General features: G+C 44.9%; 1 protein-coding gene across 1 annotated transcript; it reads right to left on the bottom strand.

The window, feature by feature from the left end:
- Positions 1 to 5282: 5282 nt before the first annotated feature.
- LOC143923335 (guanylate-binding protein 1-like) lies at positions 5283 to 60982 on the bottom strand. Its single transcript, XM_077446949.1, has 13 exons — positions 60700 to 60982; positions 52343 to 52541; positions 43119 to 43249; positions 42919 to 43028; positions 41991 to 42193; positions 40219 to 40467; positions 31687 to 31964; positions 31227 to 31439; positions 28421 to 28502; positions 27969 to 28304; positions 16765 to 16891; positions 15528 to 15601; positions 5283 to 5697 (listed from the first exon to the last, which is right to left on the bottom strand). Exons 2-13 carry the CDS (start codon positions 52533 to 52535, stop codon positions 5414 to 5416), a joined length of 2280 nt encoding a protein of 759 aa, XP_077303075.1. The 5' UTR covers positions 52536 to 52541; positions 60700 to 60982; the 3' UTR covers positions 5283 to 5413.
- Between the last annotated feature and the right edge of the window lie 252 nt (positions 60983 to 61234).

Here is a 61234-nt window from a genome sequence, read left to right as displayed (position 1 = left end):
CCCATAGATGATTCAATGGCCTGTGATGTAAGGAAAGTAAATCTCTCAATTCCCTCATCAACACAGTCAGTGTAGATGGGGGAATGCCTTCCCAGCCAACAGAACACAATGATTGCTGCTAGAGGCTGCAGGGATCGCATGTGAAAAAAACCTAACAGGCTCGTTGTACCCAACTCAGTCGATGGATTGACTTGGGTACAATCAGCTTGACCATAGATGGATCGAAGCTTGGCCAGTCCCTGTTGAATAAGCCAAATTTTGATCCATGTATGGCTGGCTTAAGTGTGGGCGGTGACAAGTACAGTATGCTGGTACAGTGTCTACCTGAATCTGGTGATACCCTCTACATCCCGTGACACAGTGAGACAGACAATTGTAAATAATAGACAACTTTATTCGTCTGAGGCTACATGTTGAAAATGAGGAAAATGGTTGGTATAAACAAACGCAACAAGTACAATAATTAAAAGTGACAACAGTATGGCATATTATACGAACATCAAAAAATGTGTTACACTTTGTTCAGTCTTCCCTATCTAGCTATACAAACTATAGTATACGGTAAGTCCAAAACCTGTGCAATGGTGAGCTCACGTGTCTGAGTTTGGGTATAGATGAGCTAAGGTCCAGATCAAACTCAGTTTGGCCCGAACCCCCCTCGGAAACTGTCACATGACCGCCATCCCAATCAACTTTGGCCATGGGATTTCCCACCTTGCAGCCACACATGTAACAAAAGGGTGAGGATGCTGGTGACATCATTGACTCAATATGGCCACATGGGTCATCCCTATGTTTGGTTTTAGATCCCCTGTACAGTAACACATTATTTTCCAAGTCTTTTTTTAAGTTACTACTGAAATAGCAAAAAAGGTGTCCAGTCCTTAGAAGATGATTCACCAGAAAACTCTCTTCCCAGGACAACTTATTTTATCCAGCAGACCTTTCTGTTTATCCTGACCATGCACTACAGTCTATCACACTGATGAGAGGAATCGGGAGGTGATGACAGAAGACCTCGTGGCACTTACAATCCAGCAGTCAGATCTCTTCCATCTACTTGCGTAGACAGAAGACATTGGAATTGATTTACCGTATTTATCGGCGTATAACACGCACCCCAAGTTTAGTAAGGGAATTTTAAGGAAAAAACTTTTAGGAGGGAAATTTAAAGCGGGGTTCCACCCTAAAGTGGAACCTCCGCTGATCGGAGCCCTCCCCCCCTCCGGTGTCACAACTGGCACCTTTCAGGGGGGAGGGGGGTGGAGATACCTGTCAAAGACAGGTATTTACACCCACTTCTGGGCATAGACTCCCGTGGGAGTCTACGCCATTTCCTGTCCTGCCGCGCTGTCTGCTGGGACGCACACGGGTCTCAGAGACAGCGCGGAGAATTCCTATTGCGCTGCGCGACTCGCGCATGCGCAGTAGGGAATCGGGAAGTGAAGCCGATTCACTTTACTTCCTGATTCCCTCACCTAGAATGGTGACGGCAGCAGCCGAGAGCCGAGCGATCGATCGGCCTCGGCTGCCGGCATCGCTGGAACCCGGGACAGGTGAGTGTCCATTTATTAAAAGTCAGCAGCTGTAGTATTTATAGCTGCTGGTTTTTAATATTTTTTTTTTAGGTGGAATCCCTCTTTAAGGAAAAAAAACTTACATGTAAATGCCCATCAATGCAGCCTTGTCAGTGTCCATCAAAAGCCTTGTCAGTGTCATTTGCAGCCTTGTCCTGCAGCCTGTCCATCATTGCAGCCTTGTGCACCGCTGTCCCCTTGTGTTAATTGCGGCCACCTTCGGCTCTTCTCGCGGCTTTCGGCTACTCTCGGCCATTCTCGGCGGTTTTCCGAGAATGGCCGAAGGCGGCCGAAAGCCGCCCAGAGGCTCAAATTCGCTCAGAAATCGCAGAGGATCGGCGTATAACACGCACCCGTGATTTTCCTCTGATTTTAAGGGGAGGAAAGTGTGTGTTATACACCGATAAATATAGTACTAAAGCTGGAGAGTGCAAAATCTGGCGCAGTTGTGCATGGTGGCCAATCAGCTTCTAACGTCAGTTTGTTCAACTATGCCCATGTTCAACTATGCCGGTGCCTCCTGGCAATTTAAGGGGATTCATATACTGGGAGGCGGGCCAGGATTTATGGTCATGTGACTGCTGTGATTGATTGTCACAATGGTCACATGATTGGAAAGCCTTATCAGTGTCCATCTGAAGCCTTGTCAGTGTCATTTGCAGCCTTGTCCTGCAGCCTGTCCATCATTGCAGCCTTGTGCATCGTTGTCCCCTTGTGTTAATTACAGATTTTATTTCTAAAAATGGCGCCGCCGTGATGTCCTGTGTATCTCGGCGGCACCCGGTAGTTCTTCGGCTCTTCTCGCGGCTTGCAGCTGCCTTCGGCTCTTCTCGCGGCTTTCTGCCGCGTTCGGCCGTTCTCCGCCATTCTCAACAGTTTTCCAAGAATGGCCAAAGGCGGCTGAAAGCCGTGAGAAGAGCCGAAGGTGGCCAAAAGCTGCAAGAAGAGCCGAACGTGCCTGAAAGCCGCCCAGAGGCTCAGAATCGTTCAGAAATCGAAGAGGATCGGCGTATAACACGCACTCGCAATTTTCCCCTGATTTTAAGGGGAGAAAAGTGCGTGTTATACGCCGATAAATATGGTACTAAAGCTGGAGAGTGCAAAATCTGGCGCAGTTGTGCATGGTGGCCAATCAGCTTCTAATGTCAGTTTGTTCAACTTTGCCCATGTTCAACTATGCCGATGCCTCCTGGCAATTTAAGGGGATTCATATACTGGGAGGCGGGCCAGGATTTATGGTCATGTGACTGCTGTGATTGTCACAATGGTCACATGATTGGAAAGCTCCAGATCGCAAGAAGCCATCGGGAGCTTTGCATTAGCCGCCGGTAAGATTGCCGGGCGTGCACACTCTCTGCACAGTTGTGTCTGCAAATTGGTAGGCAAATATGTGGACTCTCTGTGCCAAGGCCCCTCAGCCAGCCCCATAGGTGGAATATTCACCAGCTTCACTGCACAGTCCTCTAAGTTCTGAACAAACAAGAACTTGATTAGGGGAATCCAGTTGGATGTTTCTCTGAAGTCTCACTTGGCTGCCTTCTTCTGGAAAGTTTTCTCACTGATCTCCGACTGTCCAGCACAATGTTCCCCCCTCCGATGTCACATATGGGTTGGCACATGTGTCCCTTTTTTCAGCAGCTGTCCCATAGAGGTAACTTGCATTGGTCATTCTTGGAAAGCCTGAAATCTACTAGACTCCGTTGCTGGGAGGCCTCCAGGAACATTGGCTTCTAATAGCAGACCATATGTGTGAAATCAGTTGTTCTACATGACAGAGGAACCTGTCTGCTTGTAAAAATAAAACAGTTTTGCAGTAAATCAGCACAATTAGGAGCCAATGTCAATAGGTAGCCAGTTTAGAACTATACCCTCACCACACCTTGTGATCAAAATTGTAACACATAGGGCAAACAAAGGCAAGCTAGAGTATAGATAGAGTATGAACAATGCTAAGGGAACATTTTGACTGAAAATCATTAGGCTTATGCAATTCGTTTCGTAACTAATCAAAATTTGGACGAATTTTGCATCTTTCGGACATTCGGATGCATTCGAATGTCCGAATAAAAAAAAATAAGGAATAACAACGAATACGAAAGAAATATAACGAATGAATTTGAATGAATTCGACATGATTCTGTAATTCTTTAAAGATCTAATGAAACAAAAGGTCAGCTCAAAGTAAATCTTATAGTCCAATCAGGTAATTCATTTTGTGCCGGAGGTTGGATTACTGGCAAAGTGCATTCCTGAGAACTGAGTGAGAAGGGTGTTGTGTTGTATTGTATTGGAGCCGAGGAGAAGAGACGTTGTCATTGTGTGTGTTAAAAGATTCAATAAACAAACGACTTTCCAAACTACGAATCATTATCACGAATGTCTATACATACATAAATAGCGAATTTCAACGAATACGAACCAATGAATTCGACACTCTACGAATAATAACGAATTACCCGAAAACGTATTAACGTAACATAACGAATATAACAGAACGAAATGATGTATTTTACGAATGACAACGAACCGAAACTAAATGAAATTTTCCGTTGTGCACAAGTCTAAAAATCATGAGGATCGATGGATAGATCGATGACTGATGATGATTGATTGATAATGGGAAATTATTGAGAAATATGATGGATGATGAATGATGCTTAAAGCCTAATGCCCCGTACACACCTTCGGACTTTCCCGACAACAAAATCTTGGATTTTTGTTCGAAGGGTGTTGGCTCCAACTTGTCTTGCACACAAATGTTGGCCAACAATTACGAACGCGGGGAACGTGGTGACGTACAAGACGTACGACAAGCTTAAAAGGAAGTTCAATAGCCAGTGCGGCTCCTTCTGCTTGATTCCGAGCATGCGTGAAACTTGTGCACACACAATCGGAAATTCTGACAGCAAAGTTTTGTTGGCGGAAAATTTGAGAACCTGCTATCAAACATTTGTTGGCGGAAAGTCTGACAGCAAATGTTCGATGGAGCCTACAAACGGTAGGACTTTCAGCCAACAAGCTCACGTCCAACATTTGTTGCCGGAAAATCCGATTGCGTGTACGGGGAATAACTCTGGCAGAGAAGCTGAGCCTACACTCCAATGGTCAACTGTACATCTCTAATGCAGGCCATACATGGTTGAATTTCGAACGAATTTTCTTTTCAAAATCAGAAAATTCGTTTTTTTTGTGATGCGATGACGCCACCATTGATTTTCGAAATTCGGACGACCAAGCCTTCAATTTCACCTCATGTTGCTACAGAAAAGAATTTTCTTGGCCGGGAATCTTCTTTTCTCTCCATAAATTTTCTTTTATCTCCGTAAATTTTCTTTTATTATTACATTTCTCGCACGATTCTCCCATCATTGATTAGAAAATCGTTCGTTTTTCAAAAAATTTCCAACATGTCCGATTCCTCAAATTTTATTTCCGCACGAAAATCGGCTGTTGCTGCCGCCCCACTAATGGTGCGAAATTCATACGAAAATTCTTAGATACGATTTTCTAAAGAAAATTCTTTCGAAATTCGAACCGTGTATGGCCGGCATAAGGAATGGAAAAAAAAAAAGCACTTTTACTCACCTGATTCTCCGCTCTCCCAGCAGATAGCGCTCCTTCATTCTCCATCAGTGGACTGTCCCTCAGCATCCTCACATCCAATGCAGGGAACACCCCCCCCCCCCCTCCCCAGAATAAAAAAAAAAACTATTATTTTATCTGTCAGCTCCATGAAATGTTGTCTAGGAATTTAGATCATTGAACACAGTTGGTACTGGCAACATTTTGAGGTGAAATGAAATGGATTGAAATGTAATTAAAGATGGAGAGTTCCTTTAAGTCTGATTAGTTGGACTCTCATGAGCCATCTTCTTCAGGAAGCTCGTCCACTCGTGTTGCTGGGTCTGGAAGTTGACGCACTCCTGTAAGTGGAAGTTTACACAAAGCAGGATGTCTCTGAGGACGTTTAGAAGGACGAGGTGCTTCTCCTTCACTGCCAAATGGTCGGAAACGGTGTAATTTTCTATACAGTAGATGTTCTCCATCCCCATCCGGGTAAATTCATTTCTCAACTCGGATTCTGTTCTGCATTTGGTGAGAATAATGAAGGGAAGAACACCTGCAGGAAATAAGATCCACTTAGTAAATACCGTATTTATCGGCGTATAACACGCACTGTAGCCTCCCTGGCGGTATAATTCAGTCTGGTTTTAGGTGCTGAAAGCGGTACAATTATTTTTCATGGAAATTTGGCGTTTTATATTGTAGTCCTGTAATTCTTAGGAATAACTCTCTTAAAGTGGTTGTAAACCCTTACAAACCACTTTGACCTACAGGTAAGCCTAGATTAAGGCTTACCTGAAGGTCCAAGAAATATCTCCTAAACCTATACGGTTTAGGAGATATTTGCCTGAAGACAGGCACCGCTGTCTACGGCGCATGCGCCGTAGACAGCGACGCGCAGGCGCACTGAGCGCGGCATTTCCAACAATGGATCTGCCGCGCGTGTCGGCTCCCGTGCGCATGCGCGGGAGTGACGTCATCGCGGCTCCGCCGAATGACAGCGGCGGAGCTGCGAGACGCCACCAGCAAGATGGATGCGGCGGACTACAGGGGACAGCGGTGACTTCGCTGGCTCCTGTGTCAGGTAAGTGACACATAATGGGCTACTATGCGATGCATAGTTATGCTTTGCCTTTGCAGGGAATGAAAGAGGAAGTAAACTCATCAGGGTTTACTTCCTCTTTAAATCTCTTCAAACCAGAGTCTAGCAGACATCCCGGGTATGATAAAGTTTATAAAATAATAAAGAATGATAAAAATTATTTAATAATGTAATCAAATCCTAAAACACTGAAAAAGGGACACTTTTTGGTTGCTATGGACAATCTCCAAATTCCAGGCAGAAAAAAACAGTATTTATAATATAAAAGTGCATGCAGGGCACTGCACAGACCACTAGGGACAAAGGGGGTGTGTCATTTTTAATACAGCACGGTAATCTGTAATCTTACAGTACTGTGTGTGTTTTGTGTCTTTTTACTTTTTTGAATTTGCCGCCGTTCTCCGCTCCCGTGCGCCGTAATGCCGCAGGGAACGGAGCTCGGCGGCATTTGGCACTGTGAATCAAGCGGCGGACGGCTCGATCACACAGCGCAGAGGACATCGCTGGATCCAGGGGACAAGGTAAGTAACTCTCCCTGTGTCCTCCCCTGTATCCAGCGATGTGATCCCGAGTCTGGCTCGGGGGTTACCGCTCCTATCAGTAAATTCCTAACCCGAGCCAGACCCGGGATTACCGCTAGGGGGGTTAATTTTAAGAGGGAAGTTTCAGGAAAAAAAACTTACATTTTAACCACTACAATACCGGGGGGCACTTTTGCCCCCTTCCTTCCTAGCCCAATTTTCAGCTTTCAGCGCTCTCTCGCACTTTCAATGACAATTGCGCGGTCATGCTACTCTGTACCCAAATTACATTTTTTATCATTTTGTTTTCACAAATAGAGCTTTCTTTTGGTGGTATTTATTCGCGACTCCGTTTTTTATTTTTTGCGATATAAGTGAAAAAATAGCGGAAATTTGGAAAAAAAACAAAACAATATTTTCTTCTTTCTATTTTAAAAGAAATCCAATAAAATCAAATTTTGTAATAAATTGAAGCCAAAATGTATTCTGCTACATGTTTTTGGTAAAAAAAAAAATTCCATTAAGTGTATAATAATTGGTTTGTGTGATCACTGACAGATGTACGCAAATGATCACGTACAGATGTGTGCAGGTGATCACGGACATGTGTGTGCAGATAATCATTGGGACATGTGATTTTATTGTTATATATGTGGGGGACAGGTGTTTTTATTATGTGGGGACATGTGTATTGTGGGGACATGTGTGGAGACATGTGTGTTTACACTGTGTGTTTTACACTAGACTGGTGATCAGTGAGTAAAAAGCTGTAAAAAACAGCTCATACTCACTGATCACCAGCCGGCTGCAGCGATCCGCTCTCCTCTCCTCAGCGACGACTTCCGCGTGAGGAGAGGAGAGCCTATTGCCTAGCAACCGGCTGTTTGTTTACATCACATGACTGCTGTGATTGGACACGGCCGTCATGTGATCAGGAGGGCCAATCACAGAGCCCTCCTGCCGATCCGAGAGGCGCCGTGCCCGGGTGACAGGCCTTCTCCTTCTGACTGGACGTCAGTAGGTAAATAAAGAATTTAGAAGCAAAATAAGGGTCAGTGCCCATCAATGCAGTCTTATCAGTGCCCATCTAAAGCCTCTCCATTGCCCATCTGCAGTCTCACCATTGCCCATTATTACAGCCCGATCGGTGCCCATCTGCAGCCTTGCCCATCATTGCAGCATGATCAGTGCCCATCTGCAGCCTTGCCCATCATTGCAGCATGAACAGTGCCCATCTGCAGCCTTGCCCATCATTGCAGCATGAACAGTGCCCATCTGCAGCCTTGCCCATCATTGTAGCATGATCAGTGCTCATCTGCAGCCTTGCCCATCATTGCAGCATGAACAGTGCCCATCTGCAGCCTTGCCCATCATTGCAGCATGATCAGTGCCCATCTGCAGCCTTGCCCATCATTGCAGCATGATCAGTGCTCATCTGCAGCCTTGCCCATCATTGCAGAATGAACAGTGCCCATCTTCAGCCTTGCCCATCATTGCAGCCTAATCAGTGCCCATCTGCAGCCTTGCCCATCATTAAAGCATGATCTGTGCCCATGTGCAGCCTTGCCCATCATTGCAGCATTATCAGTGCCCATCTGCAGCCTTGCCTATGATTGCATTGTGATCAGTGACCACCTGCAGTCTTGTTATTGCAGAAATAGACAGAGTCGGATCTCCTGTGTACTCGGCTCGCAGTCCCGCCCAGTCCCGCCCAGTCCCACCCCTTGGAGTGAAGTCAAGTACACAGGAGATCCGGCTCGGTCTATTTCGGCGGCGCTTGTTCCCTCCTTCCCCTCTGAGGCAGCCGATCGGTGTATAACACGCACACACAATTTTCTCCTGATTATTTACTGATAAATACGGTATATGCAGTATATATATATATGATTGATGAATCATATCTAACAAACATTTGCTCACTGACCAATAAAAAAGCACAACTCCCAGTACTCATTAATGAGTATTGAATACTCTTATTCTGTGCACAAACCATATACAGTAAAAACCTTGGATTGGAAGCATAGTTCGTTCCAGAATAGTGCTTGTAATACAAAGCACTCGTATAGCAAAGCGAATTCCCCCATAAGAAATAATGGAAACTCAGGTGATTTGTTCCACAAGCATTTGTCCTTCTGTGTATAGTACATATAAAAAGATTATAGAAATGTGACTTCAAGGCAAATTTGAGGCAACTTCAGGGAATTCTTGGGTAATCTTCCTGTAATGTCGGATCCAAATCATATCAATTCAGATCAGGATCCGACTTAGAGCTCATGCATATCGCAGCTCAAAAAAAAAGCTGCTTTAACAGGTGTTTGAGCTTTTATTTCAGCTTTTTTTGTGCTCTTGTGCACGTTTTTATTGAGCTTCTTTAAAGAGGAAGTAAACCCTGATGAGTTTACTTCCTCTTTCATTCCCTGCAAACAAGGGCGTAACTAGAAATCACAGGGCCCCATAGCAAAATGTTGTATGGACCCCCCCCCCCACCAAAAAAAAAAAATGAACTAATGCCATTGAACAACAGACTACCACACCCATGTGGCACAGTACCCAGGCAACAGATTATATTAATTTTGATGTATACTGTATGCAGCCCCTGAAGGGAACACATTGCTGACCTCCAGGCCTTCTAACCAATTTCTGTTCTGTTATATAAAATGAAATAGTTCAACTCACCATAATGCAAAATCAGTGGGATCCCTGAGCGTGTCACTTGCCATCATCGCCTGCCACCAGATGCAGATTGTAACTTGTCACACGTTGCGGAATGTCACCTACCACATGTTGCGGATTGTCCACTTGCCACATCACAGATTGTCACTTGCCAAGTCACCTGCCACACATTATGGATTGTCACTTGCCACGTCCTGGATTGTCACTTGCCACGTCCTGGATTTTCACTTGCCACACATCATGGATTGTCACTTGCCACGTCCTGGATTGTCACTTGCCACACATTAAGGCTTGTCACTTGTCACATCACCTGCTACACGTTGCGGATTGTCCACTTGCCACGTCGCCTGCCACCAGATGCAGATTGTCACTTGTCACACGTTGCAGAATGTCACCTGCCACATGTTGCGGATTGTCCACTTGCCACGTCCCGGATTGTCACTTGCCACGTTACCTGCCACACATTACGGATTGTCACTTGCCACGTCCTAGATTGTCACTTGCCACGTCCCGGGTTGTCACTTGCCACGTCACCTGCCACACATTACGGATTGTCACTTGCCACGTCACCTGCCACACATTACGGAATGTCACTTGCCACGTCACGGATTTTCACTTGCCACGTCCCCTGCCACGTTACGGATTGTCACTTGCCACATCCAGGTTGTCACTTGCCACGTCACCTGCCACACATTACGGATTGTTACTTGCCACGTCATTACAGATTGTCACTTGCCACATCCTAGATTGTCACTTGCCACACATTATGGATTGTCACTTGCACGTCCCGGGTTGTCACTTGCCACGTCACCTGCCACACATTACGGATTGTCACTTGTCACGTCACGGATTTTCACTTGCCACATGTTATGGATTGTCACTTGCCACATCCAGGTTGTCACTTGCCATGTCACCTGCCACACGTTATGGATTGTCACTTGCCACGTCCATGGTTGTCACTTGCCACGTTGCCTGCCACACATTATGGATTGTCATTTGCCACGTCATGGATTTTCACTTGCCACGTCACCTGCCACACGTTACGGATTGTCACTTGCCACGTCCCGGTTTGTCACTTGCCACGTCGCCTGCCACACATTATGGATTGTCACTTGCTCTGCCACTTTCCTGCTGTGTCACAGAGTCAGGCAGCAGATTATCAGTCAGGCAGCAGAGAGATAATGTCATCTCTCTGCTTCCTGGCTGCCTGCACAGTGAGGGGGGAACTGCACTGCAGGGATGCAGGGCGGCGAGAGATGATGTCATCTCTATGCTCCCCCGCCCGTCAGCTCCCTGGTTGGCCAGCCCGCTCACACCCACTCTCTCACCAGCGGACCAGCCACTCTCTTCCGCCTCCCACTATCACCCGTGGAGCCTCTGACCGCCCGCTCTCACCCGCGGAGCCACCCGCGGACCACCCGCGGACCGCCCGCTCTCACCCGCGGAGCTGATCACGGACCACCCGCGGAGCCGCGGACTACCTGCGGACCGCCCACTCTCACCCGCGGAGCCGCCCGCAGACCACCCGTAGAGCCGCGGCGCCTGTCCTCACCGGGCCCCACTTGACTGCGGGCCCCATAGCGCCTGCATGTGTTGCTATGGTGGTAGTTCCGCCACTGCCTGCAAAGGTAAAGCATAATGGACTACTATGCATCGCATCGCATCGCATAGTAGCCCATTATGTGTCACTTACCTGACACAGGAGCCAGCGATGTCACCGCTGTCCCCTGTAGTCCGGCGCATCCATCTTCTTGGTGGGGTCTCGCTGCTCCACCGCTGTCATTCAGCGAAGCCGCGATGACGGCACTCCCGCGCATGTGCACGGGAGCCGACACGCGTGGCATCTTCGTCGTTGACGGTGCCGTGCTCAGTGCGCCTGCGCGCTGCTGTCCTCTTCCCTCAGAGACAGCAGGGATCGGCGTATAATGCGCATCTGCGATTTCCCCTGATTTTAAGGGGGAAAAGTGCATGTTATACACCAATAAATACAGCAAATATCTCTTAAACAACGCATGTTTAGGAGATATTTACAGTACCTATAGGTAAGCCTTTATTATAAGCTTACCTATAGGTACAAATAATCAATAGAAGTTTACTTCCTCTTTAAGACAGCTTTCATTGACTAAAATGGGGTGTGACCCTACTCACTGCAAGACCTCGCTCGTTTATCAAGTTCAAATTTATAAAACAAATTTTGCTTGTTTTATAAAACGCTCGCAGACCAAGTTATTCACAATCCTAGGTTTTATTGTACTTGCTTTGTACACACGGTCGGAGATTCTGTCGGAATGTGTCCGATCGGAGCGTTTTGTCGGATATTCCGACTGTGTGTGGTATGCATCGGACTGTTTCCGTCGGAATATCCGTCGGACCAAATTTTCCAACTTGCCGGAAATATTTTCCGAAAAAATGCTCCGATCGGACATACTCCGATCATGTGTAGAGAATTCCGATCGGACAAAGTGCCACGCATGCTCAGATCAAATTCCTAGATCAAAGCTATTGGCTACTAGCCTGAACGTAGTCCCATCGTAACGAAATAACGTCATCACGTTCTGAACGATCGGATTTCCTGACAACTTCGTCCGACCGTGTGTATGCAACAGTTTCGGACAAAATCCGACGGATTTGGTTGTCGTAATTTCCGATCGTGTGTACAAGGGCTAACTTGATTCCTAGGTTGTACCTTGTTCAGCTTGGCAAGATGTTCACCTTGTGCCTAACAAAGAACTTGCAGAAAAATGTTCAAGAAGAATGTTGACATTAAACAACGGCTTGGGCTCCTGTGATTGGTCAGAAGTGTCTGGGACCATATTATCAAGTAAACCAATCCATCCTGACTAATAAAGAGCCCCGTTCACTACTTTGGCTGACATTTGTATCTTAGGCCCCTTCCACATACAGTAGTGCAGGCTCCACCAAGATCAGTAAGGGTTCTGTGAGACGATCTCCCGCTGAGCAGAGTGGGGTGGATGACAGGTTCAGGTCCAGGGCTGTCTTTAATACTTATTGAACCCTGGGCAAAACTTTTCTTGCCCCCCCCCCCCCCCCCATGCAGTTTCGCTCTCCACCTGCTCTGAGACATACACTAAATAGCAGCTAGACTCAAAATCGGTTTACTGAATCAGATCAGGCAGCTATTGCAATTGGTTGCCAGAGGTTACAGTGTATCATTACCGCTCACTGATTGGTTGCTAGAGGTTACAGCACACATTACGGCTCACTGATTAGTTACTAGAGGTTACAGCACATGATTTCTGCTTGTTGATTGGTTGCTAGAGATTACTGTGGATATGATCTCGGGGGGCATGATAAACATATCAATGCTGCCGGCCACCCCTATTATACATATGAATGCCACCGCTATTTACATATGAATGCCACCGCTATTTACATATGAATGCCGGTAATTTACATGTAAACACAGGGTCTGCAGGTGAGTCGTCTGTACACAACAATAGGGCAGAGCTGGGCAGCATTAGTAGCAGCACTTCACACTGAGATATCGGGACACAGCACAGGACTAAAACCTCAAGGCACGAGGGAATTTAAACTGGGATAGTTGGCACGTATGAGTCAGCTAATTGGGCCCCACAACAATGACAGGGCCCAGGGCAGCTGCCCCTTTTGCCCTGCCTTAAAAACGGCCCTGTTCAGGTCCACTCAGTTTATGCAGCGTGGACATGGACAGAGCCCACTCTGCTCTACAGGTGGCTGGGCGTAAACGGACTCCGCTGTCCATTTACACCTGACTGCTCTCCAATCCAATCTTTCTAGATGGAGGGGGACAGATCCTCCTTAGTTTATTTTAGCGTACCGGATCGAATTTTAGGTAGGCGTGTGTAAACAGTCCATAGAGGTGAATAGAGGGTCCAATCAGGTCCACCTGAAAAACTGACACAGGAGGACCCGATCGCCTGTGTGAAAGGGTCCTTAGGAATTAACCACTTCCGGACCGCCGCACGGCGATATACGTCCTTACTTTGTAAGGGGGATATTGTTGCTATGGCAGCAGCTAGCTACCATAACCGGTTTCCAATAAGAGTGGTCTCTGCAGAAGTAAAAAAATAAATCCGCCGAATCCGCCGCAAAAGAAAAAGGCATAATGAGCTATTATGCACCGCATACTAGCTCATTATGAAATACTTACCTTAGAATGAGGCCCCGACATCTGGCCCGATCCATGCCGAGGGAGCTGACATGCTCCCTCTGCGTTTCTTCTGGGTTTTGCGGATCCGGCGCTGTGAGTGGCCGGAGCCACGATATCGTCACTCCCGCGCATGCACGCGGGAGATTTCATCCTGGTAGGGTCCGGCGTCTGCCGGGCTTTCAGCCGAGAATCCCCTTGTGCGCATGCACCGCTGCAGTCAGCGGCGCATAGCGAGGGGAATATCTCCTAAACCGCACAGGTTTAGGAGATATTTTTTTTTTACCTACAGGTAAGCCTTATTATAGGCTTTCCTGTAGGTAAAAGTAAAAAAATTGACTATACAACCATTTTAAACACGCTCCGTCCCACCGAGCTCACGTGCAGAAGCAAACGCATACGTGAGTAGCGCCCGCACTTGAAAATAGTGTTCAAACCACACCACCGCGATCGGTGGAGCGAGAGCAATAATTCTAGCCATATTCCTCCTCTGTAACTTAAAACATGCAACCTGCAGAATTTTTTAAACGTCACCTATGGAGATTTTTAAGGGTAAAAGTTTGTCGCCATTCCACGAGTGGGCGCAATTTTGAAGCGTGGCATGTTGGGTATCAATTTACTCGGCATAACATTATCTTTCACAATAAAAAAAAAAATTGGGCTAACTTTACTGTTGTCTTGATTTTTATTCAAAAAAAGGGATTTTTTTCCAAAAAAAGTGCGCTTGTAAGACCGCTGCGCAAATACGGTGTGACAGAGAGTATTGCAACGACCGCCATTTTATTTTCTAGAGTGTTAGAAAAAAATGTATAATGTTTGGGGTTCTAAGTCATTTTATAGCAAAAAAAATCAGTTTTCAACTTGTAACCACTTCAGCCCCCGGACCATTTTGCTGGTCAAAGACCAGACCACTTTTTGCGACTCGGCACTGCGTCGCTTTAACTGAAAATTGCGCACTCATGCGACGTGGCTCCCAAACAAAATTGACGTCCTTTTTTTCCCACAAATAGAGCTTTCTTTTGGTGCTATTTGATCACCTCTGCGTTTTTTATTTTTTGCGCTATAAACAAAAATAAAGCGACAATTTTGAAAAAAACGCATTGTTTTTTACTTTTTGTTATAATAAATATCCCCCAAAAATATATAAAAAAAAAAAAATTTCCCTCAGTTTAGGCCGATACGTATTCTTCTACATATTTTGGGTAAAAAAAAAAAAAGAAATTATTGATTGGTTTGCGCAAAAGTTATAGCGTTTACAAAATAGGGGATAGTTTTATGGCATTTTTATTAATAATTTTTTTTACTAGTAATGGCGGCGATCAGCGATTGTTATTGTGACTGTGACATTGTGGGGGACACATTGGACATTTTTGACACATTTTTGGGACCATTGTCATTTATACAGCAATCACTGCTATACAAATGCAGTGATTCCTGTGTAAATTACACTGGCAGTGAAGGGGTTAACCAGTGGGTGGCAGTGTAGGGGTTAAGTGTTCCTAGGGGTGTGTTACTAACTGTGGGGGGGGGGGCTGGGCTTTCATTTATTGAACACTGATCTCTGCTCCAATCACATGGAGCAGAGATCAGCATCACTAGTTGCTAGGCAGAATGGGAAAATGCTGTTTACAACAGCATTTCTCCGTTCAGCCGCCCCGTGAGACGATCGTGGGTATGCCGCGGCAATCGAGTCCGAGGGACCCGCGACCGGACTCACGGGGGTCCCGACCGGAGCGCACTGCCGGCGGCACGCTCACGATGGCAGGGCGGCATATTAAAAGGGACGTACAGGTACGCCCATTTGCCTGCCCGTGCCATTCTGCCGATGTACATCGGCGTGCGCCGGTCGGGAACCGGTTAAACAACACATCTAAAAAAAGAGGCTCGGCCCTTAAGCAGTTAATGATAAATAACTGCTGCTACAAATGTAGTATTGCACTTACCAGTCAACTTTTGGGCTTGTTTCAGGAAATCTTTGATGAGGGTGAAATCCTCCTTGCTGAGAATGTGTTCAGAGCTGTAAGAGCAAGGCAGAGCAGTTATAGACTACGACTAGAATTCACCAATGTAGATACAGATTAAAACCTGTGACTAGTAGGGGTGGGGTGTAAACGTGGGGCAAGTTAGGGCTCGCCCCAAATGCCAGCTCTTGGCACTTCGGTAAATGAACCAAAATGGCCTGTTTTCCTGCCCGCTGTTATGAACCTCAGGCTGTGCAGGAAGTCATTTTTTAGTGGCAGTATTACTATCGCCTCAAACGAATGACAGCTTCCTGTTCAGGGCTGTGGTTTCTTATGCTGTGTACACATGACCGGTCTTTGACAGCAAAGGTCCAACGGAACGAATCCGTCGGACAATCCGATCGTGTGTGGGCTACATCGGACCTTTGCTGTCCAAAAATCTGAAGGACATTAGAAATAGAACATGTTTCAAATTTTTCCACCGGACCCAGTTCCTATGGAGAAATCCGCACGTCTGTATGCTAGTTCCGACGGACGAAAACCGAAGCTAGGGCAGCTATTGGCTATTGGCTATGAACTTCCTTATTCTAGTCCGGTCGTACGTAATCGCCTTCAAATCCATCGGACTTTGGTGTGCTTGTATGTGGCCAAGTCCGTTCATTCGGAAAGTCTGTCGGAACTCCAGCGAAAGTCTGTCGGGAAGACCGTCGGACCTAGTCTGCCAGAAAGTCCGGTCGTGTGCACGCGGCATAAGACAATGGCACCATAGCAACCACGGTGTCCTTCAATGTCCAAAAAAAATGGCTCCCACAAAGTAAATGTAAAAGACAGGTAAAGAGACACTAGACTTTATCTTAAGTCTAGTGTCTCTTTACCTGTCTTTTTGTGCAATGTTGCCTTAATGTGGAAATATACCGTTTTCTTTTTTAATTCTATACTATGATATACGTATTGTTCATCTTGTCTATTTTTAACTTGAATATGGAATGAAAGCCTTGTATATTTTATGTAATGTAGTATCAACTTTTTTTGGCACAACTCTAAAAAAAAAGTCCCATGGGAAAGTTTTTCCTTCAGACATCTATAGTAGGTGAATTTAAAATAACAATTCTATGCATAAAATTATTAAAACGCATTAAGGAAAAAGTTCACAGTACAATTTCCTCCCCAAAAAAAACAAATACATTTTCTGTTTGATTTCTCACTAACAGAAGCCTACCTGTATACAAGAACAGGAACAATGAGATGGGGAATTTTCTTTTCCTTAGATTTTTGTGTTAGAAGATCATTTCGCATCTTGATGCTTTTATCCCAATTCACCTTCTTATTTAAAGGTGCAAAATTACCTATAGGAATAAAAAACAACAATAAGAGAACACAGAAGGATTTATATATAAAATATTTGCTGTAGGAATGTCCCAAGCTTTCAGACAACCATCATAAATAATCACAACAATTTGTCTAATTTGTTTATTTCCTGACAGCTCCATCTAGTGGCCATAATGAGGATTTTAATGATTGGGGTATTTCAGGAATAAACTGCATTAGGGTCACTAGATGGAGCTGATGATCATCAGAAATAAATACATTGCATACAATACAGTGTGTATTTGTGATTTTGTTTAAGGCATCCCCGCATTTTTTTTTATATATATAAATAAATTCCCTAACCTATTCATCGATTCTGGTTTGTGAGTAATCAATAAGGAATACCAAAACAAACAAAGAAATGACTGGTTGACATTTAAAAGGAACTCTAAAAGAGTAAAAATTGAAAGAGAACCTACATGGTAGAAGTTGTGTCCAATAAGATACCAAGGGCTAATCACTCTGACTCTGTGTGTCCATTCACACACAGAGACATGGCTAGGCCCTGCCCCCTGTCTCTCCTCACTGGCGGGAGAGTCCCCGTAGAGCTGAGGCTCTCGTGCCCATCGCTGGATCAAGATGAGGCTCAGGTAAGTCTAATGCCACGTACACACAATCAGATTATCTGGCGGACTTGGTCCAGTGGATAATCCGCCTGTGTGTGGGCTCCGGCGGGCCCCCCCTTCCCCAAAGCACCCCCCCCCATGTTGAGGGCACGCAACCTGGTATGGCTCAGGAGGGGGGGCGCTCGCTCGTCCCCACCCCCTTTCCTGACCGGCCGGGCTGTGTGCTCGGATAAGGGTCTGCTATGGCCTTTAGGGGGGACCCCCACGCCGTTTTTTCGGCATAGGGGTTCCCCTTTAAATCCATACCAGGTGACGGGGCTAGCAAGGTGTCAATCTCGCCGATGGAGGTGGCGACATTGACTTCCTTCGCTAGTCCCGTCTACCTGGAGTCACGTTCAAAATGAACGGACTTTACTCCGTGTGGGGGGAAGTCCATTCATTTCAAGAGTCCAGCGGACCCCCGCCATAGTCCGGTAGATTGTCCGCCGGACCTAGTCCACCGGAAAAGTCTGGTCATGTGTGGGCCAGCCCGCTCGTTCGGAAAGTCCGGAGGACCCCCCCTGCAAGGTCCAGCGTGTTGTCCGGCGGACTGATCGTATGTATGCGGCATTAGGGGGGGATGCTGCACAGAGGAGGTTCTTTACCTTCATGCATAGAATGCATGAAGGTAAAAAAACCTTCAGCCTTTATAACCTCTTTACTTTTCTGAGTTTAAGCCCACTTTAGGTTGTTTTTACTTTTTATACCAGCTAGGGATAAGTAGTTATCATACTTATCATATTTGTCTGACACATTGTCTTAAATGGGTTTTACTTCCTCTTTTTCTTGCTGCAAAGCCTGCAAATGAAAACACAATGGGCTAGTATGCATACTAGCCCATTATGTGCCACTTACCTGCAAAAGATTCCAGCGATGTTCCCTGTGTAGGCAGCTTCCATCTTCTGGCGCCTCTTCCTTCCGGGCCGTGGACTCCGGCTCTGTGATTTGCCGGAACCGCGTGACGTCACTCCTGCACATTAACAGCACAGGCTAGGGAAGGAACTTACACTTAGTTACGTTTCTCCCCCCCCGCGCATACGCCGTGGGAATTTTCGGCAGACTACAAGTGAAGTATCTCCTAAACGGCGCACGTTTGGGAGATATTTCCACTACCTATAGCTAAGCCTAGAATAAGGCTTACCTATAGGTAGAAGTCTAAAAAGTGGGTTTACAAACACTTTAACACGTTGTACAAATCGAGAAATTGTATCAACGTTCTGTTACAGCAAGAAAAACACAGACAACAGCAAAAGCCAATTCCTTGTAAAAAGTTGGAGCGATGAAGGGTATACTTTATATTTATATAATAATAACAAGAAAATGAGCTCTAGGTCTTCAGCATGTTGTTACTTTTCTCCTATACCTCCAAGATTCTGACCAATGCATCCTTTTAAGGTTAAGAGTTATCGTATAAAATATGTGAGCCGCCGGTGCAAAAAATACCACAAAATATATATATAGAACCTGTCTAATAGTTTGCTGCTGTCAAAAATGCATTCCACCTTTGGGTGGAGTGAAAAATATGGAATAAAGAAGGATGACTGCGCAAACCCCAATATAATATTATTAAATGACACCACCCCTGTTAGACAGTGAATACAATTATATATATATATATATATATATATATATATATATATATATATATATATATATATATATATATATACATACATATACATAAGACAGTGGAAAAAAAAAAATATATATGTATACCACTATATTCTAGTATGCAGATTACCAGTGCCTTATCGCTTACAATATCTAAACATTGATCATTAAATGATGCGCCAAAACAACACCACAAAAAAATCTTTTCCCAATCAATACAGAAAATAATTTAAAAAAAATAATAATAAAAAAATAAAATTTTTTTAAAATAATTTTCTATATTGATTGGGAAAAGTTTTTTTTTGTGATGTTGTTTTGGCGCATCATTTAATGATCGATTTTTAAATATTGTAAGCGATAAGGCACTGGTAATCTGCATACTAGAATATAGTGGTATACATATATTTTTTTATTTCTTTCACTGTCATATATATATATTTATGGTCCAGAGCCCTCTGACCGATACGGATAAGGATGACAAACAAGGTTAACATAAACTCGCTTACTTGAAATGGACCTGAAAGTGTGCCCTGGTCTGACGTACGGTATACCAAAATAAGGGGGCAAAAACATTCAGGTAGGGGTTGCATTTTATTGATTCAAGTTTGTTACTGGGTGAGCTCGACAAAGGCCTGGGCCATCTCCACCAGCGGATTGGGTATGTAGCGGGCGAAACAGGTGGACCTCCATCTGCCCAACTTCTTGATAATGTGGTCCGGGACCCCTTGGCGGGATGCTGTTGAAGCTGCTCCGATACGGAATGAATGTCCGGAGTAGTGAGTAGGATAGAGGTGAAGGATACCCAGGAGTATCCTGAGATGTTCCATAAAGCGGGCAGCGTTCAGAGGCTTAGTGTTAAATGGCAGAAGCGTACTAGTTCCTGGTTGATCAGCCAAAAGGGGCAACAAGCGGGCGAGAATGGCGACCGGGTACCAGCGGTTGTTGGACTTATAGAAGTGAATGTCCGTACCCGAGCCAAGCTGCTGTGTCTTGGAGACTGCCAAGTGTAAGACGAAATGGTCTTTGAATCGGACCAGGTGGCGCCTGCACAGCATGCGTGCTGTGAGGCCACTACCAGTAAACCCGCCCGGCCGCAAGAAGCCGCAGAAGGCCGGGTGCACGGCCGCCCGTAAATGACACTAATGTGGAGACCGAAAAGGTGAAGTGGCCAGGATATCTGACATATTTCTAAAACGTCTCCTGTGATAGGCAGTCATTTGGTGCCGGCCATCGGCTGGCGCTTCTGGATACCGCGCATAACAGCCTGAACGGCGTGGTAAAATAAGGAGGGTACGGTAGGGTCCTGGAGGGAGGTGAAATGTTATACCGGTCAGGTATAGCCAGATCGTATTAAAGGATAACGCCAACTGCGAGTGGCAGTAGGAAAAGAAGGCTATGACTTGCTTGACACGGGACGTCTCTGTGCTGTGATACGTGATTAAGCGGTTAAAGGCCCTCCAGGCTGATTGATAGGCCTTGAGGGTATTGCGGGAAAGGGAGTGATCAATGAGTTGGGTAGCCGCTAGGAGGTGAGGGGCTAATCCAGGGTCAGTCGAGACCAGTCCGGGATAGCTGCTGATGTTGGTCCGGCTCCGGGTACCTGATCGAAAACGAGACAAGGTTAAAGCGGGAGAGGGCGTCCGCTGCCTGATTGAATTTACCGGGGATAAAGGAACAGCGGATGTTGAACTGAAACAACAACAAGAGCTGGACCAGTCGACGTAGGAAGGACATAATCAACAGAGAGGACGCCTTGGCGCAGCCAGGAATTGCCAGTAACTGGGGAGGCCAGGGAGCTGCGAGCCAGAGGTGGCCAAAAACAGCCGCAAGCCCGTGGAGGCCACTGCGTCGGTCATCACCTGGGGAGAAAGGGAAGACACGGAGGGAATGAACAGGGAGACGCCATTCCCAGACGATAGGAATTCCTCCCGCATAGCAGGGACTGCTATTGCCGCGGGAACCCGGCTGAGGACTTGCTCTGGATCCTGTGAGAGGGACAGTAAGACCAATAGGCGTGACACAAAGGCGCGACCCTGAGGGATGATGCGCATAGCGAAACTCGACATGCCGTGTAGGGACTGTAGGTGTCTTTTGGATGACTAGACTGGGGAATATGCGAGGATATTATATGCCCCTAAAGATGGTAGTTGTGATGGGCGAGCGTTTGCCGTTGGCTATGGGCTGATGCCTCTGGATGCCTTGTAGTGGGGATCTTGCTGTACGGGCCGAATGACAGATGGCTCTCCGTGCACTGTAAGGATAAGAAATGCTGAACGCTGGCTAGAAATAGCCTGGGCGTGCTACAGGAAGAAGCCAGTTGCGTGTGTCAACATGATCCTGGTGCGGGACGGAAGTTGAACTCAACTGTCCTAAGGAAGAGACGGGTAGGCAGACAACAGTGAGTGGTTTGTAAGAAAAGCCACAAGAGACGAGTGGCCAATTAAGTGCTGCTGAAAATGACGTGTAGCCGGTTCGTGTGCCACTGAGAACGTGCTTGCCAACGAATGATTGCAAGAAGTTATGCTAAGCCGCGAGCCTTGGCATGACCAAAAGTGTGTTAAACGTGTGCTTGCGACAATTGCCCGGGAGTCTGTCACTGGAGATGTGTACGTAGTGACTGTGAGCCATTTGTGTTACCGCATGTGCACTGCGAAGACTGCAGGAGTTGTGCTTGAATGTATGTTTGGACGCGTGCTTGCGATGATTGCAAGATGTTACCCAGGATGCGTGCTTGCTATGATTGCCAGATGTTATGCTAGGATGCGTGCCTGCAACTAATGCAAGGAGTTATGCCAGGACTCGTGCTTGCAACGATTGCAAGGAATTATGGTAGGTCACATGGGTAGCCAGGCCGGAAAGACAGAAGTCCATCCAGTCCCACCACAAATCAAAATAAATAAGGTATCACACAACCTGACACACCCAATTCTACGCCCGCAGCTGATCCAGAGGAAGGCAAAAAACCCCCAACAGAGCATAGCCCAATCTGCTACAGCAGGGGAAAAATTCCTTCCTGACCCCTCGAGAGGCAATCGGATTTTTCCCTGGATCAACTATATCTATAAATATAAGTACCCCGTAATACAACGTACATTTAGGAAGGTATCCAGGTTTTCCCCAAAGCAATCTATCGAGCAGCCAGAAGTGCCTGCCAACAATGATTGCCATGAGTTGTGCCTGGACATCTGCTTGCAACGATTGCAAGAGGTCTATGCTCGAATGCGTGCTTGCCATGATTGCAAGAGGTCTACGCTCGAGTGCGTGCTTGTAATGAGTGCAAGAGGTCTATGCTCAAATGTGTGCTTGCGATGATCGCAAGAGGTCTATGCTCGAATGCGTGCTTGCAATGATTGCAAGAGGTCTATGCTCGAATGCATGCTTGCAATGAGTGCCAGAGGTCTATGCTCGAATGTGTGCTTGCAATGATTGCGAGAAGTCTATGTCTGGATGCGTGCTTGCCATGATTGCAAGAAGTCTACGCTTGGATGTGTGTTTGCAACGATTGCAAGAAGTCTACGCTTGTATGAGGAGAAAACAGCGAGACACGCCTAAACGAAGCTGTGTTTCCCTTCCGAGGCAACTTATAATGAAATGAGGCCGAGGAGCAAGGCCCCCGGTAGGCGTCCAAACATTGAAGAATCAACTGGACCCAAACCGGGAAGCGGTATGTGACAGTGAAATGAGAGAACCTGCCATGACAGAGATCCAGATCGCCATGCCACAACTTGCGACCGAGCACGAAACGGATTCTGGAGCATGTACTGAAATGAGGCCATTCCTGGGGCACGCCGAGACGAATTTGGTACACAGATGTGACTATTCGTACCGGAACGTGATAGGTGAAATGAAATGAAAACCCATGACAAAGACAAGAATCAGAGGACGAGCCCATGAACCAAACAGATGAATCCTGTCTTTGGAGCACGTACTGAAATGAGGCGTAGCAGCTGGGCACACCAGAACGAATCAGTGCATAAGAAAAACAAAATGCGACAGGATTCGAATTGGAGCGTAATAAGTGACAGAAATGATATGCCATGACAGAGACAAGATTCAACGACTGGACTGATGGTTACAACAAAGAATCCGTCTCTGGAGCATGTACTGAAATGAGGCGTAGCAGCTGGGCACACCGGGACGAATCGGTGCATAAATAAATGCAACAGGATTCGAATCGGAGCGTAATAAGTGACAGAAATGATATCCCATGACAGAGACAAGATTCAATGACTGGACTGATGGTAACAATAAAGAATCCGTCTCTGGAGCATGTACTGAAATGAGGCGTAGCAGCTGGGCACACCAGAACGAATCGGTGCATAAAAAATGCGACAGGATTTGAATTGGAGTGTAATAGGTGACAGAAATGATATCCCATGACAGAGACAGGATTCAACGACTGGACTGTAGGTTACAAAGAATCCGTCTCTGGAGCATGTACCGAAATGAGGCGTAGCAGCTGGGCACACCAGGACGAATCGGTGCATAGAAGAATGCGACAGGATTCGAATTGGAGCGTAATAAGTGACAGAAATGGTATGCCATGACAAAGACAAGAATCAGGGACCGTGCGTGAACCTGCGAGTGACTCAGTCTCTGGAGCATGTACAGAAATGAGGCCGAACCCTGGGGCACTTCAAAGCGAATCGGTGCACCAGAGGTGCGACAGGATTCGCGCCGGAGCGCGGCTAGTGACAGAAATGATTGAAACGGTAGAAATGACTGGGACTGAAATGACTTGAAATGAGATGAAATGAGATACATGACATAACTGCATGAATGATGAAATATATTCGAACTGGGGCAGACCAACCGATACGTGCGGACTGCTTGCTTTGTCGTAACAAGCAGTCGGCTGTGAGTCGAACGATTCGACCGATACTAATAGAAATGCTCGGGGAGCCGAACGGTTTCGAATGCCGTACCTGCGAATGAATCGCCTGACGTGATCGAACATGCCGAAAGGTGATAACGACTACATCGAAAGTAGAAACAGTGACATGAGTACGAGAGCCACAGAAAACATTCGACTGAAAAGAAGTGAGCGGTTCGTGAGTTCATGGAATGTGATGGGACATTGTAATACATGAACTGAAAAGGGGGTGCCGAAGCCCTACCTGCGACAGCCGGCCCAACGTGTAACGACAAATTCGATGGGTACGACGACACTCCGACGGCGAAACCCACGGACGCTGATGAACGGGAAGACGAGTTGTCAAGACGGAGACGAACAATGCGGGAACTCACGAACAGGCTCACTGCGTCTGGTCTAGGATAGTCGGTCCTTGATATCTGACGTATCAGATATCGCGCACCGGAACTGACGAGGAGGATAGGCGAACGGGCTGGTTATATACTCCACCGGGCTCCTCCCATAATTTCAGGCCACCATACTGGCCTTTCTATATATATATATATATATATATATATATATATATATAAAATAAAATATGTATATATATATATATATATATATATATATATATATATATATATATATATATATATATATAAAATAATATATATATATAATAAAATATATAATTTATATATAATATAATATAAAATATATAATTGTATAATATAATAATAATATTAATAATATAATAATTTAATATAAAACATATAATTTTATTCACTGTGTAACAGGGGTGGTGTAATTTAATAATATTATACAGGGGTTAGCGCAGTCAACCTTCTTAGTTCCATAAGAGTCATCGTAGATTTCATACTGAGGCTGCATTCACACCTACTTATAGTGGGAACTACGGTAGTGTTCCTACTCATGTTTTTTTTTTTTTTCACTTGTTAATGCACGTCGCACAAAGGGGAGCCTATACACCCTATTTGTGACAAACGCCCCAAAGAAGATCCTGAATTTTTTTTTGGAGAGGAGCATGGTGCTATTTTTACCACGTTCTTTGGTGTTTGCAGCCCGTTTGTCGTGCAACAAAGTACACAGCAAATGCATGTCCGCTACCCACACTTGGGGTTCCATTCAAATTTAATGGCAGCACGAGTGTGATGCACATTTTCAGCGCGTTTCCAAAATGCTTGACACAGAGCAACATGAAAACACAGAGATGTTAATGAGGAGGCCTGGAAGATCAAACTAAAAAGTAATAAAGACCTGCCGGGGATTCCAATCCTACATTACAATATCCGAAACAAAAGGTTTTGGCTAGAGATACTGTATATTGAAATTGTGCACAAATATAAAAATTAAGCTGAGCTGTACATAAATCTTAGTATATGTAAACAGACGTAAGAAAATAAATAAATACTTTCAGCATGAATTGTCCGATTTAACTAGAATTTCTTCTGTAATGTTGAAGACATCTCACAGCTTATCCAAGTTACTTCTTTCCTCCAGTATTGAAGGGAGGAAGCTACCAAGATAATGCCTCTAACATTACAGAACAAGCCCAGTTGAATGTTACTAACTACTACTAGGCATACTAGACCTGGATACATAAGAACCTACTAGACTAGGTATACCATGACCTAGATACAGAAGAACTTACTAGACTAGCTATACCATGACCTAGATACAGAAGAACCTACTACACTAGCTATACCATGACCTAGATACAGAAGAACCTACTAGACTAGCTATACCATGACCTAGATACAGAAGAACCTACTAGACTAACTATACCATGACCTAGATACAGAAGAACCTACTAGACTAGCTATACCATGACCTAAATACAGAAGAACCTACTAGACTAGCTATACCATGACCTAGATACAGAAGAACCTACTAGACTAGATACACCATGACCTGGATACATAAGAACCTACTAGACTAGCTATACCATGACCTAGATACAGAAGAACCTACTAGACTAGCTATACCATGACCTAAATACAGAAGAACCTACTAGACTAGATATACCATGAGCTGGATACATAAGAACCTACTAGACTAGCTATACCATGATCTGGATACATAAGAACCTACTAGACTAGATATACCATGACCTAGATACAGAAGAACCTACTAGACTAGCTATACCATGACCTAGATACAGAAGAACCTACTAGACTAGCTATACCATGACCTAGATGCAGAAGAACCTACTAGACTAGATATACCATGATCTGGATACATAAGAACCTATAGACTAGATATACCATGACCTGGATTCCAAAGAACCTACTGGACTAGACACCATGACCTAGATACGACCTAGATACAAAAAAAACTTATTAGACTATAAACTTTATATCATGACTTCAATACATAAGGACCTATCAGACATACCACGACCTGGATAAATAAGAACTACTAGACTAGATATACCATGACTTGGACACATAAGAACCTACTACACTAGATACAGTATATAGTACTATGAACTGGATAGATGAGAACCTTCGCAAACAGTTGCAGTATGAGTTAATAAGTAGTACTGTAGCGCTTCCCCCCGAAGGGGGTCACTGAAAATAGACAGATTCTCCCAAAGTAGTACAGAGGCACAGTCACATGCACACTGATAACTCACTCGGACTAGGGGATGTCTTTTTAGAAAGTATTTTTGAAGAACTTTAACGGGAGTGGGGTTTGGGGTCACAGGATACTCCAAAATGATCAATGGCAATACTGAGAAGACAAAGTCCTCACTAATCTTCTAATAGCAGCCTTTCCTGGAAGTAACAGCAAATGGCCAGTAAATCTAGAATCCTATAACAGCAGCCCAAGGCAATTTAGCAGCTTCTGGCACTTGGTCCCCTTCTTGCACTTGCACAACTGTTTGTCCACAGCAAGGTCTTTATTCACAATGTCCCAGGAGCTGTCTGCCACCCAGCATCCACAAAAAGATCCTCAGTGAGGGAGATACAAAGTTCTTTCTCCAGACCAGGACTTCAGAACAGTGCACTCCAGTAAGTAGTCCTTTAGTAATCTTCTCCAGACCTTCAGCCCAGCAGCTTCTGAGGCCCAACACTACAATTTCTTGTCACAGTAAAGCTGCCTCCAGGGACAGCAGCCCCAAGTAAACTGGGACTCTCCCTGAAGGGAAATAAACACTATGGCAAGGTTTCCCAAACATTTAATACGTCCCCAGCCACCTTCTGGATGCCTCATCCTAGGAATCAATTGAATCTCCCTGCCCTAGACTCTGGAAACTTCTTTGGGTGGAAGGAATGAAACTCTAAGCTCAGGAAACACAGAACAGACCAAAACAATCAATTACTGCTCCATTCACTACAGTGAAGCTAAGAAATACATTTAAACTAGTAGCCTGAGGAGGGCACTACAGTTCCTCAAATACAGGAAGACTAATGCCGCGTACACACGACCGGACTTTTCGAGGGACTAGGTCCGACAGACTTTCGTCTGAGTTCTGACGGAGTTCTGACAGAGTTCTGACGGACTTTCAGAATGACCAGACTGGGCCACACACAATCACACCAAAGTCCGACGGATTCGAACGTGATGACGTACGACCGGACTAGAATAAGGAAGTTCATAGCCAGTAGCCAATAGCTGCCCTAGCGTCAGTTTTTGTCCATCGGACTAGCATACACACGAGCGGATTTCTCGGTAGGAACTGGGTCCAGCGAAGTTCCGGCGGAAAAATTTGAAACATGTTCCATTTCTAAAGTCTGTTGGATTTTTACAAATCTAAAGTCCGCTGCAGCCCACACACGATCGAATGGTCTGCCGGAATCGTTCCGTCGGACCTTTGATGTTGAAAAGTCCGCTCGTGTGTACGCGGCATTAGGTGTAAATGATAAATTCCTAGTGAGTTGTTTCTTCTATCATCACCATTTGCAGAAAAAAAAAACTTAAAAAAAACTTTGCAGTTGTAGAAAAATTGTATAAAAGACTTACATAATTGAGCATAGATTTCCCAAGCTTCAGGAGCATCAAGCTTTGCAAATCCACGGTTGTCTACAATAGTGATTGCATCAGAGAGCTCATATGCTTTCCTCTCCATGGTCTTCCCACCGTGTGACACTCCTTCTCCTGCCTGGTCCTGAAAGCGGCCATTGCCCAATATATAGAGGCAGGAATTCACAAAGGAGGACTTTCCATGGCCAGTGAAACCAAAAAGTTGGATAAGAATCCGGTCAAACCGGCCAGTAGGCAACTGGTAAGATTGGATGTACTTTGTCAGTTGACTGTAATCCTTGGGATATACATCCTCTGGCTGTTTCTGCTTCTTAGCTGAAAACACAACATAATATTTAACGCTAGTCACTTCTGGGTCATTGAACTATCTCTTTTATATTTATTTTAAATATACAATATTCCTAATGTTTAAATAAAATAAGTCCTCATACCTGAGATAGCTTGGTCAGTCTTTAGGATTATATGTTCTATCTCTTCTAAGGAATCCAAAAAGTCTTTGAGAACTTCTTGAGCCTGTAGAAGGAACATATTCTTTCTATAATTACTTTCATTTAACGGGCTAGTTCAGTTTTGCTGACCGTTGATAATCACACTGAGGAGTTCTAGAAGAAAGAAGGTTGCAGAAGGAACATGGCCTTCAAGTGACCAGACAGTGATAGACAGTGAAAGCTATTCATCCAAGGGGGTAAGTTCAGCGGGGACCAGGGGTTTGGGAGGGTGCCGGGAGTTATTTCGCCTTTTCATGCTTTGTTAAAAGGTGAACTAACCCTTTAAATGCTACTTTATATTTTGTTACTGTATATCTTACAGCCATATTACAAAAATCACAGTCGCACCAATTGTCACCAGAATACTAACATTATTTTATTTGAGGCCAATAATATAGAAGACCATACAGTACTGTAGTTTTACAGCAAAGGTTTTTTTTTTTTTTTTTTTTTATAAAAGCTCCAACTTGTATCATTAAAGCTATACTTGCATTGTAGTCCAATGACTTTGCCTAAGATAACTTTGACTAAGATAATGCCATCAGTCTACTGCATGGAAGAGGAAGAATTTACTCAGTCTCCTCTCCCCAAGTGATCAGGCTGCTGCAAGTCACAAGTGGAGAGGTTTCAGCAGGGGAAATGCATAGGCACCAAGATTTACATGCAGTGGCGTAACTAGAACCTTCAGGGCCCCGATGCAAGAAACCATGAAGGGCCCCCCTGAACCCTAGCCAGGGTCCTTCCCTCCGAGTCCGGTGGTGGAACTCCAGGGCGTGGTCACAGGTATGGCCTTTGTATGCCCTGTAGTTCCACCACTGGTATCAGTAGTTTTTTTTTTTTTTTTTTTTTTTTTTTTTTTAAGTGCCCTAGGCAGGATGGGGTCCCCGTCTCCAGAAGAGATGAGGTCCTTTTCTCCAGGGCAGATGAAGTTACAGCCCCCAGATGAGAAGGGGTCCCTGTCCCCTTGGGAGGTGGGGATCCCTGTCCCCACGTGAGAAGGGGTCCCTGTCCCCAGGGGGAGATGGAGGGGGTATGTAATGGTGTGTGGGGGATGGGGTCCTCTCACTCACCATGACCAAGCTGTAGGCCGCACACTCATCCAGGTTGGCCTGGGCTCCATCCAGTGTGCTGGACAGGCGATCGGCATATCTCCCAGAAAGACCTTTCATCATCTGTGTATGATGGGGGAGGGGGGAAGGGGGGGGGGCTGGCAGACAAGCCTGCAGTGTCCTCCGGGGAGCCGGCTCTCATAGGGCTGCACTGCACAACTAAAGAGCAGCCAGTGCAATAGTTGAGCATGGAGCTTTGCTAGTCAACCTCCACCTCCAGCCACCCGTGTGCATGGTGCACTGGTACCCCTAGCTGCCTATTCTGCTGCCGGCCATATGTAGAGCGGGCTGCATGGGCCCCCTGCATCACAGGGCCCAGTTGCGGCTGCGACTGCTGCACCCCCTATAGTTACGCCCCTGTTTACATGACTGTGTCACCTCTGAGCCGGCATCTCAGGCCAGGAAAAGGAAGGTAAACCTGGATGATGTCTAAACAAAGATGGTGCCATTCTTCTGTGGGGAAAAGCAGATGTAGGCATTGTCAGGAGAGGCTCTGTAAGAGAAAATACTTACCTGGAAGGGTTACACTGGCTTACTTAAAGCAGATCTTCAGCCAGAAGTGGTAGTGTTTCCTGCCCACCCTTCCCTAACTCCACTACATGTCTAGCACCTTTAGACCTGCCGGTAGGCAGGTGAAGTCTGTAGTCCCCATTGAAGCGATAATGCAGAAGGGGGAAGGAATTGGTGAGGTTATTGGTTCCTCTATGACTTCCTACAGTCCCAGGGAGACTGCTGTCCAATTGGACGCTGGCACCCCATGTGACTCCAGCAATCATCTTATGTCAGGCAGAGTTTGGTTAAGACTCCAGCTCCCAGGTTTGGCCCACTTTATGTGAGTGGCTAGCTTAGGGACAGGTTCCCCGTCTGGCAGGGACAGTGCCTAGAGGTAAGGAAAAGTTCATGAGGAGTAGGGACAATGCAGGGACTACGTCTACCTCTCTTCAGGAAGCCTCCCCCTTGGGTGTGGACCTGCAAGCCTGTATGTCACATCTTGTAGCAGATGCTGTTGGAATTTTCAAGTCTTCAGACCTTTGTCTCAGTTTGTAAGTGGCTCCGGACGGGTGTGCCTACCCACTGGGCCTAAATAAGTTGTGTTGAACCTTTTTACAATATAGCTTCATTGCCTGACACAGACTCTGTGTGTTTACTGCCCACCACACCATGCTGCACCTTACTCACATGCTCCCTATACACATCATCAATCACCTAGACGAATGATGTGTACTGTGCCCACTGTGACTTACATATCCCAGGAGGCCTTACTGTGTAATTTACAGAGGAGGAGGGGGGCAGATCTAGTGGTGCAATATCGGAAAGGCCCACCTGCTGAACCCAGAAAAGCCAGCAGGCCTCTTGATGACATCATAGAAAACATGGCTGCACAGGACCAAAAGGTGGCAGGGCATGAGCAGATCTCAGCGGGACATCGCTGGATCCGCTAGATGGGTGAGTATCTGAAATGTGCAGCATTTGGGGAGTGGGTGCTACATGCTAACATGCTACAAAATTATCCGATGCTAGATTCACTTTAGGACAAATGGAAAATCATGACAAAAATGACATGGCGGTCTTGGGTAGGCAGTCCAACAAACTTGTCTGGGACAGAACAGTAGGAAAGGTAAGGAGGAAAGTCATTCTACCTTAACACCTTTGTTGGGTTCCTGGTTATATCTCTTTATGATGTTGTTCTTGTCATTTAGAAATCTTTTATATCCTCCAGGGATGTGGTATTTGTTTTCTCTTAGGGCCTGGTCTACATCACACATTAACCTTTGAATTAGACCCTCACATTTCTCCCAAGATAAATTCTCGTGGATCTTCCAGACCTCTTCTCTCTTCCTCCGTAAGTCCTTCTGCCAACACAAAATCCACAACTGAATAAACAAATAAAAGGGTTCAGGGAAAGGCAATACTTTTTTTTGCTAGAGTAAGTCCTCAGGCTTTCAAACTCAGGTCTGTTCTTCTGACATAGCATGGTGGTTATGACCCATCCAAAGAAGAGTCTAGAAATGTGTTCTGCTCCTTTAATCTGCTTCTATTGGTAGCTAACATCCTACATCACTCTTTGTCTCCACGGAGACATTTCCTCAATCTAAGTACCTTTAGTTGATTGAGATATTCCGTTTGACTCATGTCATGTTCAACATATTTCTTTTCGAATTCATGGAGAGCTTCTTCCAGTGACTTCTCATGTAATCTTTGGAATTCTTCTTCAGTGTTGACTTGCTGAACTTCCATTTTGGTTTCATACGACGCAACTGATTTACTCATTGCTCTTCGATTCTTCTCCATGGACATGTCTGACATTGAACGCTCCAAGTGGGCAATATCTCCTTTGGTGGCGACATCAACGTAGGACTTAAGTAGCTGAGCAAAAGCTGTTACAAATGGCAGAAATATTATTTACATTTGTCAAAGCTCAAAGGTTTGATAAAGTTAAAGATCATATAAATTCTGCATCTCCTTCCCTCGAGATAGGGGTTTAATCTCCAAGTTTTTTAAGTGCTTAAACGAGTCCAACATGCCTGAGAAAACACTCCCCATGCTACAGTGGGAATCTGATCTAAATACCACATATACTTCTGAGCAGTGGGACTCTATTCTTACAAACCTACATAAATGCACTAAAACAACCTCAATTAGAGAATCATCCATCAAATTGATACATAGATGGTGCCTTACCCCTGCCAAACTTAACACATTCTATCCCTCAATTTCTCCTCTCGGCTTTAGGGGTTGTCCCTCCCAGGGAACCCTATTACATATCTATTGGGATTGCCTCACATAAAAAACATTTGGCATAAGGCCAGCAAAATTATAGAAAAAATAGCCGGTAAAAAGCTCTCTCTTACTCCCCAAATATGTCTCCTATTCTTCCCTTTACAAGATATCCCAAAGAACAACATTACCCTAATCCATACATTCCTAAGCACTATACATTGGGCCATAGCTTTTAATTTGCGCTCCACTACGGTACCTTGGCCACAAATCCTTAACCGCATGATGAACATCAAACTTTCAGAAAGAATTCACCACATGATATACGACCCAATGCCTCTTTACCAAAAGAAGTGGTTGCTATGGGATACCGCTCTTTTAAATTAAGAGAGAGTGGGAGATGTTGGGTGAGAGAAGGGGAACCTAGGTTCAGTTTTTTACTATCTTCCACCTCCCTATCGCAACATTTAAGTATTAATCGCTATATAACTCTTCCCACTTCTACCACTTTTATATAGTCAATATCACAACAATGTGAAAATTTACAGATTCTTTTCTATTATTCATCTAACCATAATCCTTGGTATATTCCTGTATTACATTTATTGTTATTGTTATATATTTGTATACCTGTACCATCACTTAACTGTTTTATACTCCGACCTTGCAAATAATAAAAATAGTTTGTAAACAAAAAATATCATATAAATTCTGTGGCACATATTGTAATTTTTGACTAATCTTCTTACTTCTTACATCCAATAACATTTCATTCAGGATAAAAAAATATTTTCTAAATTGTTTGTTCGTAAAGAATCTAGAATTTGTGCATGCCAGCGTGTTAAAGTATCTTTAATGTCATTTGAATATCTTAGAAGGTGCCAAATTGTGACCTCCCAATTTTTAAGTGGTCTTGTTACAAACATTTAAATTTTTTTGAATTAGTTTACTTACTTAAATAGCATAATCTGCATAAAACAAGCAGATTCCCAACTATCCCTCAAATTCTGTCACCTGTTGTACACTTGGGGTCTGTTTATAAATAGCCATTCATTCAAGGAATCTGCATGTACATTTGTATTGCGTGAATTGGGCAAAAACAAATATTTCTTTTGTCTATTTTTTTTTTTTAACAAATGTACTTTTATTATGGGCAGTAGTAAAATACCATAGAATGGCCACTAGATGGAGCAGAGGAGCATAGGAAATACACAAGTATTTGGAAACAGAGATACAATGTAACAATTCTAAAGAAACATCCCCCTCGTCTATCACATTTGGATGCCTTTTTTGTTTTTTGTTTTGGGCGGGGGAGAGGGTACCTAGTTTAGGGCAGGTTCCCACTCCAATTTCCACTTAGATCACCTAGGCCAGTGATGGCGAACCTCGGCACCCCAGATGTTTTGGGACTACATTTCCCATGATGTTAATGCACTCTGCAGTGTACTGGAGCATCATGGGAAATGTAGTTCAGAAACATCTGGGGTGCCAAGGTTAGCCATTACTGACCTAGGCAATCCGGTGGAGGTACCCCTCTCCACCTCTCTGCCTGCAGCCTTCTGGGGCACATCACAGGGACCATTCACAATGAATGAATGACTTGTATAGCGCTACCTATACGAATAGAATCACCTCACGGTGATTTTCTTGCCACCGGTGTCCATCTGCAGCTATTTATGCAGTCCTTTAACCTTGGGAGTCCCGACACACTTACAACATTGACATACACATACACATATTATTGCCAATTTTTTTTTTTTTTTTTCTGGACATGGTCTAATTAACCTACCAGCATGTCTTTGGAGTGTGGGAGGAAAATGGAGTACCCGGAGGAAACCCATGCAGGCAAAGGGAGAACATGCAAACTCCAGGCAGATAGTGTCGTGGCCGGGATTTGAACCAGCAACCCTATTGCTGCTAGGATGAAAGTGCTAACCACTACACCACTGTGCTGCCCAATGCGTAGCGTGGTTCGTGAATGGACAATGAGCAGCCAGCTTTCCACAGTTAATATGCCGGTGCCGAGGACCAGCGAAGAAACCGACTTGGGTGAGCACATTGCTGGACCCCTGGGCAGGTAAGTGTGTGTTTATTAAAAGTCAGCAGCTAAAAAAATATTTAATTTTCACACATATGGCTGAAGCTGCTCTTTAACCACTTTCAGACCGGACCATTTTGCTGGTAAATGACCAGAGGTCTTTTTACACTTTGGCACTGCGCTGCTTTAACTGGTAATTGCGCGGTCATGCAATGTTGTACCCAAACAAAATTTGCGTCCTTTTCTTCCCACAAATAGAGCTTTCTTTTGATGGTATTTGATTGCCTCTGCGATTTTTATTTTTTGCGATATAAACGTAAAAAGACCGCAAATTTTGAAAAAAAATGATATTTTCTACTTTTTGTTATTAGAAAAATCCAATAAACTCAATTTTAGTCATACATTTAGGCCAAAATGTATTCAGCCACATGTCTTTGGTAAAAAAAAAGTCAATAATTGTATATTTATTGGTTTGCGCAAAAGTTGTCACATCTACAAACTAAGGTAAGTTTTCTGGAATTTACGCAGCTTTTAGTTTACGACTGCCTATCTCATTTCTTGAGGTGCTAAAATGGCAGGGCAGTACAAAACCCCCCCAAATGACCCCATTTTGGAAAGTAGACCCCCTAAGGAAATTGATAAGAGGCATGTTGAGCCCATTGAATATTTTATTTTTTTGCCTCAAGCGATTGAATAATGACAAAAAAAAAAAATATTTTTTTTTTTTACACAAAGTTGTCACTAAATGATATATTGCTCACACATGCTATGGGCGTATGTGAAATGACACCCCAAAATAAATTCTGCTGCTTCTCCTGAGTACGGGGATACCACATATGTGGGACTTTTTGGGAGCCTAGCCACGTACGGGGCCCCGAAAACCAAGCACCGCCTTCAGGCTTTCTAAGGGCGTAAATTTTTGAGTTCACTTCTCACTACCTATTACAGTTTTGAAGGCCATAAAATGCCAAGATGGCACAAAACCCCCACAAATGACCCCATTTTAGAAAGTAGACACCCCAAGCTATTTGCTGAGAGGCATGTTGAGTTCATGGAATATTTTATATTTTGCCACAAGTTGCGGGAAAATTACAAACTTTTTTTTTTTTTTTTTCACAAAGTTGTCACTAAATGATATATTGCTCACGCATGCCATGGGCATATGTGAAATGACACCCCAAAATAAATTCTGCTGCTTCTCCTGAGTATGGGGATACCACATATGTGGGACTTTTTGGGAGCCTAGCCGCGTACGGGGCCCCGAAAACCAAGCACCGCCTTCAGGCTTTCTAAGGGCGTTACAGTTTTGAAGGCCATAAAATGCCAAGATGGCACAAACCCCCCCCAAATGACCCCATTTTGGAAAGTAGACACCCCTAAATTTAGGGGTACACTAGTGAGACTAGGTAATAAATGGCGGGTGCCCTGAAACTATAAAAAAATAACTAACCAACCAGCGTCACCTGTAACAGTTATATGGTGATCACTGGTGAAAGGGTTAACTAGGGGGCAATCAGGGGGCTTTATGCGGTAGTATATGGGGGTCCCTGGCGCTATAAAAAGCTGCGGCGAACCTAAATACCTACCTGCCTAACTAGCGTCACCTGTGACACTAATACAGCGATCAGAAAAACGATCGCTTATTAGGCTGGGTTCACACTGGAGCGATGCGGGAACGCCACGAATGCGCGGCGGGTTCCCGCATCGCATGCCTCCCGGCGGCAGTTCACACTGCCCTATGCGAACTGCTGGGAGTGTCAGTGAAATGTTAATGACACCCCCAGATCAGTTCGCATATCGCAGTGCGATCTGCAAACTCGGATCGCATGGTGTGAACACCCATGCGATCCGATTCTGCTGCGGGCCAAAAAAAGGGTCCCGTGCGAATTTGCGGCGGGTGCGGCGGGTGTGGCGGGTGCGGCGGGTGCGGCGAATGGCTGAACTCGAATCGCACAGAGATCGGATGTGATTTGCACTGCAGTGCGGTGCGAATCACATCCGTTCTCATAAACCGCTGCAATGTGAACCCAGCCTTAGTGACACTGGCGACGGGGGGTGATCACGGGGTTAAACCTTTATTGGGGGGGTTAGGGGGGTACCTTAGAACTAAAGGGGGCTAACCCTAACTGCCCTAACAGTTATTAGTCACAAATGACACCTGCCGGGTGATCAGGGGGTTAAACCTTTATTAGGTAATAAATGGCGGGTGCCCTGAAACTATAAAAAAATAACTAACCAACCAGCGTCACCTGTAACAGTTATATGGTGATCACTGGTGAAAGGGTTAACTAGGGGGCAATCAGGGGGCTTTATGCGGTAGTATATGGGGGTCCCTGGCGCTATAAAAAGCTGCGGCGAACCTAAATACCTACCTGCCTAACTAGCGTCACCTGTGACACTAATACGGCGATCAGAAAAATGATCGCTTATTAGGCTGGGTTCACACTGGAGCGATGCGGAAACGCCGCGAATCCGCGGCGGGTTCCCGCATCGCATGCCTCCCGGCGGCAGTTCACACTGCCCTATGCGAACTGCTGGGAGTGTCAGTGAAATGTTAATGACACCCCCAGATCAGTTCGCATATCGCAGTGCGATCTGCAAACTCGGATCGCATGGTGTGAACACCCATGCGATCCGATTCTGCTGCGGGCCAAAAAAAGGGTCCCGTGCGAATTTGCGGCGGGTGCGGCGGGTGCGGCGGGTGTGGCGGGTGCGGCGAATGGCTGAACTCGAATCGCACAGAGATCGGATGTGATTTGCACTGCAGTGCGGTGCGAATCACATTCGTTCTCATAAACCGCTGCAATGTGAACCCAGCCTTAGTGACACTGGCGACGGGGGGTGATCACGGGGTTAAACCTTTATTGGGGGGGTTAGGGGGGTACATTAGAACTAAAGGGGGCTAACCCTAACTGCCCTAACAGTTATTACAGTCACAAATGACACCAATGCAAAAAAAAAAAAAAAATGACATTGGTGTCACTGTGACTGGGGGGCAGGGGTAATTGGGGGGGTGATCGGGGGGTAAAGGGGGGGTGTGAGTGTGCCTGGCATGTTCTACTGTGTGTGTAGAGTGTTGGTGCAACTCACCGATCTGCTCTCCTCCGTGTCGGAACGAAAAATACCGACACAGAGGAGAGAATACATCACTTCCTCTCCTGTGTTTACATTACAGGAGAGGAAGTGATGTCACGGGGGATTTCTATTCGTCGGGAGCGATCGCGAGGGGGTGGCCATGAATGAATGGCCGCCCCCTCATCCCGGATCGCTCTCGAAGGAATGCCGACCGCCGCAGGCACCGGGGGGGGGGCCCGATCGGGCCCCCCACCCGCGGGCAGGCAGGGACTTATATATACGCCCATATGCCTGCCCGTGCCATTCTGCTGACGTATATCGTCGTGCGGCGGTCGGCAAGTGGTTAAAATTTGGTTCAAAGATCAGTTTGTTTGGCATTATAATAGTGCAGAGACTATTTTACGTCTTCCAAACTTTTAAGAAAAACTTTATACCAAACATTTCTACAAGTACAAAACATTCAGTGCTTCGACATCTTTGAAATCCCTCAATTGACTTTTGGATCCTAGCACAAAACTTGCAAAGACTAATGCCCCGTACACACTATCCGACAACAAAACCATGGATTTTTGTTCAAAGGTTGATGGCTACAACTTGTCTTGCATACACACGGTCACACAAATGTTGGCCAACAATTACAAACATAGTGAAGTGCAAGATGTACGGCGAGCCGATAAAAAGGAAGTTCAATAGTCATGTGATACAGTGGTGTGAAAAAGTGTTTGCCCCCTTTCTCATTTCCTGTTCCTTTGCATGTTTGTCACACTTAAGTGTTTCGGAACATCAAACCAATTTAAACAATAGTCAAGGACAACACAAGTAAACACAAAATGCAATTTGTAAATGAAGGTGTTTATTATTAAAGGTGAAAAAAAATCCAAACCATCATGGCCCTGTGTGAAAAAGTGATTGCCCCCTAAACCTAATAACTGGTTGGGCCACCCTTAGCAGCAACAACTGCAACCAAGCGTTTGCGATAACGTGCAATGAGGCTTTTACAGCGTCCTGGAGGAATTTTGGCCCACTCATCTTTGCAGAATTGTCCTAAATCAGTTACATTAGAGGGTTTTCGAGCATGAACGGCCTTTTTAAGGTCATACCACAACATCTCAATAGGATTCAGGTCAGGACTTTGGCTAGGCCACTCCAAAGTCTTCATTTTGTTTTTCTTCAGCCATTCGGTGGTGGACTTGCTGGTTGTTTAGGATCATTGTCCTGCTGCAGAACCCAAGTTCGTTTCAGCTTGAGTACACAAACAGATGGTCGGACATTCTCCTTCAGGATCTCTTGGTAGACAGCAGAATTCATATTTCCTTTTATCACGGCAAGTCTTCCAGGTCCTGAAGCAGCAAAACAGCCCCAGACCATCACACTACCACCACCATATTTTACTGTTGGTATAATGTTCTTTTTATGAAATGCAGTGTTCCTTCTACGCCAGATATACTTGGACACACACCTTCCAAAGAGTTCCACTTTTGTCTCATCGGTCCACAGAATGTTGTCCCAAAAGTCTTGGGGATCATCAAGATGTGTTGTGGAGAAATTGAGACGAGCTTTGATGTTCTTTTTGCTCAGCAGTGGTTTTCTCCTTGGAACTCTGCCATGCAGGCCATTTTTGCCCAGTCTTTTCCTGATGGTGGAGGCATGAACGCTGACCTTAACTGAGGCAAGTGAGGCCTGCAGTTCCTTGGACGTTGTTGTGGGGTCTTTTGTGACCTCTTGGATGAGTCGTCGCTGCGCTCTTGGGGTAATTTTGGGCGGCCGGCCACTCCTGGGAAGGTTCACCACTGTTCCATGTCTTCGCCATTTGTGGATAATGGCTCTCACTGTGGTTCGCTGGATTCCCAAAGCTTTGGAAATGGCTTTATAACCCTTTCCAGACTGATAGATCTCAATTACTTTCTTTCTCAATTGTTCCTGAATTTCTTTGGGTCTCGGCATGATGTGTAGCTTTTAAGGATCTTCTGGTGGACCTTACTGTGTCAAGCAGCTCCTATTTAAGTGATGCCTTGATTGTGAACAGGTGTGGCAATAATCAGGCCTGGGTGTGGCTAGAGAAATTGAACTCAGGTGTGGACAACCACAGTTATAGTATGTTTTAACAAGGGGGGCAATCACTTTTTCACACAGGGCCATGATGGTTTGGATTTTTTTTCACCTTTAATAATAAACACCTTCATTTACAAATTGCATTTTGTGTTTACTTGTGTTGTCCTTGACTATTGTTCAAATTGGTTTGATGTTCCGAAACACTTAAGTGTGACAAACATGCAAAGGAACAGGAAATGAGGAAGGGGGCAAACACTTTTTCACACCACTGTATCTCCATTACGAACGCTATTTTTACAAGACCGAGCTCAACCAGGCTCATACTTGATTCCAAGAATGCGTGAACTTTTGTGTGAGGGACTTGCGTACTCACAATTGGAAAGTCCGACGACAAAGTTTTGTTTGGAAAAAGGTTTTGTTTTTTTGTTGGAAAAATTGAGAACCTGCTAGCCAACATTTGTTGGTGGAAAGTCCGCCAACAAATGTTCGATGGATCATACACACGGTCGGACTTTCAGCCAACAAGCTCACATCCAACATTTCCCATCGGAAAGTCTTATCGTGTGTATGGGGCAATACAGTATTTATTGACAAATACATAGGTGGTTTTTCTGACAAAATCAGTCATTCCTAGGTGGTAATTAAACAAAAGTACATCCATGTTATCGGGAGATCTGTACGCATACTTGTCCTGTCCCTCTAAATCCCTGTTGGCATCCCACCTAAAATCAGAATGGCTTTTTACTCACCAGATCCAGTCATGATTTGTTCCTCTCTTAATCTTTTTGCCGGCGCTTCCTCATAAATGAACTTGCAGAAATCTGCAGTCTCACTGACAAAATTGGTTTCCAGGTCCTTCTCCGGCACTTGGTCCAATGTGCTCAAAGCCTGCTTGTCTGAGGAAGGAAGGCCAAAGAAAAGACACTTCTGTCTTGGAAAATACCTTCTGATAATCTTGAGGATCTCATTTTGTCTTTGTGCTTTGTGGTATCTTGTAGCTGGAGTGGAAAATGAACCATTACCATTTTTAAAGAACCAATTTAAATACCTATTCAATTTATTATCATGTTTAATACCATGTTTGGAACAGCCAGGCTTGTTTGTTTTAAGTACTATAAAGTTACAGTATATGCAGACCAACCAAAAAATGTCCCTTATTATTTTATTAATAATTAATTTTAATGATCTAAAATTGGCTTACTCATAATAGGTTACTGTAACATTAAATTTATTTAAGAGGGGTTTACAACAACTTTAACCACTGGAGACCCACGCTATAGCCGAATGACGGCTACAGAGTGGACCTCCTTTGCCGGGACTACGTCTATTGACGTCGTCCTGTGCACGAGCGGCCTGCGCGCCCCCTGAGGGGCGCATGCGACGTGCTCTGTGATCGGCGAGTCTATGAGACTCGCCTGATCACTGATCCGAGCAAGGGGTCGATCCCGACCCCTTACCACGTGATCAGCTGTCAGCCAATGACAGCTGATCATGTGATACAACGGAGCCGGTAATCGGCTATTATTCCTCCTCGCGCTGCGCGAGGAGAAAAAAAAGAGCCGATCACCGGCGGCCATGATCGGGACATCAGTCCCGATCACGGCCAGCCCTGCCAGTGCCCACCTGCCCCCTGCCAGTGCCACCTCATTAAAAAATAAGTGCCCCCCATCAGTGCCACCCAGCAGTGCCCATAGTGGCACCCAGCAGTGCCCACAGTGCCACCCAGCAGTGCCCACAGTGCCACCCAGCAGTGCCCACAGTGCCACCCATCAGTGCCCACAATCTGCCTCAACAACGGTGCTGCACCCCAGTGCCACATATCCGTGCCCATCAGTGTCATCTACCAGTGCCCATCAGTGCCGCCCATCAGTGCCCAGCAGTGCCACCTATCAGAGCCACCTATCAGTGCCACCTATCAGTGCCCATCAGTCCCACCTATCAGTGGTACCTATCAGTGCCCCTTAGTGCCACCCATCCGTGCCACCCATCCGTGCCATCTTATCTGTGCCCATCTTTGCCCATCAGTGCCGCCTTATCTGTGCCCATCAGTACTGCCTTATCTGTGCCTATCGGTGCCACCTTATCTGTGCCTATTAGTGCCGCCTTAACTATGCCTATCAGTGCCCACCAGTGCAGCCTATCAGTGCCCACCAATGCAGCCTATCAGTGCCGCCTCATCAGAGCACTTCAATGAAGGAGAAAAATGACCTGTTTGCAAAATTTTATAACAAACTATTAAACATGATTTTTTTTTTTTTTGCATCTTTTTTTGTTTGTTTAGCAAAAAATAAAACTCCCAGCTGTAATTAAATACCACCAAAAGAAAGCTCTATTTGTGGGAAAAAAATGATAAAAATTTCATTTGGGTACAGTGTTGTATGACCGCGCAATTGTCATTCAAAGTGCATTAGCGCTGAAAGCTGAAAATTGGTCTGGGCAGGAGGGGGGTTTAAGTGCCCAGTAAGCAAGTGGTTAAAGACACCAAAGATTTATTTTTTTTGACGAACAGACCAGTACGTACCGACATCCTCTTCACAGTTTTCAAAGTGTTCATCTGTGGTGGGTTTACATCCTTTAACCTCTGATTTGAGAGTAAAATCCCGTATGGCCCAGACAAAGAATGGAGATATACTGGAAGGTATTCCCGTCTTTTCCTTGCTTTGGGTTTTCTCCTCCTGAACAGAGGCTTTGTGTAAGATGTTGTTCTGCATTTTCAATATAGAGCTTGGAATATATATTGTTAAAGGAAAAAAATAAGGAAATAATAAAATAAATATAAGTAAAGAGGAAGAATAAAAGGAAGAATTGAGGAAGGGAGATTCCCATTTCAACAAGAAAACCCTCAACCTAGGCAGAGTTATCAAAATGTGGTCAATTAAAGCTTGATTGTGATAGCTTATAGCTTGACGGATGATTGGATTTTGAAACATTCAGAGTCCGTTTAATAATCCATCAATGCATGCCTTAAAGAGACCCTGGCAGGTCTCCAAGCATGTCTCCCCTGCAATAGAAAAGTTTATATGGGCGGCACAGTGGTGTAGTGGGTAGCACTCTCACCTAGCAGTAAAAAGAGTTGCTGATTCAAATCCCAACCACGACACTACCTGCCTGGAGTTTGCATGTTCTCCCTGTGCCTGCGTGGGTTTCCTCCCACACTCCAAAGATATGCAGGTAGGTTATTTGGCTTCTGTCCAAAATTGGCCCTAGTATATGAATGAGGACCTTGTATTGTGGGCTCCTTGAGGGTAGGGACCAATCTCAGTGTGCAATGTACAGGGATAGGGGTAGACACTCGCTCAGGTTGAACATCTCAGCATCAATCAGTTCCCCCAGTATTTGACACTTCTGGCAGTGTCATGTGTCTTCTGCCGTACTCACTGGCCCCATCCTCCAACCCCTACATCACCACAGGAGGGTAGGAAAAGCTTGTCATGTGACTCAAAGGATACTTTAGATTCTCCAGGGCATCCTGGTTGATCTTCCCAGTACCATTATAGATGACAGCACTACTCATAAGCATGGCCAATGACAGGATGATACAACCATTGTTCTTAACTCCCTGAAAGAAACATTTGTTTGGTTCAATAGTAAAAAGTTAATAAATGAAACGATAATTTATCTTATCTTATAGCTTATATTTATAGCTTACATTTTCCATTTTTCCCAATCCTTCGGTGTCCAGCAGTACCAGTGTGTGACCAGGCTTTTTGGGGTGAGGAAAACACCACATCCAGATGCCCCTTGTATTGACTCTATTCGTGTGACCTACAGAAAAACCACCTGCGGAAGAACCAGAATCCTATGATAGTGTCATGGTTATGCAGTGATCTTCCTGTGTTTGCTTACCTTCCCTCATGTCTTCAGACTAAGAGGCCAGCCACTTCCACCTGGTGGTTTTTATAACCTCTCCTCTAAGCATGGCTCCACCCCAGGCCCTATCAGGGAGCCCTATATTAACCTGTGCACTGCAGGCCTCAGTGCTGATCAACCATTGTGTATTCCTTTGTGTGTTTAGCTTCCTGTTTCCTGCTGTGTGCTCTGCTACTGTTTTCCGTTACCGACTTTGGCGTGTCTTGACTATCCTTGTTTGCCTGTGATCCTGACCTTTTGGCGTGTACCCGACTATTCTTGTCTGCTTGTGGCCCCGACCTTGGCTTTGTCCCTCACCATCCCTATCCTCCTGTTGCCTACTGTGGGTGCGAGCTGGGGGAACCTGGGGGTCGCGACCTGGAGCCAGTTGCAGCCAAGTCCATCCTCACCACTGGAGGCTCTGGTGAACACCTGCTGGCTCTTAGACTCCGCGCCCCAGGGAATCTTACGCTCTAACCCCAGTGGGATCTGTCCCCCATCTGCAGCAGTCAGCCGTAGGTCCACAACCTTGCGGTGCACTCCTGATCCCTACGGTGTGCACCTGTCACCTCGCCTCAAGGTGACCTGACAGATAGCTGTTTCAGGCACGTAGCACTAACACCGCAAGGGTCGCTAGTTTTGTATCCAAGGTTATCTTCCTGTACCCCAGACGACGTCGTCGTGTGACGAAACGGGCGTAGGGTGGCTAGGACGTGTTGGCACAGTCACGTTGGGATCTTGACCGGACGGGCGCTCGCTTGCCGGCCGGCATCCATGCTGCTTTTATTTATATTTTTATATGTTTGTAAGTGTTTTCTTTTATTACATATTAAAGCTATCTATCAGGTTTACACTATGGGAAGTCCTTCTGTTTTTCATTTTTGAGTGACCATTACTCCATGATTGAGAGTCTCCCTGGTTTACCATCGGGGGGTGTATTCCTGACCAGCTGTCTTCTTAATTGCTACGTGAGATCTGCTATTGGGATCCTGTCGGGTGTTGTTTGCAAACTATTGATGCTTGCCATCTGGTAAGCGTGCATTTTTTTACGGTGTCTGCACTATTGGTGATGGAAGATTGCATGATTTATTTCACCTATTACTTGGACTATTATTTGAACTTTTTATATAACAACACACAAAAAAAATGTCATTCGAGATTTTTTATCAGTTGGGACATTGTTTACTTATTTACTTTTAATTAATATTAATTTTCACGAATTGGTATTTATTTAATAAGTCTACATAATCACATTTATTAATTTCACTGTGGGTGTGAGAATATATTTTATTGCTCACTTATAGCATTTTATTTAATAATAAATGCAATTCTTTTTGATGGGATTAACAGTATCAGCGCAGCTATTTTTTCTTTTTTCCTAGTGCAGGACAGCCATGCAAACAACAGCTTTCACTCTTCTGGCTGAAGAAACAGTCTAGGGGGTTGGCTTTTTTAGAAGTTTTATTGCAGATCAACGTGGACGGGGATTAGGGAGGTGCGGAATATTCCAGAAAGCTAACTAGAATGCAAGGACGCTATCCCCTTAACTGCAGGAGTTAGCAGCAGTAACAGGAGGATCCCTCTCTATCTGGTCTGTACTCAGTGTCCCCAGGGCTTGGATGTCTCCTTCAGACTCCAGCAAGCAGACTCCTCTGAAGAGTTCCCAGATAAGATCCTGAAAGACAACCATCTTTTGTCTTTCAGGGTCTTGTAGAAAGATAGTCCCAGTTGAGCTCAGCTGGGATCTCAATGAGCAGGTTGGATACTCAGCAAGAGAGCCAGGCTGGCAGCCCTCCTGGTCGGGGACTTCACCTTCAGGGAAAAGGACCCTGTTCTCTGTGGCTCCAAACTATTTATGCACTCCCCAACCACCACCTGGGCACACCTCCTCAGGGATTGGCTGGAGCTACATACCTATTTAAACTGCTCGTCTGACTCTAGTCTGACTCACCCACCCGCCATGTTCTTGAAATCTACAGAAAAACAGCAGGAAGCAGTCAAACATACAGACTTTACAGAGCCCAGAGCCGCCTAAAATATTCACAATGTGGAGAGTGATAAGCCCTGGCCCAGGGCTAGGCTTATCGCTCTCCACATTGCCATGAATTTTATCCTGTGATCACAGTTTTTTTTACTTGTACTGCTGTATGCTGGTTTTTAGAAATAAAAAAAATAAAAAAACACTTTTGGACCTACACCATATGGAAGCATTTTTTTTCTTTACATAACCATCCGGATGAGAGTTGTCCTGTGGTCCAGCTGGTCTCTTTACCTCTAAGATCCAGCCTTGGCGCTCCTTCCATCGGAGGTTCATTTGGTGGTCACCCACAACATCCCTGGATTTATGCTTTGAGGTCCTGGATCCCTTGGAGTTCCGTCTATCCGCTGTGTTCCGCACCCCTGTCTTTATGACTCGTTGTCACTGACATTCGAGTCCACCTGTTCCAGTAAGAGTACATATACTTTTCTCTTTTGTTGAAGATGCGCCATCTTTGATGCTTCCCACGCCAGACATTCCCAGCTCATTCCATCCTCGATTGATCATCATTTGGTGGTTGACACATAAGGCCCCTTCCAACAGATTTCCTCATTCAATGGAGTTTTTCACATTTCCATTTATATTACTTTTGTATATTTGATTGCACGATTGCACCTTACACGGTTTCACTTGTGTGTGTGTATATATATATATATATATATATATATATATATATATATATATATATATATATATATATTGTGAGGGGTTAGCTGGGCAGCGGGTGTGTGTGACCCCCTGGATGGGTTCACAACACAAAGTCAGGCACAGCAGACAGCGGTGTAGGTTAAAAAAACAAAAGATCCAGTTTATTTATGCTACATGCAGTGATACATATAACAGCCAAACAAAATAAAACAAGAAAATAAATCCTGGTCAGCTTGACCTCTAACTACACACGTAGACTCCCTGTCTAACAACTGGGTGCAGCCTTGTGCTGTACCAGTCCCTGCCTTTGTTGTAAAGGTTTTGCCACACAGGCGTTAACTCACCGCACAGTACAGGTGACACACTCCCCAGTCTATACAACACAAAACTGGTTCCAGGATGGAGCATCTCCCTATGCATGCTGGGGTTTTTTGTAGAGGTCTTAATGAGCCCACTTACTTCAGCTGGGCTCATTAACTCTTCCCCTCTAATTGTAAAAGTCTGCATAAAGCCTGAATCTAGGACACACATATTTCCCATCCTGGATACAACCAGGTGATTTTACCTGCGTGCTGCCACATACCCCCCCCCTCTTGTTTCAACCTTGGGGTTGTAACACAAGCAGCCAGACACGCATGTATCCGAGACAAAGCATCCACATTCCCCATTTTAACACCAGGGCGATGCTTAACTGTAAAGTTAAATTCCTGTAGGGCCAGGAACCACCTATTTACCCTTCTATTGGTCTCCTTGTTTTGAGCCATCCACTTTAAAGGAGCGTGATCAGTCACCAGGTCAAAGTGCCTACCTAGCAGATAGTACCGAAGGGAATCTAGAGCCCACTTCACTGCTAAACATTCCTTCTCAATCGTGGAGTAATTTACCTCATGGGACTTCAACTTCCTGCTGAGGTAAATGACTGGGTGCTCTTCCCCGTTCCAGACCTGGGATAACACTGCTCCTAACCCAACGTCTGATGCATCAGTTTGTACCACGAAGTCCTTAGAGAAGTCTGGTGAGTACAACACTGGCTGGCTACATAAGGCTGTTTTTAAGGACTGAAATGCTTCTTCAGCCTCTGGGGACCATTTAACCATGACCGACTCTTTCCCTTTCGTCAGGTTGGTGAGAGGCACAGCCTGAGAAGCAAAATGGGGAATGAATCGTCGATAATAGCCAGCGATTCCCAGAAAGGCTCGTACCTGTTTCTTGCTGTTGGGACGTGGCCAACTCTGTAAGGCCTCGACTTTATTGACTTGGGGTTTTATCACCCCCCTCCCAATAGTGTACCCAAGATATTTGGTCTCCTCCTGTCCAATGGTACACTTCTTTGGATTGGCCGTAAACCCAGCTTCCCGGATAGAGTCTAGGACTGCTTGTACTTTTGGCAAATGTGAGACCCAGTCTGTGCTATGGATAATCACATCATCCAGGTAAGCTGCAGCATATTTCTGATGGGGCCTCAGAATCTTATCCATTTTCCGCTGGAATGTTGCCGGTGCATTCTGTAACCCAAACGGCATTCTTTTATATTGGAATGCCCCATCTGGGGTTACAAACGCAGTTTTCTCCTTGGCCGACTCGGCCAGGGGAATTTGCCAATACCCTTTGGTGAGATCAAGAGTTGTCATATATCGGGCTGTTCCCAGCCGATCAATCAACTCATCTATACGCGGCATGGGGTAGGTGTCAAATTTTGTAACTTTATTTAATTGTCGAAAATCGTTACAAAACCGCCAGCTCCCATCAGGTTTGGGCACTAGTACGATAGGACTGGACCAGTCACTCTGGGACTCCTCTATCACACCCAATTCCAGCATCCTTTGAACCTCCCCACGTATTGCCTCCCGTCGGGCCTCTGGTATTCTATAAGGTTTTAGTTTTACCCTTTCTCCTGGCGGGGTGATAATGTCATGCTCTACGCCAGATGTTTGTCCCGGCAGCTCAGAGAAAATCTCTTTGTTACGAAGTACAAACTCTTTAACCTCCTGTTGTTGGGCTTTCGATAAGGTGTCTGCTATTCCAACCTCAGGAACTAAGCAATCAGGCTGTACTTGTGACAAAGTCTCTGCGACTAGGGATTCCCTATCCCTCCAGGCTTTCAGCAGATTGACGTGATAGATCTGCTCTGGCTTTCGCCTTCCTGGCTGTCTAACCCTGTAGTTCACCTCACAAATTTTTTCAATTACTTCATATGGACCTTGCCATTTGGCCAGAAATTTGCTTTCAACCGTAGGGACTAGCACCAAGACCCTATCCCCCGGGGAAAAAGTACGTGTCTTGGCCCCACGGTTGTACACTCTCTGCTGTGCTAACTGCGCTTGGGTTAAATGTTTCTTTACAATTGGCATTACCTGTGCATTTCTATCTTGCATCAGGGCGACATGCTCAATCACACTCCTGTGAGGAGAACTCTCATTTTCCCAAGTTTCCTTGGCGATATCCAGCAGCCCTCTTGGGTGTCTCCCATAGAGCAACTCGAAGGGTGAGAAACCCGTAGAGGATTGGGGTACCTCCCTAATGGCAAACATCAGATAGGGTATTAGACAATCCCAATTCTTTCCATCTCTATCCACCACCTTCTTTAACATTTGTTTAAGGGTTTTGTTGAATCTTTCAACCAACCCATCTGTTTGGGGGTGATACACAGATGTACGCAATTGCTTCACTTTGTACAACTTGCATAATTCTTTCATAACCCGGGACATAAAGGGTGTACCTTGGTCCGTAAGCAGTTCCTTACAAATACCCACGCGGCTAAAAACAAGAGATAGCTCTTTGGCTATGGTTTTGGCCGAGGTATTTCGAAGAGGAATTGCTTCCGGATATCGGGTGGCATAGTCCAATATAACCAAAATGTACTGATGCCCCCTAGCGGACTTCATTATCGGACCTACCAAATCCATTGCGATCCTTTCAAAGGGGACCTCAATGATAGGAAGAGGTACCAGCGGGTTACGGAAATGTGGCATAGGTGCCGACTTCTGACACACAGGGCAGGAGGAACAATAATTTTCTGTTTCCTTCATGACCCCAGGCCAATAGAATCTCTGCAATACCCTCTCTCTGGTTTTTTCGGTCCCCAGATGACCTCCCAGAATGTGCCCATGGGCCAATTCTAACACCAACTTCCTGTAAGGTTTGGGCACCACAAGTTGCTCAATGGTTTCTTCTGCCCTTTGAGCCACTCGATACAGCAGGTCCCTTTCCATAGTGAAGTACGGATAAGTGCAAGTCTTATCTGGGTTCACTAACTCGCCATCTATTTTCACCACATTTTCCCGTGCCTTTATTAGGGTGGGGTCTTTTAACTGTTCTGTGGCAAAATTTTCCCTGTGAACCTCAAGATCCGAAAACTCCACAGACGGCATGTTTTCAACTGAGGATGTTGGCTCCTCCCCAGTTTCTCGAGTTTCCCCCGCCAATACCGACAAGGGAAATTCAGGAGAGTCCTCACCACCCCCAGAGGAATTCTGGTCATCTTCCTGGTTTATAGGGGCACCAGTGGGGGGCTCAGGACAATCCCAGAGTTCCCAGAATTTTGGAAAATCCCTTCCCACAATAGCATCATGTGGTAAGTGAGACACTAACCCCACCTGATGAGAGAGGTTACCTTTGGGGGTCTCAAAAAACACTGAAGTTACAGGATACTCTCGGGTGTCCCCATGCACACAAATAACAGCCACCCTGTTCTTCCCAGAGACCTCTGTAGTAACTAATTCAGCTTTTATCAATGTTACCAGGCTACCTGAATCTAGCAACACATCAACATGTCTACCATTAATACACATTTTACATAAATATCTCTCAGGTCCCCGAATGGCAGTGCATGCAACTGTCGCAAACAGCGACTGACGTCTCTCCCTTATAAAGTCACATTGCATAGGCTCATCCACAACTGGGCAATTGGCTGCAATATGTCCCTCTTGCCGGCAGCGGTAGCAAATAATCTTTTTCGCTGCCTCTTGCAGCCTGGGCTTCCTGGGCTGCTCCCGCCAGACCTTAGGTAGAACTCCCACCCTCTCACTCTCTCCACCCTCACCCCTTGGAGTCATCTTACCCGCCACTGGGGATGATCTGGTCTTAGGGGGGAAAGTCCGTGAGTCCCTGGAAGAGGTGGTCAAGTTCTCTGTAGCCAAGTACCTCTCAACCAGATCCACAAGTTTATCTGCATTTTCTGGGTCTCCATGGCTTACCCATTTTTGGATGGCAGTAGGAAGAGCTCTCAGGAAACGATCCATAACCACACGTTCCACAATGTTTGGTGCGGTCAAAATCTCTGGCTGCAGCCACTTCCTGCTCAGGTGAATGAGATCATACATTTGAGACCTGGGAGGTTTTCCAACCTGAAAAGTCCAGTTATGCACACGCTGAGCCCGGACTGCCAGGGTGACACCCAGCCGTGCCAATATTTCTGCTTTTAGCACCACATAGTCTTTTGCTTGGTCAGGCTCTAGGTCATAATAAGCTTTCTGCGATTCCCCAGTTAACAGAGGGGCCACCAGTCCAGCCCATTGCTCCTTAGGCCACTTTTCCCTTTCAGCAGTCCTTTCAAATGTGGTCAAAAACACCTCCGTATCATCCTCTCCAGTCATTTTTGTCAGTAAACGGCTCACACCAAAGGATGCGGTATTATTGTACCCACTTGCTTCATTGGTCTGCGGACGTTGCTGTATTAATGTCTCTATTTTCTGTTGAAAATTCTGCTCTTGCTTCTGCAACAGGTCTATGAAGCGGGCTTCAGATCGCTGCTGGGCTTGTTGCTGAGCTTCCAAACTCTGCTGGTGAGCCTTCTGCTGATTTTCCAAACTCTGCTGCAAAGTTGCATTTATCTGCTGCTGGGCTACAAGGCTCTTTTGTAAACCTGCATTTGTTTGCTGCTGATTTGCATTTGCTTGTTGCTGGTTTGCATTTGCTAGAGCCAGCTGTCTCAGTATCTCCTCCATGCTGGCCTTAACAAAAAAAAAAGTGCCCGCATTCTCCACCAACTGTGAGGGGTTAGCTCGGCAGCGGGTGTGTGTGACCCCCTGGATGGGTTCACAACACAAAGTCAGGCACAGCAGACAGCGGTGTAGGTTAAAAAAACAAAAGATCCGGTTTATTTATGCTACATGCAGTGATACATATAACAGCCAAACAAAATAAAACAAGAAAATAAATCCTGGTCAGCTTGACCTCTAACTACACACGTAGACTCCCTGTCTAACAACTGGGTGCAGCCTTGTGCTGTACCAGTCCCTGCCTTTGTTGTAAAGGTTTTGCCACACAGGCGTTAACTCACCGCACAGTACAGGTGACACACTCCCCAGTCTATACAACACAAAACTGGTTCCAGGATGGAGCATCTCCCTATGCATGCTGGGGTTTTTTGTAGAGGTCTTAATGAGCCCACTTACTTCAGCTGGGCTCATTAACTCTTCCCCTCTAATTGTAAAAGTCTGCATAAAGCCTGAATCTAGGACACACATATTTCCCATCCTGGATACAACCAGGTGATTTTACCTGCGTGCTGCCACAATATATATATTCACTTGTTACCGCTACTATTTCTGCCATTAATGGCCAATAGCGTAACAAATCCATCAGCTGGGCAGATGCCTCCACACATCCATGACAGATCCAGTTTGGATACTCTGAACCCCTGGTTTTGATACCTTGCACATATATGATCTTTGAGGATTTATTCTGTCCTGGCTGAGAGTTGTCCTTTGAACTTTGCGGGCCGACTCTTGCCGTTGCCGCTTCTATCTAACCCCCCCTTGTCCGCCCCCCAGGGGGGTGCCCCCTTTTGGTTAGGGCACCTCAGAAATTGCCTTCTCTGCTTTTTGGAATTACCTCTCTATGTGGATTATACGGGTGACGCCTCTTGAGAAAGCGACGTTTCTGTCGCAAAACTAGTCGAGGAAAATGTCCAAACCCTCTATCCAACGACCCCTGACTTTGTGGAGGGGCAATATACATTACTGTCATTTCTAAATTCAGTGTAATGATCATGTAATGTCTTTCAGTATGTGATTTCTTTGTAACTGTTTTCTTCCTAATGTGATGTCATTGTCATTAATATCTTTAATAAATAATTATATGTATTTTAATACTTTTTCAAAGTTGATTTACTATATATTGGTACCGGAATAGTCCCCTTTCCCTTGCTGCTCAAAGGTACCCCTTGGAGGTACCACCATTTGAGCTTCCATTCTTCCATTAAATTATTGAATTTGAAAAGGATGTCAAAACATACAGTTGTACGCATTTATTCTCTATATAGTGTTAGTTCAACAAAGCATTTTTAAGCTAATGAGATACACAAAGATATGTAGAGTAATATTTATCCATTTTACCTCCTCTGTGTCCTGATAACTTGTTCATTAGGTAGGATTTTCCAGTCCGGCAAGGCCCCACAATGGACACCACAACCAGTGGCTGGGAGATCTTCGCCAGGATCATTTGGGCATCCTCATTTACATGCAACTTGTCATCAACATAAGTCTCAATCAGACAGATGGGGTGGTTCATCCTTGGTAAGGGAGCCATGATAACCTAGATAGGCAAAAGAATATTCTAACTTTAGTGACAAATGGCCAATGTCGTTTTGGGTCATCCTTGGTAGGGGTTTTGTGGTAAACTAGAACAGCAATCTATCTTATATTGGCAGTATGGAGAAACATGACCAATGACTAGGCTTGTGCAATTCGTTTTGTAACGAATAGAAATTCGGCCGAATTTTGCATCTTTCGGACATTCGGATGCATCCGAATGTCCGAATAAAAAAATAACGAATTACAACGAATAAGAAAGAAATATAACGAATGAATTCGAATGAATTCGACATGATTTGGTAATTCTTTAAAGATCTAATGAAACAAAAAGTCAGCTCAAAGTAAATCTTATAGTCCAATCAGCTAAATGATTTCAACATGATTCGAAATTATTTCAACCGCATTCGAAATGATTTCAACATGATTCGACATTATTTCAACCGCATTCAAAAATATTTTGTGACCCAACTTTAGGGCCATGTATCTCGGGGTTACTTGGTACTAGAAACTCCAAATTTGGATATGTTGTAGTACTAGTACTATTGTGTTTGAATACCAAATTTGGGGTTTCTAGCTATAAGTGACCCCGAGATATGTGGCCCCAAAATCGGATCGCAAAATGTTATTAGTTATTAGAGCAGAGAATGACATTTTGCGACCCGAATTTGGGGCCACATATCTCGGGGTCACTTATAGATAGAAACCCCGAATTTGGTATGCAAACACAATAGTACTAGAATTACAACATATTCAAATTTGGAGTTTCTAGCACCAAGTGACCCCGAGATACATGGCCCTAAATTAGGGTCACAAAATATTTTCGAATGCGGTTGAAATAATGTCGAATCATGTTGAAATCATTTCTAATCCAGTAAAAATATTTTCGAATGTGGCCGATTTTTCGATTTCGGTAGTTAACTAAACGAAATCCGAAAACGAATTTAAGGAAATTAACGAATATAACTAAACGAAATTAATGAATTAATGAATTAACAAATTAAAATAAAACTAAACTAAACAATTTTTTTCCTTTTGCACATGTCTACCAATGACCCTTCATATACATAGACCAGCGCTACCAGCACTATATCCAACAAAAATACCTTGATGATAGACACAAGTAAGCTAATCTAAACCAATATTTAAAGGAGAAGTCCAGCCTGAGCTCATTTGACTGGGCTTCTCCTATGGGTCACAGGATTGCAAGTCCGCTCTCCGTTGACATCACCAATTTAAGTCCATTTAGCACGTCATACCGACTTTGGAAGTCTGGATCTGCCAGCTGCCTGGACTGATGGCAGGCTCAGCCTCTCAGCAAGCCACCGAGAGGCTGAGACGGCCCCTCCTCTCCACAGCTCAGCGCTCTAGTGAGCATGGAGGAGCAGAGCAGGAGAGCTGTCGGTTGACAGTCAACAGCTCTCTGCTCGGAGAGGTGAGGCAGTGTTCGGTGGCTCGGTTCTCATCGAAGAAGTGGTGGGGGGACAGATACAGCATCAGTCTGATGTTGCATCCACCTAGGCAAGTATGAATCTGCAAGAAAAAAAAACATACTTCTCTTTTAATAGGGCAACTACATCGTTCTCCAGTCTTCTGTAAGTCTCTTGAGTGCCTACAGTACTTCCCACTCACTCATCTGAGCCACTAATTAAACTCAGATCAGTTTCTGAATAACAAGGTATCCCCCAAGGCCTCCCGTTCTCCTGCTCTCCATGGGTCCTCACGGCAGTGGCGGCTTCCGTTTCCTCCCTCTTCCTAGATGGACAAACGGAAGTCTACTCTTTACGGACAATCGGAAAACGAGTCTCACACCCGCTTCTGATTGGCCGGATTGGGGATCAGTGTTTCAACAGCGAATATTAATTTGCTTTTGTAACACACCTGGGTGGGATTGGAGCGTAATATCTGCGCCCCAAGCCCATCCTGTTTTGAAGCCTATTGGAGCCTCTGGCTCTAATCAGGTGCTTCAAAAAAAAAAAATGGAGCCCGGTGCCCTGAGGGGGGATGCTGCCGATGCCTAAATGTTTTTTTTACCTTAATTCAAGGAATGCATAAGGTAACACATGGTTAGGCTTTAGAATACTTTAACTACTTCGAAACCGAGCACTTTCACCCCCTTCCTGCCCAGGCCATTTTTCAGCGCTGTCAGATTTTGAATGATAATTGTGCGGTCATGTGACACTGTACCCAAATACATTTTTAATCATTTTTTTCACACAAATAGAACTTTCTTTTGGTGGTATTTAATCACCGCTGAGTTTTTTATATTTAGCAGTGACATCATCCCTGTGCTTCTTATAAATTGTGCAAGGAGCAGAACTGTGGGAGGGACCCAGAAGGCTTCACCCACTACAGGCTGCCTGCAGAGAGCTACAGGAGGGGATGGAGATGAGACCAGTCACCCCGCTTAAAGTGATACTAAAGGATCGTTTTTTTTTGTTTTTTTTTTAAATAACAAACATGTCATACTTACCTCTGCTGTGCAGCTCATTTTGCACAGAGTGGCTTGAAAAATCAATTTCTAGGGTCCCTCGGAAGCTCTTGCGGCTCCTCCCCGCATTAGATAACCCCCTTGAAGAAGCTCTCTCCCAAGGGGGTTACCTTGCGGGCGCGCTTCCGAGTCCAGCATTTGCGTCCATAGACACCGAATGCAGGACTTGACCCCCTGGCGCCCACGTCATTGGATTTAATTGACAGCAATGGGAGCCAATGGCTGGGCTGCTATCAATCTATCCAATTAAGAGTCAGGAACTCGTCAAGAGAGGGACGTCGGGGACGCGCCGAAAGAAATCCGGGCTCAGGTAAGTAAAATGAGGGGGGGGGGGGGGTTTCACCTTAATGCATAGGATGGAAAAACATGAACCTTTACAACCCGTCCACCTTTAAATGATAGCGGAGTGGTGCGGTAATGATGTGCAGCACTGATGAGGCAGCGCTGAAAGGTAGCACTGATTGGCATAACACTGATGGGCACAGACTGGCATCACTGATGGGCACTGCATTGCAATCAGGGCACTGATGAGGTGGCACTGAAAGAGAACACAGATTGGCCTCACTGATGGGCACAGACTGGTGTCTTTGATGGGCACAGACTGGTGTCACTAATGGGCACAGACTGGCGTCACTGATGGGCACAGACTGGTGTCACTAATGGGCACAGACTGGTGTCACTAATGGGCACAGACTGGCATCACTGATGGGCACAGACTGCTGTCACTAATGGGCACAGACTGGCGTCACTGATGGGCACAGACTGGTGTCACTAATGGGCACAGACTGGCATCACTGATGGGCACAGACTGGTGTCACTAATGGGCACAGACTGGTGTCACTGATGGGCACAGACTGGTGTCATTAATGGGCACAGACTGGCATCACTGATGGGCACAGACTTGCTGTCACTGATGGGCACTGCATTGTAATCAGGGCCCTGATGATTACCTTTTCACATCTTCCCTGTGATGACAAATGTACACCTTTCACAGGGTTCCCCTTGATCCGGACTTAAAAAAAGGCAAAGAAGATAATGGGCTCTGAGGCAGTAGAGTCATAAAATGAGTTACAATGTTACATGATGATGAAGGCTTTTAGGTACTGAAAGATCCACTTTAAGAAAATTGTAAAATTAAGCTGCTTTCATATTGCAGTGCAGCCGCATGCACAGTGCAGCTCTTCTAAAATGCCGTATACGTTTTAAAAAATACGCTAGGGCATTTGAAATGCATTGCATTGCATCAACGGGAATAGATGGTTGCTAAGGACGCTGTCTGGTGCTGACTCCTTAACAACTGGCTATTCATTGGTTGCACGGCAGGTGGTTATTGAAGAACCGGAACAACCAGTGATAATGTCTCCCCTTCATTGGTCAGCATGCTTTTGTGCAGGAGCAATGCTACCGCTGGAAGAGGGGGGAGGGGGGGGGGGCGAGGAGACAGTGGGTGGGTCAGTCTGGAGCAGAATGGGAGGGGAGGAGGGGGGGGGGGAACCAGACCAGAGGATTTGGATGGCAAGATTGCAGAACTCCCAGGCCAATTTTCAGCACTGTTCCTTTTTAAATGACAATTTTTAGAATTTTGTTCCCACAAATATAGGTTTCTTTTGGTGGTATTTGATCACCTCTGGGGTTTATATTTTTTGCTAAACAAATAAAAAAAGACCGAAATTGTTTTGAACATTTTTTTTCTTTGTTTCTGTTATAAAATGTTATGTTTTCTCCTTCACTGAGGGGCACTGATAAGGCGGCACTGATGAGGGGGCACCAATGAAGTGGCACTGATGATGGGCACTAATATGCGCCACTGATCGCCATCAATATTAGTGTCCTTCAGTATCATCTAAGAGGCACTGATGGGCACAGAAAGGCCACACTGATGAGTACTTATAGGTGGCACTGATAGGTGGCACTGATGGACACTGATAAATGGCACTTATAGGCATCACTGATGGCAGGCATTTATGGCAGGCATTACTGATGGACACTGATTAGGATCTACAATGGGCACTGATTGGCATCATCTATAGGCATTAATTGGCATTCCTGGTAGTCATGGGTGGGCATACCTGGTGGTCATGGGTGGACATCATTGGTGGGCATCCTTGAGGGGGGCTGCACTGATAATCAATCAGCACAGATCCCCCCCATCAAGAGAGCAGCCAGTCGGCTCTTCTAGACTCGGGTCTGTCAGACACAAGTAGAGCAAACGACTTTTCCTGTTTACACTGTGATCAGCTATGATTGGACACAGCTGATCACGTGGTAAGGAGCCTCCGTCAAAGGCTCTTTACCTAGGTTGAAGTTGCGATGTATCAGACTGTCACACCGCAACAACGATCGCTGATTAATCCTGCTGGAAGTCAAATGACGCCCAGTGCAGCCAAAGGACCAGACCACTTTTTGCGATTTGGCACTGCGTCACTTTAACTGACAATTGCGCGGTTGTGCGACGTGGCTCCCGAACAAAATTGGCGTCCTTTTTTTTCCCCCACAAATAGAGCTTTCTTTTGGTGGTATTTGATCACCTCTGCGGTTTTCATTTTTTGCGCTATAAACGAAAATAGATCGACAATTTTGAAAAAAATGCAATATTTTTTACTTTTTGCTATGATAAATATTCCTAAAAAATATATAAAAAAAAACATTTTTTTTCCTCAGTTTAGGCCGATACATATTCTCCTACATATTTTTGGTAAAAAAAATTGGCGATTATTGATTGGTTTGCGCAAAAGTTATAGCTTTTACAAAATAGGGGATAGTTTTATAGCATTTTCATTAATATATTTTTTTACTAGTAATGGCGGCGATCAGCGATTTTTATTGTGACTGCGACATTATGGCGGACACATCGGACGATTTTGACACATTTTTGGGACCATTGTCATTTATACAGCAATCACTGCTATTTAACCACTTGCCTACTGGGCACTTAAACACCCCTCCTGCCCAGACCAATTTTCAGCTTTCGGTGCTCTCACACTTTGAATGACAATTACTCAGTCATGCAACACTGTACCCAACTTAATTTTTTGTCCTTTTTTTCCCCACAAATAAAGCTTTCATTTGGTGGTATTTGATCACCTCTGGGGTTTTTTATTTTTTGCGCTATAAATGAAAAAAGACCGAAAATTTTGAAAAAAACTAATTTTTCTTGTTTCTGTGATAAAATTTTGCAAATTATTAATTTTTCTTAATAAATTTTGGCCACAATTTATACTGCTACATATCTTTGGTAAAAATAACCCAAATTAGTGGATATTATTTGGTCATTGTGAAAGTTAGAGAGTCTACAAGCTGTGGTGCGAATCACACAAAATTGATCACATCTGATACGGTGGCCTATCTCGCTTCTTGTGACCCGAACAAGTCAGGAAAGTACAAATACCCCCCAAATGACCCCTTTTTTGAAAGTAGACATTAAAAGGTATTTAGTAAGAGGAAGGGTGAGCTTTTTTATGTTGTCATTTTCTACCGCAATTCTTTGCAAAATGAAGATATTTTATTTTAATTTTTTCCACAAAATTGTCATTGTAATAGGTTATTTCTCTCATGTGACATGTGTATACCACAAATGACACCCCCAAAAAATTCTGCTACTCCTCCTGAGTATTATGATACCACATGTGTGGGACTTTTCCACAGCCTGGCCACATAGAGAGGCCCAACATGCAGGGAGCGCCATCACGTGTTCTAGGAGCATAAATTACACATCTAACTTCTTGACTACCTATTACACTTTTGAAGGCCCTAGAGCACCAGGACAATGACACGTGACACCAACGTGGCACTAATACGTGGCACTGATGACAGGTGCCTACGAATACGTGGCACTGATGACACGTGACACTGACAGATGGCACTAATATGTGGCACTGATGACAGATGGCACTTATACATGGCACTGATGACACGTGGCACTGATGACACATGGCACTAATACATGGCACTGATGACACGTGACACTGATGACAGATGGCACTGATACCTGGCATTGATGACACGTGACACTGATAACAGATGGCACGTGACACTGACAGGTGGCACTGATGACAGATGGTACTGATACATGGCAATGATGGCAGATGGCACTAATATGTGGCACTGATGACACGAGGCACTGATATGGCACTGATGACAGATGTCACTATGTGGCACTGATGACACATGGCACTGATGATAGTTGGGACGATGTGGCACTGATGACACATGGCACTGATGTGGCACTGATGTCAGGTGGCACTGATGACAGATGGCACTTATACGTGGCACTGGGGACAGATGGCACTGATGACAGATGGCACTGATGACAGGTGGCAGTGGGGGCAGATGGCACTGACAGGTGGCAGTGGGGACAGATGGGCACTTTTCATTTTATTATTATTTTTTTTTACACTAACCGCTTCATCTCTGCAGCGGTTCATCTCTCCCTCCGAACACGCTGTCTGTGTGAGGAGGGAGAGCCGGCAATGAGAGATGATCTCATATGTTTACATTGATTACAATTACATATACAATCTCTCATTGGGCACGCCGGTCGCGCTGTAAACGGCCGCTGTGATTGGCTGTTTACAGCGATCTGTGACTGGCTTTGTCCGGGGGATGTCCTCCCAGCAGTTAGCGTCCGCGCTGTAGCCGTCTTTTGGCTATAGCGCAGGCGGGAAGCGGTTAAATGCACTGATTCCTATGTAAATTACACTGGCAGTGAAGGAGTTAACCACTAGGGGGCAGTGTAGGGGTTATGTATGACGTTATGTGTTTTTTTTTTATTGTAGGGGGGCGTGGCCTGGCATGTGACGTCACTGATCGTCCTTCCCTATAAAAGGGAAGAGACGATCGGTGACAGGCTCAGTAGGAAGCACGGGGAGAGGTTTTTTTTTTTACACAGACTGCAGCTGCTGACTTTTAATATTAAGACACTTACCTGTCCTGGGCGCCCGCAATGTCCTCACACGAAAGCCGACCCGTCCCGGGTGGAGGCGCCAGGCATCTTCAGTAAAGGAATCAGGAAGTTCACAGCCTGGTTCCCTACTGCGCATGCACGAGTCGCGCTGCACGATCCCGCTGGTCCCTGCTGTCTTCTGGGACCTGTGTGTCTCCCAGAAGACAGTGGGGGGGGGGGGCGGAGGAGGGGCTGGACATGGCCTAGATCGCCGCGGAATCTGCAGTGATCTATCTCCGGAAGTGGAAGCAAATACCTGTATTATATTATATACAGTATATACACAAACACATAAATATAAATTCAATAAATAAATAAATAATTAAAATTGACTTTATGAAAATAATTGTAACTGTTATAAATAAATTGGAATAAATATAAATCTAATTGATATTAATTATAATGTCAATTATTTAAATAAATAAATTAATTTAATAAATCTAATTGATGAAATATAATATAATATAAATATAAATATAAATAAATTGGAATAAATATAAATCTAATTGATATTAATTATAATATCAATTATTTCAATAAATTAATGTAATAAATATAATTGATGAAATATAATATAATATAAATATAAATAAATTGGAATAAATATAAATATAAATATATATGGAAATTATTGAAAATCATATTAAAAAAAAGATATAAAAAAATATTGACTATTGAAAAATCAATATGGCTCATCCCCCTCCTATGACCGGTCTGGGTGGTACTTACAGCAATTCAGGGGAGTCTCTCTGGATCATCAGTTGGAATGCAGACTATGCCATTGGCTTTACAGTCATCTGCTTTTCTTCTTGTAGGGTTGGGAGAGGTGTCCCCGCGCCTCACACCTCGTAGATCTGTCTTTACGTCTTCTGTGCTCCAAGATGGTCACATTTTCTTAGGCTACATCTGTATTGCTCAGAGATGTTACAACATCACGATTTTCCCATCTGAAACATTTTAAATGACTTTTCCCCGAAACTGAACTGAAAGTGGAAGTAGAGAACGCATTCCGAGCCCCGAGAGAGCCCCGCCTGGTCTGACTAACCCTACAAAAACAATTATCGCTCTCTTATTGACAGGGTGCCAAAAGTCATAATCTCGTTTTTTCTTTTAACCCTTTCAATATTAAACTAAACTGAAAAAAAAATAAAAAAAAATTATAATAATTATTCCAGATAACATGGGGAAGTTTGAAATTCCTGTAGCATTGTTAGGATTAAGATTTGTATTCTCTTCTTGCTACTAAGAGATTTATACATAAACT

This window comes from Lithobates pipiens, unplaced genomic scaffold (assembly GCF_037356315.1).
Source record: "Lithobates pipiens isolate NorthernLeopardFrog02 unplaced genomic scaffold, aLitPip1_a1.2 Scaffold_22, whole genome shotgun sequence".
Classification (NCBI taxonomy): Eukaryota; Metazoa; Chordata; class Amphibia; order Anura; family Ranidae; genus Lithobates; species Lithobates pipiens.
This window is presented reverse-complemented; position numbering and strand designations above follow the sequence as displayed.

What these genes read in the sequence shown, in the direction of transcription:
- LOC143923335 (XM_077446949.1), bottom strand. Translation starts at nt 52,535, where the DNA reads ATGGCTCCCTTACCAAGGATGAACCACCCCATCTGTCTGATTGAGACT. An exon ending in AACCCAACAAAGGTGTTAAG is followed by an intron (nt 28,503 to 31,226) that starts GTAGAATGACTT and finishes TTCCTTCTACAG; the next exon opens with GCTCAAGAAGTTCTCAAAGA. An exon ending in GTTCCTGTTCTTGTATACAG is followed by an intron (nt 15,602 to 16,764) that starts GTAGGCTTCTGT and finishes TTGCTCTTACAG; the next exon opens with CTCTGAACACATTCTCAGCA.